General features: G+C 38.5%; 2 protein-coding genes across 2 annotated transcripts; both read right to left on the bottom strand.

The window, feature by feature from the left end:
• Positions 1-19124: 19124 nt before the first annotated feature.
• Positions 19125-27658, bottom strand: LOC148367320 (uncharacterized). The gene is made up of 4 exons (XM_088334185.1): positions 27490-27658; positions 22378-22485; positions 21728-21895; positions 19125-19681 (listed from the first exon to the last, which is right to left on the bottom strand). Exons 1-4 carry the CDS (start codon positions 27650-27652, stop codon positions 19503-19505), a joined length of 618 nt encoding a protein of 205 aa, XP_088190311.1. The 5' UTR covers positions 27653-27658; the 3' UTR covers positions 19125-19502.
• A 3829-nt stretch (positions 27659-31487) lies between these two features.
• On the bottom strand, positions 31488-51546 carry pkd1l3 (polycystic kidney disease 1-like 3). The gene is made up of 23 exons (XM_088333351.1): positions 51450-51546; positions 51291-51383; positions 50407-50435; positions 50100-50121; positions 49964-50025; positions 49816-49878; positions 49516-49674; positions 49301-49413; positions 49094-49217; positions 48897-49019; positions 45911-46130; positions 44117-44298; positions 43716-43946; positions 41067-41168; positions 40733-40911; positions 39306-39452; positions 39030-39232; positions 36797-36984; positions 36558-36690; positions 36287-36482; positions 35987-36203; positions 34121-34205; positions 31488-31698 (listed from the first exon to the last, which is right to left on the bottom strand). Exons 1-23 carry the CDS (start codon positions 51544-51546, stop codon positions 31655-31657), a joined length of 3012 nt encoding a protein of 1003 aa, XP_088189477.1. The 3' UTR covers positions 31488-31654.
• Positions 51547-52798: the final 1252 nt, after the last annotated feature.

Below are 52798 nucleotides of genomic sequence, written 5' to 3'. Positions count from 1 at the left end.
TTTAGGTTTTACAATGATCTTTTTGGGGGATTGGGAATGGGCCAATCAAAAAAATTGCTCTCGACACAAGCAATTCAAGCTATGACCATGATCCTGCATTAAATTTGGCTCGTACAAAGAGGTTCTACTGTACAAGCTTAATAATCTACTGTTTTATTTTTGTTTTTACCTTTTTAAAATAATCCCTCCCAAAGACTATTATTTATATTTTATGCAAACGTGCGGGTTCTGTTTATGGCAATTGAGTGATATGTCATTTTCAGAATATCAAGTATTCAACAACCATAACATTCCCAAGTGATGATATCGGTATTGGATCGGTATCCATTGATACTACCCTGTTTTTACTTGGATCGGATAAAAGTTCCCAGTATCGCCTACCCCTAAACAAAAGAACAGTCAGATTAAATAGAAATGTTAATATGTTTTTGCAGAACTGGTCTTTTGTTTTGGGTTTCTCAGCCAGTTATTTTGCTATGTGGTGGGAATGACGATTTTCAATGCATCCTACTTCATTACAATAGATGAAGGTCACTTGCAGATGCACGCCAACAAATTCTGGAGCAGCTGGATATATTAATACCTTGGCACTCTCTAACAATGTAATGCAAAAAATGTACACCATGATATTGTAATCAATGACAATAAAGACTTATCCATGTTATTATATTCCGAACAATGCATATCCATGGTGTTAGCCTTTGGGGATGATTATGGACCCGTTTGGGGGAAAGCAGGAACAGAGACAGGGGTGCTCAAAATAAGGTTGGTATTTATCAACACCAGGAACAAAGTGACAAAATGGACAAGGGGGCACAAAACAAATGACATGCCGAAAGAAAATTATTTCTGATAATGTTGGAATAAAATAAAACAATTTATGGATGCTACAGGCTTCCCGGCGAGGGAGGAACCAGGCACGGCCAAGGGGGTTTTCTCCTTACCGCTGAGACAGGAACCAGGAGCGACCGATGAGCGTTCTCCTCGCCACCAAGACAGGAACCAGACGTTGCCAAGGGGTTTTCTCCTCGCTGTCGAGAGAAGAGCCAGGCGCGGCACAAACGAACAAGGGGGCACCAAACCAATGGTATGTCCAAACAAAATCAAGCCTGACAAAGTCCGAACCAGCATCAAAGACCGAAACCGGAAATGGAAAAGGCAAGTAACAAAGAAACAAACTACCCAGTAGGTAAGGAACAAAAAAAATGGCATGGCAGTGTAAATGGAAATGAACATAACCCGACAACATGGGCTGTCAAAAATGTCCTGAAGGGTGAGAATAAATAGGGACATGTCACACCCTATGGTGAAAAGAGGCATACCAGACCATAACAAAACTATAAGTCACACTTTTGCGATTACTACTTTACTTTTTTTTTTAGACCGGTATGAGTAATCAAAATCTTGAGCAGGAATTGATACCTGGTCGTACAACCGAGAAAAAATACTAAATGACTTAAAATACTTAAATAACTTTTTCATGAAATAGGTATAACTAACATCATGTTTTTGTGTAAAGCTGCATCAAATAATGACAATAGAATCAATAAATTATTTTTATTCCTTAGAGGTAAAACTGACTTTAAATGGCTGCTGAAATGTTTACATTCTGTAATATCATTATTGATTCCTGGTATCAACACTTACCAACCTATGCTTTTCTACAAAGATACTTGCACTGAATATGTCAAAGCGTATACACATAAAAAAACAAGACAAGCCTATATATACATAAAAAAACAAGACAAGCCTATACAATTGTTGTGTTGTGTTGTACTTAAATGAAAATTCGTGCTGTTTTTCTGAAAACAAGCCTCACCTTCTTTGTTGAAAATATTCTTTTGTGCTAAAAAATACTGTCGCCTTTCTCTCCACTTAACGTAATGTCATAGTCTTTAGCATAGCGGGCTGGCATTTTCTTTTTATTTGAGGTTGGATCTGTGCTGAAAGCTGGCATCATCCTATTATTGATTATAAATTAGTGTTGTATTTTTCCGTGAAGAACGCTAGCATTAGCTTAATATTCAGTGAGAATTAGCATAGTCTTCTTCTGCACTGAAATTGTGTGTTGTTTTATAATGTATCCACAAAATGCCCCAAAACACAACTTAAGTAACAAAATTTCTATATAATTGTGGATTTTTAGCCTACCGTAAACTTTTCTGGAGCAATTTCTATACTGTATTGAGAAACTCAGGAGACAAAAAAATCAAACCGTGAGTTTTGCTCAATGTTGCAACATAGCTCAGCAACTCTTACATTTCCGTTGCTATGTTTTTTCCTTGTCGCAAATCAATTTGTGATCAGTGGACATGAAATAAACATTTGTTATCTTTGACGAATTCACACTTTCAGAGAAATACAGGCTTCACACAATAACCATCATCACCACTAACAAAAAAAAGCTCAAACTCTGAAACTGCTAAAAACAGAACTTCTGAGTAGGCGTGCATTTCACATGCGCCCAGTAGGATTGTGTCTTTAATATGTGTTCTTTGCTTGTTATTCGGCACAGATGCCCGCTTGCCATCTCACATAAAATCCGAATACAATAATCCTCTACATACCATTGATCAAATATGTAAAATGAGTTGCTGCCAAATAGATTATTGAGCATCTTTGCTAAACAGTTTGCTTGTTGCCCACTCGCAGATCAGCAACATGATTGGCATTGTTTGGAACAAAATACACATCCAGTTATCCTTTGGTTACACCTTGTGAAAAGTGAAAATCCACCAAGTAGTCGCACCTTCAGGAAAGCTCCCAGCGGGTAAACTAACCTTGACATGACGTCCTTTCAGACTGTGAGTATACGACTCTAACAAAATACTAACTATAGATGTACAAATAAAAACACAGAACACATAATTGCAGTTCAATAATGAGCTTTTTTGTCATTATGATTCTCTTTTCAGAGTGAGAAAGTGATTAAGAGAGGCTAGATAGCTGTACGCTACTATCAGGTATCCTTGAAATTGCCAAGTTTCTCTGACGGTTAAAGTCCAACTTCCCTGAATATAGCAGTTTCCCACGGGTTTTAGCTCCAGATCATCTGTTTCATGGGTAATGGAACTAGCTTTGCTGAGATACAGGCTAAATAAATGCACATTGTGTAATAATAGGCCACTATATGGCACTGTATTGTTAATTGCAAATAAAACACAGTGTCAAATGAGCACAGCATAGCAGTAATATGCCAAAAAAATGTGGCGGCGATTAATACGTATGGATTCTGTTATGTCAAAGAAATACAAATTGCCCGACCTATGACTATATATATATTAATTAACATTGGTACTATAGTTCATGTATTTTTGCCTATTATTCAAATCCATCCATCCATCCAATATCTGCACCGCATATGCTCAGTAGGGTCACGGGGTGCCGGAGCCCATCCCAGCTATCTTCGGGCAGTGGGCAGGGGACTCCCTGAACTGGTTGCCGGCCAGTCGCAGGGCACACAGGGACACACAATTTGCTCGCTCATTCACACAATTTGGACCGGCCAATTAACCTAACATGCATGTTTTTGGAATGTGGGAGGAAACCGGAGTGCACAGAGGAAACCCACGTGAGCACGGGGAGAACATGCAAACCCCACACAAAAGGTTCGATCTCATTACCTCAGAACTGTGTCGCACACGCCCTAACCACTGCTGTTTTTATCTAACTGAAAAAAGGTTTATTTATACCATTAGCCTAGCAGTAGGCCGGACCTGCAGCCTTGCTATTATCTTCTCTCCCGACGCGGCCTCAGTCGCTGCCTGAATACGATAATAATCCACGGAGAACCCACAGTTTCTTTGCACTTCTCTGACTTTCCTCATGGCCGAATTAAATTGAAGAATTTATTTTTAATCGTAATCGTATTAAAAGCTTTATGCGCCATGCTCTTTGGTTTCTTTTGGTGGCCACTTCAACATATATTTTCATAGGTACCTACAGGGGCGTAAAGGGATGCAGCAAGTGACCCAAAGTGCCGATGCCAACACTTAGCATGCAAGTCTGTCTCCTTCCTGTCACCATCTGTCATCTCATGGCAAAGTGTACACAATGATCGAGCGCTTTCACCTACAATGTATGTTTGTCATGAGGGACACAAAGGAAAAACATAGACATCTTGAAAGAGATGAAGATCTGGTTACAGCATCTGTGTGTTGAGGGGTGAATGTGTATTAGCGTGCGCACACTGTAACAAATCAATAAAGGCTGTGTTTGTGTCATTTCTAAGACAATTACTTGGGCACGTGCTCCTGTGAAATGGAAGCCCTTTTGAGATCGATTCTTATTGAAATATGGCATTTTGTTGGTGGCACAGCTGATGAGTGGTTTCCATTTTAAACCCACAGTTTTCGAAATTTATCAAATCATCACTCGGGAAGGTAAAAATAGCTTTTGTCTGAATAGTCTTTAGCAGTTTTGTTGAATTTTGACTTAAAATATATGTTGTGGCGCTCTGAAAAATATTGTAAAATGATTATACTGTCATGGTTGCCATGGCGCCCAATTGGTCCCCGCCGTGTGGCGCCAGGTTCTGTCACGGTTGCCACGGCGCCCAATTGGCCCCGCCCACTGACACCAGCTGAAATGTATTGACAGATTGCTGCCGGACCACTTAAACGCGGTCTTGCGAGCTGCCTGGTGTCAAAGCGTCTGCGAAACTCCTGCTAGACTCTGTGAGATATGCTAAGTCCTGTGAATTTGCCTGTGTTTGGTCCTGTTTTATTTTCGGCCCAATCTGTTTGATTTTGACCACTCTTAGGTTCTGATTTCAAGCCACTTCCGCGACCATCAATCGATCGAGTGGGCGCGCATTCCTCCTCTCCCCAATAAACTATGAGTAACGTTACGCAATTAGGTTCTTATTCATGTTTCCTGTCCTGGTTCGTGACATATATATATATATATATATATATATATATATATATATATATATATATATATATATATATATATATATATATATATATATATATATATATATCTATATATATATATATATATATATATATATATATATATAATATATATATATATATATATATATATATATATATATATATATATATATATATATATATATATATATATATATATATATATATATATATATATATATATATATATATATATATTTATATTGCAGGCTAGTCTTCCTGGAATTGGGATGACCTGATGTGATGTATCTTCTCAAGGTTTCTTAATTTCCTCTTGCTGAGGTTTTCAGTTTTTCATTGCCCTCAAGTAGGTTTTACATCAGGGGATTGTGTAATAATAGTCAGTAGTTGGTACAACCCTTTGAGACTTGTGGTTAAGGACTATACAAATAACGTGACTTTCCTTGACCCCTGTCCTAGTAAAATTATTTGTAAAGTATACTTGAGCATCTCCTTTGTTGCATCCTTGTCTCTTTCTCAGCCATTTTCTTCAACAGCTGAATTTGCAACACGCTGTTCTGAGCTGTGAGACAAAAATAGCCTCAGATGTCAGCAGGGGTATTTGATGGCCTCCCCATGCCCGAGAACCGAAGTAAACTCCCCTCTCCGCTGTTACAAGAATTTAATGAAGTGAAGTGTAAAGCTTTTTCATGTCAATAACCATAATAATTTAAGTTACAACATGTAATGAAGACTTTTTATGAATTCTTCTTGAACACAAAGTGTCTGAACACAAAGGGATTACATTTAATGGACAATGGAGTCCACTCGAGTGCTACTGCATATGAAGGATTATTAATTAATATTGCTACGTTACGCACATTGTGTTGTTTTAAACGGTATTATTCAAAGCCTTTTTCATTGCTGAATTCTACTACTTTTTAAGGACTTTTAAAGCCAATTTCCCCAGTCCTATTAAAAGAAGAAATCCAGCCTTAATTACGTATTTTGCAGAACCGCAGATATATCTGCGGTTTACATATCTGATTTTCAATCATGGATCTGCATGATTTTTAGATCTTAGATAGATAGATAGATAGATAGATAGATAGATAGATAGATAGATAGATAGATAGATAGATAGATAGATAGATAGATAGATAGATAGATAGATAGATAGATAGATAGATAGATAGATAGATAGATAGATAGATAGATAGATAGATAGATAGATAGATAGATAGATAGATAGATAGATAGATAGATAGGATCTGGTGAAATAAATGAAAGGAAGCTGACAGATCGTTTGGAATGATTAAATATTCATGGATTGAAAATAATAACATCACGATTCCGAGAAGGCCCTGAAGGCCAATAACGGCCTGCTACTGACCAAAAAACAAGTAGACATCTACCAAAAAATACACATAATTGCAGTTAAATGAAAGGAATGTATTGTCTTTATACAAAAGCGAGACAAAATGGAAGGGGTTCACCTTTCTTTGTTAGAAAGTAATTAGGAAAGCATCTGGCTAGCTGCACACTAGTATCAGGTTTATTCGAATTGAGACAGGTCGCTGTGATGTTTAAAATACAACGATCCCAAATGTAGAGGTTTCCAATGAGTTGTAGCTCCAGGTCATCCGTTTCCTGAGTGAAGGATCTGGTGTTGGTAAGATACAGGCTCGGAAGGGGTTTCTTGTTTCTTTTGAATATAGCAAGCCCATAAGATGCACCAAAGCGTGTACAAAAGGAAAACAAAACTGCAAATGTTCCAGACGACGCTGCCTTGTGTCTGAGAGTGAACACAAATTACTTCTGCTCTACCTTGTGTCGCTCTCAACAACCAGTAGAATATGGCTTCATGGTCATTTCACAAGAGGCGAGTAAGCACAGTGACAAGTAAGGTATTTGTAACGCTCTGGCCTCACTTCAGACGTTGGCATCTAAAGATTCTCGAGTAGAAAAAATATTTCTCATGAATCAATAAAGCATATTTGTGTACTTTTCCTGGGTCTGGGTTAGCAATTCCAACCAGGCTTTTGGAGAGTAACAAAATACATTACATAATGAGGATACAAAAAAAAAAGTAATTGTATTATTTTATAGAAAAAAAAATACCTAATCAAATTACAGGTATATTTTATAAAAGCAGGGATTATTTTGTAGCACTAGTACTTTGTTTGAAATCATTTTTACTTTGCACACCACAGGGGATAATATTAAACTCCGGTGTGCATTGGTTTTAACTCTTTTTATTCTGTTCCTCGTTTGCAATAGCATTGTTTACATTTGCCATGTCCGGTTTTGCTGCTCTTCTCTCTCTCTCTGCCTTCTTATTCCTCCATTCTGCATACACGCCTGGGTGCGCAAATTATGAATGCAGTTAAATGCCTGGGAGCATGTGCCCTCTTCCACACTATTTTCTCAAGCACCCATTGATACACATCATGCCCTCATTCATATGTGTCTCACATTTACATATCCATAATTCACTCATAGATGTCTATCATAATTTCAATTACTGACACTAGAGAGACATGAGAGGGATGAAAAGAAGTCCCAGAGCGTGTTGGGAATTTAGAAACTGAACACTTGTATTTGTTCAAAAGAATGCGGGTTTCTTGATGAGCCCTTAATGTGAACGAAAACAAAGTATATCTTCTCTGCCATGTGCCAAAGAAAGCTTTATTTTGCTCTATAAATTATACTACGTGGTTAAAATGTGAGCACTTTTTTGTTGGACCACAAACAACTGGATATTTGTTTTCTCTATTTCTTTTTTAAAGTTTCATTGTTTATTGATCTTAAACAAAATTGTGTAATTTTGCTTGTATTTATTTTATTCTATATTTAATTAGCAAATTTGGTATTGGAGTAATCCAAAATTTATTCAAAGTAATCAAATACATTACTTGGAAAACGTATTCCGATTATGTTACTGATTACATTTTTAACAGGTAATTAATAAATGTAATGGATTTCATTTTTAAAGTAACCCCTTTCAACACTGGTTCTGACCCCGAAAGCTGGAGACCTGTAGCTTTTAGAATTTCCATTCATGAATCGCTTGTCAGCAATCACTTGGAACATAACTGTTGGTGTCATAAAAAGCTTTAGGGAAGAACATTCTGGCATACGGCATCACTGTGGGGTATGCTGGTAGCACGTTAATAAATATGAAAAACATAGAGCAGGTAATCAACACAGCTCAGGAGATCATTGGCTGCTCTCTGCCCAGTCTGGAGGACTTGCAATACCGCAGCAGAGCCGTCGACATTATAAGAGACTCTTCTCACCCCCGGCCACTACAGCTTTGACCTGTCTCCTTTTAAACAAGGACAAACTGGCTCAGAGTCAGTTTTTTCCCCAGGGCCATTATCATTTTAAACAACCGCACAATCTGAAAATATTATTTCTTGCCACTTTATTGGGAATTTTTATTGCTGCTAATGTTATTGTACTTCTGAAACCAGTGCAGGATTGGAAAAAGCCCACGCTTGTCCCAGAGGATCAAAAATATTCAGGATCTTAGGTTTCTTCAAAAATATGCCTCCCTAATTTTCATTAACGCTGAGCTGGAATTAGACAGAATAACTTATAGGGCCCACGGGGTGAAATCCCCTGGGCCCACAAATGTTTCCCAACGCGTGCCAAGACGTAGCTCTCATCAAGGTAACCTGGGCACAAAACAGACAATAGGTTGGCTTGTTTTGAGGTAGCTGTTAAGCTTGGTACCCATTTGTTAGGAACATTTCTCAAACTAGGCACAACAATACAGAATCCTGTGTTTTTTTTAAGAAATTACAAAGTTGACATCTTAACTCAACTCCTTTTTTCCCACTCAGTTTCTTCTTTGTTTATTTGAAATGTTTCACTTGTCAACAATGTCCTTTATTCTTCCATTCAATTTGATTGTCGTGCAAATAAACTTAGTTTGTTAATATCAAAACACTTGCATTATTAATTGTGTGTCTCTATTTTGATTCTGGACTGATCAATCATAATTCATATCAATGAACTGGGTGTTTCCGGGTGGAAAACCGTGATTACTACCTGCTGGCCAAATCGGTAACCACCAAATTAGATTTTGAACCAAAGAAATATAATGTGAAGCATTTTCTCTATATACGTGTGAAAACTTTTGACATGAGTTTCCTTTCACTGTTTTATATGTAAGCTTTTGACATGAGTTTCCTTTCACTCTTTTGGATGAGAGCATTTCAGGTGCAAGTGTGAGAGCCAAACCCGAATTATGCCCCAGATGGCATCCCGTAGAAACGGCGCAAACTTCAACGTCCTGTTAATGAGTATCTCGTTCACCCCTTCCATGCACGCTACCAGCCATTATCTGAGAACTCCCCGTGTTTTGATGGACAGGAGGCCAATGCCAGAGCTACCTGTTCTAAATCCTGGATTAGTTTTTAATCCTTGGAGGTATTTCTTGTTTCCCCCTGCCACTAGTGCTTTCCAAGAATATGCTTACGGTGTGACTTTTCAAAGGAAAGGAGTTGGAAGGAGAGACGGGGAGTCTTCACTGAAGCACAAGCATGTGCTACTGTATAACAATCTCACTGATGTATAATTCAATGATACATGAGGCTTTTATGTGTCTAAAAAAGGTTGATGACCAGCAACCTATTTGTTTAATAATTAAAATAGAATCAAGCATTTATATTTATTGTGTTGGCAGTTTTTGAAAATGAAATCAGTCCAAATTACACTGTAAAAAAACAACTTAGCAGAGGTAGACAGGCCTTTTGCCGAAAATAAATATATGTTTTTAAATGCAATTTAACGAACACAGAAGGTATTATTTGTTTGCAAACCTAAACCCAGACAACTTTCTAGAGCATGCATGTCAAACATACAGCCAGCAGCCTGATGGACGATTAAATCCCGCCCGCAGTAAATTTTTGAGTTAGTCAAGAATAAGTACCGTATTTTCCGCACTATAAGGCGCACCTAAAAGCCTTTATTTTTTTCAAAAGCTGACCATGCACCTTATAATACAGTGCGCCTTATTTATGGATCAATTTTAAAATTGCAAAGATTTCCAACTAACTTGCAGCCGCTGACTAGATTTTCCCCCGAACGCCAAGTAGTATGCGGTGTATGCTGGGATTTATTTACCGGCGTTTCATTGGCTAACCAATGTGTCAATCATCATTTGAATCAATCACTATTGGCTAGTTATTCGGAGGTTAAGGGGCGGATCCTTTTTATCATTTACAGGCTGGCATAGGCTTGAACTGCAACACAAAGCCTGCAATTGGCCGAAAAAGATGTGTCAATCATCAGTTGAATCGATCACTATTGGCTAAAGTTATTCAGAGGTCAAGAGGCGGATCCCAGGCTGGCATTGGCTTAAACGGCGAAACAAAGCCTGCAATTGGCCGAAAAAGATGAATGTGTATTCTGTATTTGAAAATATTTTATTCTCCTGGATTTACTACCCTCACGGATATAAGAGGACATTGGCTGCACATTATTATGAACACAACGACTTCGGTGAGCTACTCCCGGTTTTATATTGTCCCTGTATCTTGTTTCAGACTGAACTCGATATTTCTGTGATAAGCGGTGCAGATAATGGATGGAATGGAGTGTCTATTTTTAAATTAAACTAAATTCCAAGTGTTTATTGTCATATGCACAGTAAAGTTGCGAGCGAAAAAGAAAATAGATACTAAGGAATGGTTGGCATTTCTTGAATCCCAAGACATTAACCTTCCGAATGATGGAACGATGCATTTGAGTGACATCGTACGGACACTGCATCCGCACGTGTTCTTGACACGTATTTGCATCTTTGCAAGCTTTCGGAATGTTAAGGGGGTAATAAGTTGGACTGAACTATCTGACTGTTTTGTTGACGTTCCCATTGTAGCGCCTTATAATCCGGTGCGTCTTATGTATGTCAAAAATAGGACCAAAAACTATTTTTTCTGGGTGCGCCCTATAACCCGGTGCGCCTTATAGTGCGGAAAATACGGTAGGTCTCTAGCTCATTTATATCGAAGGTTATAGAGAAGACTGATTGTATGCGCCAGAGCCCGCAAATCTCATTCTAAAGGCGTACCGGTAGATATCTGAGCCTAGCAACAAGAAATGGCCGAAATGTGATTGGTTAAACGCTTAAATATGTAAGCACACATCTGGAAGCAGCCAGGGAGAGGCAATTAAAGGAAGCTGACAGACAATTTGGAATTATTTAGTATTGACGGACAAAATATGATTACATCACATGATTCAGATTCTTTTTGGGGCCAGCAGAGAAGACCTCGCAAGCCCTCATGGCGCACCACTGTTAAAAAATGTCTGAGAAGGTGTTTTCCAATTGAGAGTTTCAAGTGTAAAAATACTTCATGGACTTATTTTCCCAATGATCCACTTCAGTTTCATCAAATAGGGCTATCTATTTTAAATCTACCCCACTCTGCTTGATTGTAAAAATAGTAATATGAGGTTTAATTTGCCTCAGGGCAGATTTACACTACAGGCTTGCACGAACTACCTGCACTGCATTCATTTGACCACATTGTGTTATCATAATTGGTCTTAAATGATTGCGGTTTGTTTATCTGTTGTATATGTTGCGTTTATTTAATGGAACACAGCCGAGGTCACGTAGCTACAGGAAATTAACCACAATCCTCATGTCCTTCATTTGAATGATGCACACTGAATCTAAATGCAAGGTTTTTTGATCAAAGCAAATCACTCAGTATACTGCTACCGTTGAGCCTCTGCTTTTCCCAAATGGGCTCAACAACATCCCTTGATTGACAGCCTTTGATGAACGCACAATAATTATATTCATCAACGTCTAACCATCTCACTAATTACCGTGTCATCATCGTGGCCATCTAGGAATTCATTTGCACGGTGTGAAGTAGTCTTACTAGCCTGATCAGGCTAAATTTTCCAAGTCATTTAAGTCGCTTTGTCTGAACGTGATAACCATTTAAATGGGACTGAGTGCAAAATTCACTAAGATGCGGTTTTTGTCTCTTTTTGGCACTGTCTTAATTTATCTGTAAGAGACGATTTGACTATAAGAAAAGGAAGTCAAACGAGCGTTGGATTGGTGCAATGCATTATCTCCCCGAGGAGGATTATCAAGGATGTGTGTGTGTACGTGTATTAACGTATGTACATATATATCTTGAAAGCTCCCGTGTATTGTGCATCTTTTTCTGAGAACAGGACAGTACCACTGTCTGTGTTAATAAGGTCACAAGTTTCCCTTCTTTATTTCCTTTGTTATATTTCTTTCAAAAAGTACTATACATATTGAAATAAAAAAACTCAAGTTTCACTTTACAAATAAACATGACTTGACTTGACTATTTAAAGAATAGACATGCATTTAGACCATGTGCCAATGACAGAAATAAAGAACATAAACTTAACATCTGTCTAAACTATTACAAGATACAGTTGTTAACACATCATATAAACATGTTTGGAAATTTACGGAGTGTTGCCTTGTTAATCCCTCTACACGGATGGATATGGATTGGACATGCAACAATCCTGTCAGCTATTGTCTAAGTCTTTTTCTGTGTTGATCTGGCGGAAACAGAAGTGTTAGTTTTATTTATTTATTACACTTTTTATCTTAAAGCCCAAATAAACACAAAATACTTATGTAAAATCCTTCCTAATGAACTTACCGTAAAACTCGGACTATGAGCCGCGAAAATTTCCCCAAGCTTTCAACCCCACGGCTTTTGCAACGATGCGGCCATTTTATGAGAAATTTTCTAACGGCCGCAAGGGCCGTCTGAGCAGTAAAGGTAAGAGCGGGACACGATGAATATATGTGTCAGGGAACACGCAAGTTTAATGTAACTGCCTTGTGTCTGTAAAACTAGCATGAACGGAACATCATCATGGAAAAGGCGTCAATCAAAAGCGGAGGGCTAACTGCCATATTGGAAATCATTTTACGAGTCTGTTTAATTGTAAACAGAAATTAACACGGCAGAATGAACAAATTGCAAGAAGCAACGTCCAACGAAAAATAAATGTTTAAGGCAGATTCCTATATGACTGTTGGTATTGTCGTTTTTTTTTTGAGTAAATATTTTCCTCTGTTGGATTCTATGGACTGTCCTTGAACAAAGCCATTTTGCTGACATTCATAGAAGTTGAAGGCAGTCAGTATATTTTCAGATATTTTGTTTCAGACTGATCGTGATGTTTCTCTGATATATATTTTGAAATGGTAAAATATAGATCTTGAATCCCAAGAGTTTAAGTTTTCCAATGATATGTGGCATGACTTATTTCAGTGACTGGTGACATCGTACCGACACATATTTGTTTGTCTAAAGTCTGGCGGCCCACAGGCGGGACTTCAGAACGTTAAGGGGTTAAGATACCGTATAATAATAAATATTTTTCTGTGTACCGTCTTTCTTTGTAAATAACTCATGTTTCAATGTGGACACATACAGCTTATAGTCAGATGTGGCTTGTATATGTAAAAAATAAAATCCTTTAGTAACAACTGTGCGGCTTATTATCAGGTGTGCCTGATAGTCTGAATTTTGCAGTCAATCATTTTTTAGCCTTGTATCACGTTAAAAACAGTTGCCATAAGGGCAAAAGATGAACTTCAATAGTGGAAAAGTAAAAACTAAATTTTTTGAACCATTCTATTATTTCATTGGACATAGCCTCTTGTGTATTTTTTCATCAAAATCCTCAAATATTCGATTGTATTCTAAAAAAAATATCTAAAATTGGAAATTTTGCTTAAAAAGTCAATCTTGTTTGAACCTCTATATATCGGTTTGTTTTTTTTGCTTTTTTATAAGAACAAGTAGTAAAGATACAATCAAATTGAATGTAAATGTCTTCAGTGTCATTGATTTCAACGTTGTGAAACATTGTATGCAACGAGATTGGACATGGCACTCCAGGGTAAAACATAGAATAAAGACTTTGAAGAGAGAAGGATGAAATAATATCTGGATAAATAGACAACCAAAATAATTACAACGTAGTGCTTAGAAAACTGGCTGGTTATATTAATACTGTATTGAAAAAGAAAAAAAATGCATCGTATCGATATTGCAATAAAAATAATTGCTCGAACTTTCAGCAGCAACAATTAACAATTTTCAGTTTTATGCAATAGTATATATTTTCATAGTTTCATTTAGCTGATTTTTTCCCCAGGAAATTCCACTATCTCAGACAAGAACAACATTGAATAGCAGTCATTTTAGGTTACCCCAGATGTGAAAACTGCCATAAAAGCTGACTCCGCATTTTGGGTTTTACTGACTCAGGATCACTAGCAGAAAAACAATCTACTCTTTCAGACCAGAACAAGTTTGGTGAGGATCACAACCTCTTATAATTTGTAAGGTCGGTCACTCGAAAGGTGAATGACCCTGCTAATAATGGAAACGCCACCCAAAGATGCTTTCATGTTTTAATGTGGGTGATGCTCCAATGGCGCACAGCCATTTTAGTTAAGTGTTTTAAAGTGTAACCAGCAAATAACCAATTTAACTGCTAGGTACCCAGCAAGCCTTTTTTGGTTTCGACTATTTACGTCCCGGCCTCTGTCTGCAAAGTGATAGAATGCGCCTTGTGAGTAACGGGGAAAAGAACTATTTTTATTTTTTGATCACACAATGGAGTAGCCATGTCTCGTTCAATTTATCCACGGTGGAGAAACCTGGAAAATGGTCGGATAAAATACTTTCTGAAGGGCAGTGTCATAGCATCCATGGGCTTACAGGCCCGTCTCTTGACTGAGGGATGAGTCATCTGACTCAAGTTGCTCTCTTATGACAGCCGTTATGTTCCAAGTGAACAAAGGCAAGCGTCATCAGTGCGACAGTAGTAAGTGGGTCACTCACAGTATATACTGCAGATGCAATTTATCTGGCTGAGCATAAATACAAGACAGATTAACCAGCTTGCACCACATTGCAACAGTGGCTTTATGGTTTTAATTTTTTCCGAGTATTGTGGATTAATGTTTACCACATCTCATTTTATGGCAAAATTAGCAAAATCTCAATTCTACACAGTTAGTCTCAACTGCAGATATCAAAGGTGGGGTGCGTGATTTGAAGGCTCCTTAAAAAGTTGAAAGCAGAATTTTTTTTCCCATTAAATATGTGTTAACAATGCCCAATTGAGTTCAAAGAGCATTTATATTTTCTTCCATCTGCTTTTATTTTACTTTTATAAGACATATTTTAAACTTGTATCACATTAGCGTCAGGGGGTACATGGGGAAAAGGTGGAGAGTGTTTTCATACTTATCCCCACGGTTTTATGTTAGTGCAGCCTAGCGCTGGGCGGCATGGTGGAGGGTTGGGAGGTTCGGGTTCAAGTCCAGCTACCGCAGCCTCCCTGTGCATAGTTTACATATTCTCCCTGTGCCTTTGTGGGTTTCCTCCGGGCACTCCAGTTCCCTCCCACATTCGAAAAAAATGCATGTCAGGTAATTGGCCGGTCCAAATTGTTGCTAGGTTTGAATGAATGAGTGAGTTGCCCTGCGACTGGCTGGCAACCAGTTCAGGGTGTCTACTGCCCATTGCCTGAAGATGACTAGGACGGGCTCCAGCACCCACGCAACCGTACTGTGGATAAGCGGGGCAGATATTGGATGGATGGAAAGCCCAGCGCTTCTCAACCGAAATCCTGTCGAGCTCCCCCTAGGTTAAACTTTTTTAAGTGATCACATAACAATGGTTTTGGGCCCTGCTATCTGTCTGATTTGTCACAAGCCAGGAATGGAAACAGGACCCAATAGCGTTCGTTTTAATCAGGTTTTATTAAGAAAGAGAGCACTGCTTGCATCCACGATCTGATGATCGTCGGTCACGGGAAGCAGATGGCAGGAACGCGGAAGTGACACTTCCGTGTCAAGAGAGGGTAGTCGTTGTCAGCGAGGAAACAGCTCAATGGCCAGGAAGTTGGAGCAAAACAGAAACGGGTCCAGAAAAGAGGTCGGCAACAGGTATCAGGCAGGAAGCAGGGCAAACAGGTCTATGGCTGGGACGGAGGTGCAAAAGTAGAAACAGGTTCAGAAAAAAGTCGGCAACGGGTATCAGGCAGGAAAACAGGGCAGGATAATGTCGGAGAGTACAAAGGTTGCCTAGCTGAGAGCATAGGTTCGCACACGGTCTGACGGCTTCCTTTCTGAAGACGGGAGTTAAAAATGAGGCAGGGAGCCAATCAACGACCAGGGCTGTTGGCGCCAAAGGAACAGGCACAGGTGCCTTGCATCAGTAATCATGATATGATATGTTTTTGTTTTATCAGCCCTCGCGGTCCCTAAAGGTCCTATGCCAGCAGCTTATTGACTTATCCCAGGGTAAGGACCAAAACCAATGGTGAAGCAGCATTCAGCCACTTTGGTTCCCATCTATGGAACAGTCTGCCAGAGGACATGAGGTTTGCAGCGAACCCTGACACTTTTAATTGATCATTTTTATTTGGGATAAGTGGGGATTTTACTGTCTTGTTGTGTGCTAAATGTTTTTATACAGCACTTTGAGTGGCAATTTTGGCAAAATTTGATTTGATTGCTCGATATTTGTACTAACACGTCACCTCTGTCTACACCTTTCGGCACATTTTGCTGACAAAAAACTCAAGCGTCTTATCACAAGATTGGCAGGCTTGGGGAGTAACGGAATGCATGAAACGCCGTTATGAGATCAGTATTAAACTTTTTTTTTTAATTGTATTGCCATACAGTGACCTAAAAATTATCTAATTGAATTTCAGGAATATTGTCTAAAAAAACAAGGATACTTTGCAGGATTACACTTGTATTTAGAAGCAATTTTATGTTGCACACTACAGGGGACAATAGGGAAGTCCGGTGTGCGTTAGTTTTGACTGCATTAACTTTGTTTGCATTCGCCATGTCCGTTAGCTAGTCCCTCTCTCTTTTTCTCTCTCTCTCCCTATCTCTCAAAATGAGCACACTCAGGACCCTGACTCAAAAATCATGACTATATGATCAGAAATGTCTCAAAAATAACAGAAATGGCAACATCAACAAACAAGTATGAACAAATGAAATAACATGAAATTAAATGAATGCAATTTGATGCCTGGGAGCATGCGTCCTCTTCTATAGCATCCTTCCAAGTATCCAACCAATCACATTCACGTCTGTCTTGGATTTACATATACGTTATGTATTATCGATGAATTTTGTCTATAATTTCAATCACTGACATTATAGAGGGATAAGAAGTACCAGAATGTGTTGGAATTTTAGAAACTGAACACTTTGTAAAAAGCAATATTGGGTTCTTGATGTGCTCTTATGGGAACTGAAACAAAGCATATCGTATCTGCCATTTTTGCTTAAAACACTACACATTGTTCATTTATCTTTAACAGAATTTAGTAATTTCATTTATAGTTTTTGTCTTTGATCAGCATTTCAAACAAAATCCAAAGTAATCACGTTACGTCACTTTAATATTAAGTCTTTTGATTACGTTACTGATTACATTTTTCAACAGGTAATTAATAATCTATCCATAGCATTACTAATTTCCTGAATCAGTCACGTGGTACACTGGCATCAAACGCACAGTTCATGAAACACTCATTTAAATTACTCGGGACACACTTCAGGGTTTCGACCCAAAAAGCATGAGATACATATGTATACGTGTTCCATTCATTAAGTTTCTGCTCTGCTTTCCCTCACTAGTGTTACGGGGTCGCTACAATCCATCCCAGCTATCTTAAGACATTTTCATCTTACCGTAATATTATCGTCTCTCAACAGATTACCAAGTAGATCTAAAATTCCATATGGATTATTTTTGACACAATTTTGTTTTCATCTTTTTTCCATCCATTATCTGCACTGCTTATCCTCAGTAGGGTCGCAAGGGTGCTGGAGCCAATTCCAGCCATTTTCTGGCAGTGGGCAGGGGACACCATAAACTGGTTGCCAGCCAGTTGTAGGGCACAGAGACCCAACTCAGGCCAAATAACCTGACATGCATGTTTTTGGATGTGGGAGGAAACCGGAGTGCCCGAGGTAATCCATGCAAGCACAGGGAGAACATGAAAACTTCACACAGGAAGGTTTGATCTCATTGACTTCAGAACTGTGCCGCGGACACACAACCACTCATCCACCATGCTGCCCTACTATGTTTTCCTGCAAACAAAATTTAGTCTCAGTTGACCTGTTTGGCTTTTTTTGCTGTAAAGCTGTGACATGGAGGTAACTTTCAAAATGGTGAATCCCATTAACACACCATGTGCGGCTAGCTCCGAAATAAACAGCGATTGTAGTGATCAAAGTTTATCCCCGTCTTTAATGGCTGAATATGACAACATAAAGTCCCTGATGTGGGACCACCAGTAATTAAGGCGAGTGACAAGGACTTGACATTCGTGACAAAGAGAAGACATGTTACAGCGTGCATTCCTTATTTGCCTACGCCTTAGAGGTAAGAGATTTTGGCTTTTGCCATGTAGCGATTGGTTTATTCTCCACGCCCTTCAAGGGAGTGAAAGTCCTTATAGAGAGTAAACAATTAAAATGCATATACATACATAGTTTCTACGTGAATATTTAATAAGGCATACGCAACTTGGAATTTTGTTTCCATACATGCCATACTTAACAAAAATGTGCCAACAGTGTACATTATTTGGATGTGCTTGAAGTGATCATTTGTAATAGTTCTCTAATCACTTAAAATGTTGTGGCATCGACCTCCCGCTCCTTTCTACAGTACACTGTACAAAAAATTGCTAGGTTCAAAATTTGGGCTATTTAGAGCTTTGAATTAGTCGGAAAAAAAATTTCAATAGTTACCAACCAGCTGGTAAAGTGGTAAGAACAATCTGCAAAATATACTGTATGTAAAAAATATGTATATGTTGTTGGCGGCTCCCAAATGCCAACTCACAGCACAATGCCATTTTGAACATGAACTTGTACTCACAATCTGGGGAATTTTTTACTTTTCAATGTTTTCTGATTGAAAACACAATGTACATAATATGCCTGCAACTGGCTGGCAACGTCCCCTGCCCACTGCCCGAAGATAGGTTGGATGGGCTCCAGCACCCTGCGACCCTACTGAGGATAAGCGGTGCAGATAATGGATGGATCGATGTATATAATATGTACATGCATGCCACAAGGTTTATTACAGCTCGATTGAATGCTTAAATGTATGTTATTGCATTTGTGGTATTGATGGCAAAGTTCAAGAAAAAGACCGTTCAAAGCACTGTTTATTTGAAATTGGATGTATAACCAAGAAATTATTGATTGGTACAGGAAGATAAAAGATTTACGATCCCAGAAAAGTGCGTCATTGTATCTTTATCCGTATTTCAAAATCATTCCGATGTTTATGAAAACATCACATAGACAACTTCGGCACAAAGCCAGGGCTAAGAATATTGCGTTTTTATGCATGGCGCAACTGATGCGTGATAATTATTATAGTCATGTATTTATATTTTGGAACCCAAAACAAGAAATTGTCCTTTTATTGAGTTTTTCAGATTGGTCGACAAGACGCAGTTTGCACTTTATTGAAAGAGTGCGACGAACGCACGGTGCAAGATGGTGTCGGAGGATCTTCCACTTCACGGCGCCAGCGCCTGGAAGGAGGCGGTGGTTGCAGCCACAGCCGAAAACATCAAGAGCCAAGCCGAGTAGCTGATGCCCCAGGCGCTGTTACAGAGTTGCTTATCGTCGCAACATTCGCCGTCCTCACTTTTCGTGGGGCAATCTGCAATCTTCTTGCAGCCCTTTTCCTTAAAGTCTGCAAAAGAATATTATTTTAAGAACAGCACAAAAGAGAACTGCACCAACCACTGATAACAAAATGGAACAAAAAATATTCTGCACATAAACTCTCTTTTAAATTGATAAAAAACTTCAATTTTGCAATGCCCAGGCTCGCAGCTCAAAAAGGGAACAAAAAATATTCTGCACATAAACAATCTTTAATTTATTCAAAATGCATTTTTGTCTTAAACTGAAAGAAAATTCAATTTTGCAAAGCCCAGGCTTAAGTTATGATCGCAGCTTCAGCCTGCTTATTCTCTACTACTTTTTTCATCTTTGTAGTTTGGGTTGGTGTTTGTACAGATGCTCCGTTCACCTACTTACGACCATTACTCGCGAAAAACGGTATTTATAAACAATTTTTCCGGGATGTCGAAAAATATCGGACATTGCTGTATGTTAGATTTTGTATAGTCTGCACCTTTTTCCAAGTTGAGGACAGTGCCATAGTGTTTCTTTCTGCGGTGTGGCGCTGTGTAACCAGCATCCACCTCGAAGAAAAAATCTGCTCCCTCTTCCTAGATCGTGTGAAGTATCTACAGCGCGCTAAGAATTGACATTTTTATTGTTTAATATCTCCTGCATCCATTCAAAATGGTCGGTGTAAAGTGTAGAGAAGAGGCGAGACGTTTCTTTTGAAATGAAAGTGGAATAAGATTGATGCGGTTGAGAAAATGGTTGGATCGCTTTTTCCAGCCACTTAACACGGAAGAGGACCTCTTGAAGCTTATCTTCCAGAAGTTAAACTACTATTTTTTTATTAAATGTTTCTTAGTACAAAACAGGTTACTCCTTAAACATACTAATATTAACCTTAAACATACATTCCGTACAAAATATAGCACTGAAGCAACTTACGAACAAGTTCAACTTAAACAATCGTACAGTAGGGCAGCGTCTACTGTATTTGAAACAGGCCTCTTACATTTACAATTTTCTGGCTACATTAGAAAAACAAACAGTATATAGCATGATATGAGTCTGCACCTTCTCACAACTCCAATGTTATTTGCTAATTTGGATGGTATGCTATTCATGTGGTTTTTCAGCCAGTATGATGGCAAATCATCACTCCAAGAATCATTCAATGTTACATTTGAACATTACCTATGTATTTCATTGTCATTTCATTCCACAAAAACCATAACCTTTGTTTGATATATTTAATGAACCACAGTGACTTCATGCTTTTACTGCTTTGCTAGTTTTGGATTGAAAAGTGTCATTAAATTTATTGTGTATTGTGTTCAGCAGACTACAGGTACCAAGGAGGCAGGTTGGGGAGGGCCTTGTGTGTTGTTGGGCGTGACCGTCTGAATGCTCGCCTTTGATTGCAGGCGCACAAGTCAATGTGTTGAGGCAGTGTTTTAGCGGTTGGTCACATTGAAAACACATACCGATCACCAGTTATTGGGTCTGGGAAGCGACTGAGGCGGTGTGTTGGAGCAAATAGAGAGGCTTCAGGTCTGGCTTACTGCTACGGCTAGGCTATCAACCCCAGGGTGGCTAGGCTGATAAGCCACCCCTGCCGAGCCTGTGTAACCAAGGCCAGATCCATTAGCCATGAAACGGGTGGAGAACCATTACATTCGAGACTATGTATTCCAAGGATAATGGTGATGTGGCTCAATACACCTAGCCAGCTGATCTTTGACGATTTTTTACATTGACAGCAAAAGACCTCCAATTTCATTGTACAAATAAAGACCATTCATTCAACTGCAATTCTGTTTTCTGTGTTTATTTGTAGATAGTCGTCTACTTTTAGGTCAGTATCAACGAGATGTAAGAGCATCATCGAGCGCGAGCAGTTTGACCCTTGAGGGCTTTTTTAAAATCTTAACGCTACTTTGCGGATTTAACTTTTTGCGGGGATTGTGGTCTATTTACTGCAATAACTAATATACTGTAGTTTTTTTGGGAAAACCACTCTTTTAGTGTGATAACTCAGTTCTGCCTGCAATTCCAGTAGGAAAGCCATAACAATCCTGGGAGCCATCTTCGCCAGGTACGTGATTACCTGCACTCCTGAAGCATTTTTCTCCGGCGTCACAGTAAACATCTTTACATTCTTCCGTGCCGTTACACTTTTTGCACTGCATTGGTTTGTTGCATTTTGAGTCGTCACAGCACGTTTGACCATCCTCGCAAGCCGCTATGCAACCCAGACTGGTAACGGCACTGTCTTCTGCAAAGGGACACAAAGGAGCAGTTACTCGCCGTGACGGCGCGGGAAACTCCCTCTTTCACACGTCACTCACTAAACACTCTTTTGGGGGGGAATGTAAAAGAACAGTAAAGCAGAGGATTCACACCTTGTACAGAAATCACTGTTGAGCAAGATGAGCATTTACTCTTCTGAATATATCATGTATTGAAAACAGGTTATAGCAGTGTAATAAGACAAGTTTTCAATACATGCGATATTCGGAAGATTACTTTTTTAAAACGCTGGTTAATGGCAATAACAGCAACTGGTTGATGTGTCCATTGATAGGTAAGAAAAAGGCGGTGTCACATTTGTCAAATTGATGCCTACACAAGGTGCAAATACTCTGCTTATTTTGTATTACAATCCCAAAAAATCCCCTAAAATGAGATCTGAGTCATTTTTGGGACGAGTGAAGTATGCTAGGGGGGGACATTTCACGTTAGTGGCGCCTCACTTACCTTTTTTGATGAAGCACTTTTCCGCGTCAGCACAAGTATGAAGCTTGCAATTCAAATCGTCAAGACACTCTTTGCATCCTTCTGACTCACATTTGAAACATTCAGGTGCTGCAAAAAAAAAAAAAAAAATTAAATACTGATACTGAATTTTTTTGTAACTACAACTCATTTAATGCCAGATCTTTCTCTCAAATGGAAGAGCTGGTGCCAAATTTTTGCCATTTTCACTTTCGGAAGGCTCACAAATTTTAGTTCTATAGCTATGTACGCATAGGACACATCAAATGAAAGTTTCAACACTTCTTTCATCAACACCGAACATGTGCATGAACAAGGCATGTCACATGACAAGTCAAGTCACATTTATTTGTACAGCCCTTAATCACAAGATGTCTCGAATGACTGCACAGGATTACAATTACACCATCGCCACACCATCGCCACACCATCGCCTGATCTTAAACAAACGTGGACAAGGAAAACCCCAAAGTCTCAACATGAGGACAAATGAAACGTTGGGAAAGGGGACTCACAAGTGGTAACCCCCCTTCCAGAACGACCAGGGTGCAATAGATTTAGCATGGTGCAAAACAAGTTCTCAGCGCCCGTTTTTTTGGGTGAAGTGATCACGTAATTTGTCACCATTGCGATAGCGGACGTGCACACACGCCATCCCTCCCTGCCCCAACGATGACGGAGATTGTCATCTTCTAGTTTAGCTTCTCACCACACTGCTTCACTCCTATTACTTGCCATTTGGGGCCAACTACACACTAAATCGTTGGATGCAGGAAGCAAAACTAGAAGTGGAGGTGCCACCTTGATCTGTGGACAAAATCGATCAAAGCCACTCCTGTCATCTGATGGCAATTGTTTCATACTGGAAACCGCTTGATACTTGATAAAGCAGTTTTATAAAAAAAAAAATTGCACCCAGGGACAATGCTTCTGAAAATGGTTTTAAACGTTATGGCAATATATGAGTTAAAGGGACACCAATATTTGACCACAAGATGCCGCTATAAATAAGTCCATCCACAAAGTGTTACAAAACGTTGAAAACTACAGAGACTCGAGTGACCGAAACGCACCATTTTGCTTCCTTCTTTTGGTAAGCCTCATGAATGACAAATAAATGCAAATTTCTAAACCTGCAAGTATTCAAAAGATGTTTGTATGACAAGTAATGCTCATATTTCAAATCAATAGTTTTGCTTTAAGTGGATGAAGGGGGTTTTTTACCACGGGGGGTGTTAAATAATACACAATGTTCGTTAAAGAAAATATATATGATTTAACATTTTATTATTAAGTAACACTCTTAGCTTCTTAACTTTAAAGAAAAAACACATCAACGTAATATGCTCTCGTTCAAAAGATGAAGTTGTATTTTTTTACCACTAAGAAGTGCTAAAAATACACAATGTACGTGAAAGAAAAATATATATTTGAACATTTCATTGGTAACACTCTTAGCTTCTCACATTTATTTATTACAAACACAAACATGTTGAAGCTATACTGATACATTTCATATGAGATTTTTTAAATTAAAATTAATACATAGTATTTTAACCATTTTAATTTGAAGAAAAAGTTTTGCACTGATTTTACTTTTCACTTGAGAACATTTCTTAGATTTTTAAGAAAAACATTTAAATTTGTCATCTTTTAAAATATTTAAAAACATTGATTTGATATCTTGTTACATTGAAACGTAGAATGAGATTTGGGATTTGTTTTCCATTTGAAAAACAACTTTAAAACTAACGTTGATATTTAGTTTTGTTGTACTCGGCTTTATTAGTTTTAATCACACTGATGTTTTTCGCTTAGCAATTGAAATGAAAATGAAATGATCTGCATTTATAAAGCGCTTTTCAAGTCAATGACTTCCCAAAGCGCTTTACAATGTGCTCCACATTTCCCAATAGCAGCCTTGCAGCCATGTAAGGCGCTAACCTGCTTATTGGGGGCATTAGGGGTTCAGTGTCTTACCCAAGGACACTTCGACATGTAACACGGAGGAGCCGGGAATCGAACCTGCGATCTCTTGATCCAAAGATGAGCGCGCTACCTCCTGAGCTACTTCTTAAGAAAAACATTTTAATGATCTATTAAAATATTTCGAAAAAGGATTTAATATCTTCTTATATGTAGAATGAGATTTAAGATTCACACTGATATTTTTCGCTTAGCAATTCTTAAGAAAAACATTTTAATGATCTATTAAAATATTTCCAAAAAGGATTTAATATCTTGTTATATGTAGAATGAGATTTTAGATTCACACTGATGTTTTTCGCTTAGCAATTCTTAAGAAAAACATTTTAATGATCTATTAAAATATCTCCAAAAAGGATTTAATATCTTGTTATATGTAGAATGAGATTTTAGATTATTCAAGAACTAAAGTTGATATTTGGTTTTGTTGTACTCGGCATGAGTTGAATCGCTCAGATTTTTTTCAACTAAACAATTCTTAACTTTAAAAACATTTTATTTAATGATCTATAAAAATATTTTAAAATATTGATTTAATATCTTGTTACATTGAAACGTAGAATGAGATTTGAGATTTTTGTTTTCCATAAAACTTTTGAGAACTAAAGTTGATATTTATTGTTTTGTACAGTAATCGGCAATACGTGAGGAAGATACCTCGATCCACCTGTATAGCTTTGTTTCATTGTCTATTTCTTTATAATTGGTTTTGTAACACAACATATATAGAATTACATTCATTTACAAATAATAACGTGTTTGAGGAGCCAAAATAATCTGCCTTTTTAGAGCACTTAGCTTGATCATTTCCATTGAACCCCTCAATGCAATACACTTCAGAAGTGTTGGATGACACGCTTTAGCGTTATCCTGTGGACAAATTAAAAACTGCAGGTCATTGTGTGCTTGGAAAAGGCTATATTCAAAACTGAATTGAATCGTCGTATTGTGATTGATATCACCGTTTAGAAACATAGTGTGCAATGGGATTAGACATTGCAGACCAGGGCAAACATGAAATAAGACTGAGAAAATGGATGAAACCCGTTAGCGCAGTGTTTCTGAATTGGTGCGTCACGGATTCTGTTAACAGAAATCGGGGGGTCGATTACACGCCTTGAAGGGACAGTGCCTCCTAGTGGTAAAAAAACATCAGTTGAAAAAAAACTTCTGAATACTAGGCAAAAAATATTATTTTTTATAAGAATAAGTCTTAGGTCGAGAATTTTATTTCATTTTTAAAATTCATTTTTAGTACCCCTTAGTGGTACAAAAAAGTTTCAGTAATGAATACTAGGCAAAAAAATATAAGAAAAAATCGTAGGTCTAGAATTGTTTTATTTCATTTTTAGTTCCTCCTAGTGGTACAAAAAAGTTGTTAAAAAAATCTGAATACTAGTCAAAAACTAGTTTTTTATAAGAATAAATAGTAGGTAGAGAATTGTTTTATTTCTAATACATTCTTCGTCAGATACTTTTGTACTACGTCGCGTTTCTTTTACAATGACGAAACAACCGGTGACACTTGTGAGCGGGTTTTATATATGAAAAAATGTTTAAAAACATCGATTTGAATCTTGTTACATTGAAACGTAGAACGACATTGAGATTTTTTTTTCAATGAAAATACTTTTTTAAAACAAAATGTAGGTCGAGAAATTTTTATTTCTTATACCTAGTGTAATCCTTTCCTAGTCAGATACCTTTGTTCCTACGTCATGTTTTCTTTAGATGACCAGTGACGAAACAACCAACAGGGGATACTTGTGAGCAGGGTTTCAAACATTTTGATTAGTAATCTATAAAAAGGTTTAAAAACATATATTTAAATCTTGTTACATAAGTAGAATTAGATTTGATATTTTTTCCCATGAAACCTTTACTTTAAAAAAAAACAAAAACAGAATTGTTTTATTTCTCCTACATAGTGGAATCCCTTCCTAATCAGATACCTTTGTTCCTACTTCATGTTTTATTTAGATGACCAGTGACGAAACAACCAACAGGGGACACTTGTGAGCAGGGTTTTAAATATGTTAACATTTTGATTAGTAATCTATAAAAAGGTTTAGAAACATATATTTAAGTTACATATAAGAAGAATTAGATTTCATATTTTTTTTTTCCGATGAAACTTGTTTTATTTCTCATACACAGTGGAATCCCTTCCTAGTCAGATACCTTTGTACCTACGTCATGTTTTATTTAGATGACCAGTGACGAAACAACCAACAGGTGACACTTGTGAGCAAGGAAGTAAACATTTTTAGTATATATATATATATATATATATATATATATATATATATATATATATATATATATATATATATATATATATATTATATATAAACATCTTAACCTATAAAAATATTTAAAAACCGCGATTTAAAACTTGTTGGATCAAAACGTAATGAGATATTAGATTTGTTTTCTATAAAACCTTTAAAAACTTATTGTACTATACTTGGCAATACGTGAGGAAGTCACCACAATCCAATCATTCATTCTGCATTTTTTTTAATCCATAGAGTGTTCACCTGAATGAACTGAACAGTCCTAAGTGATACTCGTATGAAAAATGCCAAAACACAAACCTTTGCTGCCCCTGGGCGGGCAACACAGCAACACTTGAGGCTGGTGCTAGTGTGTGAGCCAACAACAATTTTTTTGGTGCTAGTGTGTGAGCCAACAACAATTATTTTGGGGTGGTTGAGGCACCATATTTAATTGAATGTAATTTATTGTTGATTGGATGTACTTTGATTATTTGATCTCATTTAACAGTTAAGAAAAACAAGGACGTTGCTATAATTTTTTTTTTTTTGGATGACTACTTTATTTACGTTCAATTTGAGTCATATTCTCAATGAACATTACTTTTACTTAAGTTAAAATGTTTGGCTATTATATCCCTTTAAACTGACATAAATGATGGGAATGTCCTTTTGATGTAACCCCAGGAAGAATAGATGCTGGGCTTCGGAGGAAGACCTCAATTAAAACATGTTGCTGGAATGGAAACTGTCAATACTTTCTCGTAGAAAATTCCTACCTGCCCAATTTTGAATAAAAACAGAAGCAAGGTCTGGATAGGCTAAAGCTTACCATCGCCTTTGACTTGAACACTGATACAGAGGAGCAGGAGGGCCACAAAAACATTGGTCACGGTGTTCATCTTGTCGATTGAAGGGGTGCGAAGCCGTCTCGCGGGCGTCTTGGCTGGTCTTGGTGCAACTCTTGTATGGAGCGTTGACCACTTTCGCCACATTTATCTAAAAACCGGCCCTTGTGAGGCGCTTCAAAGGCCGCTGTCGCTCACAAAGCATGTCGTGTGTCATACTTTGCTCGAAGGCTGCGTTGCTAGGCCCGCATCAGCTCGAGGAGTCAAAGACTCAAAGCCCCTCGGCCGCTCATCATCAGAGAAGCTGTCATCACACCCGTCAAAGGACGATGAGACACGTTGAATGTCCTCTTCCCTTTCGATGACATAACAAGGGAATCGTCTTCGACTAATAAAGACCCAAATGGTTTTGCCTCCATAAAATCTGTACATAAAGTATGAATGAGCCAAATACTGTCTCGGTTCTTCATCCATCCCGCCAAAATAAAAATTATCCAAATAAAAATGACAATATACAGTCGTAAATAAAGTTTTATCAGTTATTTTTTTTCTTGTGCCAGCCTTGTCCCTATTATCCCTTTGTGTGATGACACTAAAACTACTACGGTAATGCTACTAAAAACTACAAAATCACAACAAAACTACACATCAAATTTAGTGCTTAAAACAGGGACCTAATATATTGTTTTGCTCTTATTCTGAAAATACATAAAATCTTATAGAAATACTCCAAAAATATAACATTAAAACTATGGTACAAAAATACAACTACAAAAATACTACAAAATTCCTACAAAACACAAAAAATAATGACCCATTTAGTGCTTAAAACAGGGACCTGATATACTAGTTTGTTTTCATTCTGAAGACAAAGAAATACAACACAAATACTACTACGGTGAAAAAAAAACAAAATACTACAAAAATACTAATCTGGAAAAACTGCAATACTACTACAAAAATACTACAATGGAAATACTACAAAAATACTACAACAAATATACTACGACATAAATACTACAAGAATACAACTACAGTAATACAAAAAAGTACAAAAATACTACAAAACTTCTACAATGGAAATACTACAAAATACAACAGAAACACTACAAAAACTACTTTTTGGGAAATACTACGAAAAATGCTGATCCAGAAATATTATACAAATAAAAATAAAGTAATAATACAAAAATAAAAAAATAAAAAAACTACATTAATAATATAAAATCTAATAACAAATTTAGGGCTTAAAACAGAAACCTAATATATAAGGTTGCTCTAATTGTGAGCAAAACCAATTTGATGAAAGTTATATACTTGAAAACAAGTATAAAGAAATCTAACATGTAGATGTCTGCATGTGTATTTATTCATAGATACAAACATTTGATAGTTATCCAGGATTGGCTCCTTGCCCAATTGTTTTAACCCAATGTGGACTTTTCACTTGTGGTCAATATTTATTTATTGTCCATTGTTGTTGTTTTATTTTTAGTTTGAACAAATTTATTGACACTAATAACAGCAAACAATGTGCGTTTGAACAACCCTTCTCGACAATCTTAACAGCATTGTTGTGACTTAAAAAATTGGATATAATGAATGTATTTACAATAAATGACCTCAAGTGCAGGAATTAAAGACGTGTACCTGTGACTTTAGTATGTCACAAAAGCAAAGGATGTGATGTCATCACCACAAATATCATTTCTCAAAAAATGATATGAAAATCACAAATGATGCAATGTGCAATGTGATCATCAAAATTTCGGGACAAATTGTTTTTAAGCGGCTTCTCCTGCTGCTGATATTCATGGAACCCAGTATTATCTTTTTAAAGAGAGGGAGCAAACCCATGGCCAAAAGACGGCCTGGAAAGGGATAGGCGCTGCCAGACTGTACTTGCCCAATACACATCACATGAAGTGGTGCCCACACCCTAGGGGATAAGGGATATGTGAGCTGTGAACATGTGAAATGCACGAAAATAGCATTTGAAATAGAGATAAAGCCTAATGCCTTTTCATTTGTCATCTATTGTAGTCCAGCATTAAGAGTTTGGCGACCCAGGATTGTATCCTTAAATACGCACCCAGACATTGTGTTATTTTTTTTTTAGGTATGTGTGTCAAAATGCTGTCTGGTGATGTTCGGGGCCAGGACCTAATGTGGAGGCGGGCCGTATGCGAGCCGCGGCCTGTATTTTGGGGACAATTGCATTAACATTAAAAAGTGCACACAGTTTTGTATAAAATGTAAATATACTAGTGACTATTTGAGAGTAGAGCAATTAAACACTAAATCCAGGTAAAAATGCATTCAACTAACACAAAAAACTACTTTTAACATAAATTTTTAATCACAACATAATTAGTAAGACAAAAATATGGATACATTACACTTGAGATTTAAAATGTTTCATAATGACTTTGAGATATATATTGATTCTGATTCATTTCTGTTAGTGTTTTTATAGTCATGGGAGGCATTGTCACACTTTCAAGCCAAAACCCCAAAATAAACCCTTTTTTTTCTTTTTTGAAACTGTTGGTAACATCTAATATTGTATCCAATACAATATATTGTCATTTAGATGATTTGGTTTTTGTACAAGTTGATAGTATTTTTTTTTTCAAGAAAGGCCTTTACAAAAATCAAATACAAATGTTGAAAGAATAAAAAAATTCCTGCCTTGTATCAGATCGACACTCTCCCCAAAAAACAGGCAAATGATCATTTGCAAGGATTGAAATAAAAAATAATGTATTAATGCATGTTGTAGGGTCCTCATGGGTTGTTATAAGGAACAAGACCCTTGACCACGATGATCCGTTGCACTATTGCTGTTGCACTAATATTTTTCTTTGTCGAGTCATGTTTATTCGTATAGCCCTTTATCCCAAGGAGTCTCAAAGGGTTGCACAGACAAACAGACTACAGACTATTATTACAGCATCCCTTGATCTAAAACCTACATGAGGGTAAGGAAAAACTTAAAACCCGAGGTAATCTCCCTTCCACCATGACCAAGCTGCAACATCACGTCATTCATAAGCTACTGTACACATCTCAGTAGTTGCACTTTTTCATTTCATGTTTGGGCATGCTGGGTCTGTTAAAAATTGCTAATGCTACTAAAGTAAATTGTTTTGAATTTCCTTGAAGGGTCTGTGTGTATTATTTAACCACTAGATATCACTGTATGGTTTAGCGCAACTGAAAACAAGTGCAAAAAAGCAAGAGGAGGGATCCAAGCTATGGTGACTCAAAACGACCAAAGTGCATAGTTTTACTTCTCATTTTTCAGCCCAGGCGTTTTGAAATTTTTCGGCACCCATAGCAGCAAAATGGCAGACAATTATGTCAGCTCCTTTTAGGTAAGGCTCATGTTATGTAAAATATATGCAAATTCCTCAATCTACGATTATTTGAAAAATGTATGATTCTAAAATCCATATATCCATTTTTGGGCAGTGGACAGGGGACACCCTGTACTGGTTGCCAGCCAGTCGCAGGGCACACAAAGACAGACTACTCACTCGCTCATTCACATCGTGGGACAATTTAGACTGGCCAATTTACCTGAAATGCATGTTTTTGGAATGTGGGAGGAAACCCACACATGCATAGGGGAGAACATGCAAACTCTGCATAGGAAGGGTGGTAGCTAAATTTGATCCCATGACCTCAGAACTGCGCTGCAGTGCCGCATTCTGAATATATATATATATATATATATATATATATATATATATATATATATATATATATATATATATATAAAAAAAATGCAGGCAATTGAGATACGACTTAGTTATTTTAGTTTTGCTGGTCATTTTGTTTTTAAAAGAAACCGTGAACCTATTCCATTATCCCTGGTTTGAACTGCACAATCATTCAATCAATTTGAGAAGGTTAATATTTTTTTTCATTTAGGGCACGACTTGTAATTAGAGTGGCATGATGGGTTCTTAAGTCAGACCAGGTGAGAACTACTGCTTTATATAATAACTGGATGATATTTCACGGGTTAATTGTCATTAAAAAAACTGTTGCAAGTTTTACAATTGTATGTCGTTTATAAGAGAATGTGAATCTCTCATGCAGCAGCTGTGACTCAGGAACGCGTTCAAGCGATGAGCTGCACACTCAGAATTCTCCGCTGGAGTAACGCCTGCATTTTTCATCTTGTTCTGTAAAGTTGGAAAGACGCATCAGAGACCCACAGGAATATTTCTACAAAAAGCATGCTTTTTTGTGGGCAAGGACCACAAGCTCAAATGTAGTCAAAGCAAATGTGTGTTTGTTTACCATAAGCCCTGCGTCAAATGCAATGGGTTGCTACGTCTACCCTAATCAATTATGAAATAAGTTTATTACTAGTGTAACATAGCACATCTACCCAAAGCGCATAGTAGTTCAAATAAATTGCAATTCATTATCGACTGAAATAAGTGAATTTGCCTTTAAAATGTGTTAAAGTATAAGCGTAGCTAAGAAATAATACTGTACTCGAAACAGGCTTTGTACAGGTGTGTGAAATGCTTGAAACTGTTTAAATATTAATGTTTTTTCAAGGATTGACGAGTGCTTGAATTTTGGGTGAAGTGCCTGAAATGCTTAAGATTGTTGCCATGTTTCTCAAAAGGTCTGCTTGAAAAAATGCTGATTTTATTGTCTGATGACATCGCTTAGCCATCACACTTCTTCTTCCCTCGTGATTACCGGCAGATGGCATTAGTTTATGTGGCATTGTCCATCGAGGTGTCAGCACCCCATATGAGTCGTGCCAAAGAAGACAGGTCCATGCTTGACCTAAATAGGGGACTATGAAATGTGTATGAGTCCAAGGACAACGTATCAATTATGTACCTTTATTAGGGGCCATTCAAAAAATAAGGTAATTTCCTTGTGGTAAATTGTAATGGGAAAACTGCAACAGAAAATGTAAGCTACAGTACATATTATTGTCATTTTACCCAACACCTATATGGGGAGAGATCTGTCTCAAAAACAAATCAATTTGCGATTTTCTCAAGATCTAAAAATCATATGTCTTGATATAGGCACACCAAAGATTCGAAATCCCGTATGTAAATCGCAAATATATTTGTGGCTCTGCAAAATACTTTATTCACGCTGGGTTTCTATCTTTAATGGCACAAGAGAAATTTGATTTGAAAGTCCTTAAAAGTGCTTGAATTTGGCCATGAGAAAGGTGTTATATGTGAATGTGTAAGCATATGAGCGAAAGGAAGAGAAAAATATATCACTACAAATGACACTATTGGTTTATATAACATGCAATCACAAAAAGTCCTTAATTGCAGAGCTCAATGTGATTAGTTAGGATGAAAAAAACAAAAACTAATTATATATATATATACAGACGGGCAGCACGGCGGCGCAGTTGTTAGCGCGTGTGCGGCACAGTTCTGAGGTCATGAGATCGAACCTCCTGTGAGTTTGCATGTTCTCCCCGTGCTTGCGTGGGGATCCTCCAGGCACTCCGGTTTACTCCCACATTTAAAAAAAACATGCATGTCAGGTTAATTGGCCCGTCCAAATTGTCCCTAAGTGTGAATGAGCGAGCAAATTGTCTGTCCCTGTGTGCCCTGCGACTGGCTGGCAACCAATTCAGGGTGTCCCCTGCTGACTGCCCCAAGATAGCTGGGGTGGGCTCCAGCACCCCCGCGACCCTACTGAGGATAAGCGGTGCAGATAATGGATGGATCTATACAGACGCCGCCCTACTTACGAACGAGATCGTCCGTGAGTTGAATTCGTTTGTAAGTTGCTCCAGTGCTATATTTTCTATGTTTAAAGTTTATATAAGTATGTTTAAGGCTTGTATAGGTAACCTGTATTGTTTTGTACTAAAAAATTAACATTTCATATAATAATATGCTCTATAAAGATAAATAAAGTGAAGTGTAACTTACTTTTGGAAGATGAGCTTCAAGAGTTAGGCGACTTACTCCTTCGTGGTAGAAAGTGGCCGAAAGAGAACGATCTAACCATTTTCTCAACCGCATCAAGCTTTCTTATTTCACTTTCATTTCAGATGAAACGGTTCGCCTCTTCTTTGCCCTTTACACCTACCATATTGAATGGATGCACAAGACATTAAACAATAGAAATGTCAAAGACGTTTACTTGCGAACTAGGAAGAGGAAGCCGGATTTCATCTTTGGGGTGGATGCTGGGTAACCTCTCACAGCGCCACCAAATGCTGGTAGCAGCGGAAAGAAGGACTACAGTAATGACCTGTACTCGGAAAGGGGTGCCTACAATACAAAATCGAACTTACAGCAATGTCCCGATATTTTTCGACATCCCGAAAAAAATGATCGTATCTACCATTATTTGTAAGTCAAATGGTTGTAAGTAGGGGAGCGTCTGGATATATTTGGGCAAGACACTGAATCCCTAATGTCCCCGATAAGCAGGCAACTGCCTTGCATGGCTGACGCTGCTATCTGTATGTGGGTGTGTGTGAATAGGTAAGTGTGAATCACATTGTAAAGCGCTTCGGAAGGTCTTCATTGACTTGAAAAGCGCCATATAAATGCAGACCATTTACATGTATATACTGTATATAAAGAGACCATTTACCTGACAGCACTTGTTCAATTTCTTCAGTTTCCTCCAGAGCAACAGGTTTGAGTAACAGGGCAAAAAAGACAGCGACTCCAATCACCTTTAACACAAATGTAAAAGAATCAAGTGTCGCACAGAGTGAAAAACAAAAATGCATTTGCACGACAATAGCAGTCAGGATCTGGCAGGCCATTGCCCTCCTCAAGTGCACTAACCTGAAGGTGGGGTGGGGGTGGATTTTTTTAAGGGTTATTGCTCACAGCTGCATCTATTCTCCCATACACAAGAACTGGGTGATTTCAGCACTTTATATTGACTGCGCGAACAGTATAGGCTGTCGGATCAATTGCTATACTTCGCTTTTTTCCTCTGGCAATTTGCTTCCAAGTCCTTGCCACCGACCGCCTCTGGGACTGTATTGACACCAGTCGTGAGTTATCTCTGGACTTTATTTTTGTCTGCTCGTGTTTTTTTCCCATGTGGAACACTTTTAGCTGCCCTTTCTATCAACAAATCTTCGTCATCAACTCTGCACCCTGTGGCTGGGTCTGCATCCACCAAAGTTAACAACTTGTAGTCTATTTGCAACGTCAAGCTTTCCCACAACAAATGCTCACAAGCATGAGGCGCAATACAAAGAAATATGATTCGTTAGTTTCAACTGGAAACCATACAACCAAGTAGGTGGTATAGTATACAGCAGGGGTCGCCAACCCTGTGCCCGCGGGAACGCTGACGCCCGCGGTGTCATTGCCACATGCCTGCGTGTCCGTCCTAAAAATAGACCTAATCATGAAATATCATACCTGTCAACCTGTACGCTTTTGCCGTACAAAGTACATTTATCATGCATTTCAAGACCTGTACGACGTACAAGAAAATCTGTACGGAAAAACACAAATTTGTCAATTATGGGTACCATCCGGTATGCACCGACTATAGCATTTTTATTGAAGTTGCTCTCTGCCTCAAAAAGGATGGCGACCCCTGGTATACAGCAAGGGTCCTCAAATAGTCGGGCACCCCTCCCTTGTGGGGTGCAGTGCTCCATCAAGGTCGGTGCAGTTGAGTTAGGGTAACTTTTTTTTTTTAAACTTTCCTTGACTAAGTGCAATTGCACATCTACTACACAAGGGTGCAGTGGCATTCTCATTGGCAGAGGGTTTTGTTTTACATTTAGCCTCCACACTGCATTAAGTACAGAGTATAAGCATTGAGTATAAAGTGTAGACAGGAAGTGAAGCAAACCTTCAATGGCCCCATGAAATAATATTTAACAATGATGAGGACAGTCAAAGAGAGACTAAGTGAAAGGACAAACAGAACAACAAAGGTCTTCTTCCAAAAGCTAAGATGAGGAAGTTTGACAGAGGGTACGGAGCACTTTACTGTGACTACTGAGGAATTTAGATCAAAGATCAAGTGTTTGCTTTGTTAAAAATGTTGGCAGCGGACAGCACAAAGCCAAATAATTCAAGCTGAAACTTAAAGATATATAACCAATCATGCTAATAAGATGTTTTTATTGGCGAAAATGTGCCGAAAGGTATAGATTTGGTATGAACGGAGATGACGTGTCACCACCGATATGAGGCATTATTGTTTTTTTCCCCACCAATATTATCACTTAAAAAAACATTGATTTTGGGGGGGTCACGATAGGCTTTCTTCTTCCAAGAGAAGCATGACAGAAAATAATTGAAAAGGATGGAGCATCTACAACCATTATAGTATAAAAGTACACAAATCCCAAAATCTCAGTCCAGAATAGCGAAGTCCTAGGAACAGCCGAGCTATTGCACAGAACCCTCAAACTCCCTTTATTTTATCTAACCAATCAACCAACCAATCAAACTACTGCATCCATCAACATAGACCCACCTTAAGCGGTTGTAATATGAAAATACTCTGGAAGAGAGAGAGGCCCAAAGACAAAATCCACTTGATGGATTTTGCTTTGCCGAAGTCGAAGCCGTAGAGCAAGGTGAAAAAAGTGGACAAGCCGCTGAGGGAAATCAACAGGAACCAGCCGAGAAACACGCACCACCACGGCAACCAGCACCCGGCTGACTTTCTCCTCTTCCTCACTGGGGGCGGGCTGGGTTGCAGACGTGAAAAACAAGAAAAAACAAAACGGTGTTGTAAAATTTGCATAGCATGAGGGGCGAAGAAAAATCTAACCAGCAGGCTAGGTGACTGTTGAAGACCATGTCTGCCTTGCGGACAAGGATGGTGGTGAGGTCCAGAGCTTGTGTGTAATCATGCGAATTTGCATAGATCTTTCCATTTAACTTTTCCAGACAAACAAGCTGACGACGAAGAGAAGTCAAGAGAAACTTGCTGCAATGGACCCAATGCAAATCGCTCTCGGTTTCACCTTGACAGACGAAGAAAAAGGGAAAAAAATCTACAACATATCTGCTGCAATTCTCTTTTTTGGAAATTGAGTTACCTTGCATGAAATGGATGAACTCATGCATTTTGTCCATAGCTGAAAAGAGATCAGCAAACATTTCCAAGCTGTGCATCTGCACCATTTTGTTTAATGGACTTGCGCTCAACAAAGAAATGACCTTTTTGGTTTCCTGGGTGGTCAACAGAAAAAAAAGGCTTGATGCATTGGGAAGTTACAGATTTCTCATGCCCCTTTTCCATTCACAGTGTCAACAATTGCGCTGACGTGAAACACACCTTCAAAACCGTTGGCATGGTAACAACCCAGGGTTTTAATGCATCTCCCGAGCTGCTTTTTGGAGTCTTTGACCCAATGCGAGGTTTGATACTCCGGAATATGGTGATAATGAGGATGTTTATTGGGAACATGAGAAGACCACTCTGGACCCCCACCATGATGTCCTGCCACGTGATGTGCAGTGCACCTGGGACGGGATCAGACAACGGAATAGTGATGGGTCATTCGTAAAAAGAAACTGCTCTATAAGCCGGATCTCTGAAGTGAGCGACAAGGAGCCGGCTCCCACCGAGAAGCCCTCTGTCTGCTTTGCGCTGTGAGCAGAAAGGGGAGTGGCCGCAGCTTTCAGTTAAAATTGTAGGAAAAAAATAAACAAAGTACTGTATGTAAAAAAAAATGTCACATACCTGCCAATCATAGCCAATTGCTCCCCTTTTTAATGATTGCAATTCCCTTTATTAAGCGATAAAAAAGCCTTACAAAAATAGGGTATCTATTTACTCACAGCAAAACAGACTATGTAGAATATCATGACTATACTTCATAATCTACAATGATGTTATCGTCTGCTACCAGTGACCAAAACCATCTTAATTATAATTAAAATGGCCAACACGAGATCAGTTTAAGAGAATTTTTTGTTTTTTTTAAATCCCGTTCAATGAAATGATAAAACATGAAAAATTCAGGGATAGAGTACACGTTGATGAGTATGGAGTAAAGGGCCAAATTTGGATTTATCTGGAACATTTTCAAAAATAACTATTAATTATTTGGTGCATAACGTTTCATTATTATTAGTAATATGTCATATATATATTTGTTTAAATCTGAAGAGCCGTCGTGATTACGAGAAAGGCGTCTCTTTTTCGGTGAGCCTAGCCGAAATAGCCAGTTCTCTAAAAAGAGCCAGAGTTCCCATCACTACAACAGAATACAGACGCTCCCCTACTTACGACCATTCGACTTATGTAAAACGGCAGATACAAAAAAAAAAAAATTGGGATGTCGAAAAATATCTGGACAATAATGTAAGTTAGATTTTATATTGGTTTATATTATATTGTGTTTTTCCGAGTACAGGACATTACTGTAGTACTCCTTTCCGCCGCTACCGGCATGTGGCGATGTGAAAGGTCACCCAGCATCCACCTGAAAGAAAAAAAAAACGCCTCCTCCTCCTAGTTCATTATATACTTTCTATGTCTATACTATCTCCAGCGCGCTAAGAACTTATAATATCTCGTGCATCCATTCAATATGGGTAGTGTAAAGTGTAAAGACGTGGCCAACCGTTTCTTTTGAAATGAAAGTGGAATAAGAAAGTTTGATGCGCTTGAGAAAATGGTCTGAACGCTTTTTCTTGGCCACTTTTGACCACGGAGGAGGACCTCTTAAAGCGCATCTTCCAAAAGTAAGTTAAACTCAACTTTATCTTTTTAGAGCATATTATTTTACGAAATGTTTATGTTTTTAGTACAAAACAATACAGGTTACTTATATAAGCCTTAAAAATACTTATATAAACTTTTAACATTACATGCCGTACAAAATATAGCACTGAAGCAACTTAGAACAAATTCAACTTAGGAACAATCTCTTTCGTAAGTAGGACAGCGTCTGTACAGTCGAGTCATGGAAACAGCACATTTCTCCTGCTCATCATGGTAATGGATCAAATTTAATTTTCTTGTCATCGTTCCTCGTGGAGTAAAGGGAACTCCAGCGACCTGACATTGTTGCCGATGATACGGACAGAAGTGTAACATTTTCATGGAGAACTTCTCTTGCTGTTCAATTCAGATGTATAGAGGACTTGATTTGTGGGTGCAAAAGTCTAAATATTGTGAGTGCGTTTTAAATATTGAATAAATGGCCTACTGTCAAACCCGCTGTTCTCCTGTATTGTATTATATCAATCATGTTAGCCAAATGATGGACTAATTTCTCTCAAACTTTGAGACAAAGAAATGTTTTCAGATGCCACTGAGGTGTTTTGTATGCAGATTTGTATGCATGCTCTTTTTTTTAAGAATTGTTGAGCTATGGTGCAGGTGAGGATTGTTTTCCGAGGTTCACCTCATTTAAAGACGCAGAGTGTGAAATTTCAAGAGAAGGTAGCGGCTTGTAGTCCTGGCTTTGCGGTAGGTGTTCCCTTCAAATGTTTTCAAATCTTTTGCACTCACACATCAACACAATCAAAAAATGTTCATGTTCAAGTAACAGATTTACCAACTGAGAAGACTACTGGAGAATCCTCATTACTTGGAATGTTCCAAAAGGCAATATTGATGGCCATAGTACAGAGGAGCAGACTCATACAGCAAGAAACCCTTTGAACCCGGGTAAAAGGGCTCCGTGATGGCGGATCTACAATGGACACCCAAATGTGCTCATCTCTAAAACCTGTTGCTGTTCTGTTCTGAAAAATATTCCTAATAATAAAGCGGCAATGTAAGTACATTATAACATGCTTAATGCTTTCAAAACTTCAAAAGTTGCTATTACCTGAAGCATGAAACTTCATTGCTCTTTGCGACATTAAACATTTTTTTAGTCGTACCGTCTCCATGGATGCTGCTTATCCAACAGTCACAAAAGAAGTGCCAAATATGTTGAGTTTGGAGGTCCTGGATGGTCACCTTGCTTATATACCTTAACACAAAATCAATCTAGTCAAGAAGTATGTAAGTGTAAATATTTCAGCGGTGAACCGTTCATTGTGTTATTAGTTGCAGGCTTGGTGAGTAACGTAATACATATAATGACGTTACGTTATAAGAATGCAAAACATATATCTGTATTCCGTAAAAGTGATTGAAAGTAATTAAGTTGAATTACCGCAATATTTAAGTATTTGGATTACGATACCAATTTTCAACATTTTAAACAGGTGACTAGAAACTGTCTCCAAATACATTTTTAAAGTAATCCTTCCAACCCTGATTTTGTGTTTCATGATAGTATAGTTCAGGGGTGGCCAACCCGGTCCTCAAGAGCCGCATGTCCTGCATGTTTTTGGAGTTTCTCTGTTCAAATACAGGTGATCCCAATCACCTGGGTCATTATTAAGCTCCTGCACAGCTTGCAAACAATCTTGAAATTTGCATCACCTGAGAAACCTCCAAAACATGCAGGACATGCGGCTCTTGAGGACCGGGTTGGCCACCCCTGGTATAGTTCTTACCAGTTCTCCGTAGCTGGTTGGATTGCCAGTACGCGTTCCTACACTGACAGGGGGAGGTACCTCATAATTGCAAAGGTAGCGCTAGCAGTGTATTAGCTCAGCTTATATGCACATATTTCTTTTGTGTCACCAGTCAGTAACCGCATGCAGCGCGGGAGTAGGAGGGCTCGGCTTATTGAGGAACAACAAACCAAGGGGCAGCCAAAGGGCGAAATGTGAGCACAAAGCCACAAAATGTACCTTAAAAGTGTGCTTGTCATTGACAATTTAATTTATAAAATTATTATTTCACTAATCCATTCTTTCATAAAATAGATAAAAAACTATCTCCAATGCTGCTAACTTCAAGCTAAAAGTGTTGAAGGCCACTGAAATAAGAAGCAACCCCGAAGCAGCATGTTCAGTCTAGATGAAAACTATGTCGGCGGTCAAAAAAAGGACACATCCCTGGAAATTGCACCTGAGGCTAAACGGGAGTCAAAACATGGTCAGTCACCAGAAATGGAAGATATATTCAAGTTGTTTGAAGCCCAGGCACAAAATGGATGTAGAGTATCTCAGCTATGTGTTCATCTGCAAGCTCTCGAGATTGCACAAGCCCGAAAATATCGAGTGTTCACTGTTTCCACAACTTGGTCTACATGTTTTATTCTATTTCTGTTTGCATGTGGCTAATTTAAAGCAGTTTCGGGGTGGGCTTGTATGTGACATGGATTATATGTGAATATATTCGGTACATCTGACATACCAAGAGGGATGACCCCCAGAGTTGTCGTGCTGGAGCAGAATGTTTCGCAGCTCGCCTAATGGGAATGGTGTGGCCAACAAAAAAATGTCCATGGCTCCTCTCTCGAATACCGGCTTTTCAGGATCTGTGAGATGGTGAACGGTACTTTTACCCTCTGAACCCATCAGTTTCAAAGAGACCTAAAGAAAAAAATGTCATATGTTGAAAATTACCATATTTTACAAACTCGAGGGTTTGATCATTCAGTGATCATGACATTTCCGAGCAAAAAATATCAGTATCGATCAATACTACCACGTATTGACTTTAATGTGTCATTTCCTGCACAACGTACATTGGCAGTCGTCCCTGCATTCCTGCGCTGTCCAGTTTGGACACTGATTAAATAGTTATACTGTGCACACGGATGGTTGTCCTCCAGCAGAGTGATCTTCCTCTGTCATACAATAAAAGAAGAAGCGGTTAGTCTACAGCAGACATGACAAACAAACAGCATGCGGCCAGATCCAGCCCAGTATATCATTTAATCAGTGGATATGTGAAAAAGATTGATATATCCATCAATTATCTATACCGCTTATCCTCAGAAGGGTCGCGGGGGTGCTAGAGCCCATCCAAGCCATCTTCGGGCAGTGGGCAGGAGACACCCTGAACTGGTTGCCAGCCAGTCGCAGGGCACACAGGGACAGACAATTTGCTCGCTCATTCACACCTAGGGACAATTTGGAGCGGCCCATTAACCTGACATGCATGTTTTTGGAATGTGGGAGGAAACCGGAGTGCCTGGAGGAAACCCACGCAAGCATGGGGAGAACATGCAAACACCGCACAGGAAGGTTGGTAGCTGGATTTGAACCCATGACCTCAGAACTGTGCCGCACACACGCTAACCATGGCGGCATATATATATATATATATATATATATATATATATATATATATATATACTGGACTGTCTCAGAAAATTAGAATATTGTGATAAAGTTCTTTATTTTCTGTAATGCAATTAAAAAAACAAAAATGTCATACATTCTGGATTCATTACACATCAACTGAACTATTTCAAGCCTTTTATTATTTTAATATTGCTGAATTTGGCTTACAGCTTAAGAAAACTCAAAAATCCTATCTCAAAATATTACAATATCATGAAAAAGTATACAAGTAGGCTATTCAACTAATCACCTGAATCATCTAATTAACTCGAAACACCTTGCGAGGGTTTCCTGAGCCTTAAAAACACTCAGCTTGGTTCAGTAAACTAAATCACAAGTATGGGGAAGACTGCTGTCCAGAGGACCATCATTGATACCCTCCATCAGGAGGGTAAGACACAAAAGGAAAATTCTCAAAGAGCAGGCTGTTCACAGAGTGCAGTTTCAAAGCATATCCACAAAAAGTCTGTTGGAAGGGAAAAATGTGGCCGGAAACGCTGCACAACCAAGAGAGATGACCGCAGCCTTAACAAAATTGCGACGAAGAGCCGCTTCCAGAATTTGGGGGAGCTTCAAAGACAGTGGGCTGAAGCTGGAGTCCAGGTATCAAAAGCCACAGTTCACAGACGTGTCCGGGAAATGGGCTACAATAGCCGTATTCCCATGGTCAAGCCACTTCTGAACTCAAGACAACGGAAGAAGCGTCTGACTTGGGCTATGGAGAAGAAGCACTGGACAGTTGCAGAGTGGTCCAAAGTCCTCTTTTCAGACGAAAGCAAGTTTTGAATTTCATTTGGGAGTCAAGGCGCCAGAGTCTGGAGAAAGGCTGGAGAGGAGCAAAATCCAAGTTGCTTGAAATCCAGTGTGAAGTTCCCACAGTCAGCAATGGTTTGGGGAGCCATGTCAGCTGCTGGTGTTGGTCCACTGTGTTTCATCAAGTCCAGAGTAAATGCAACTGTGTACCAAGAGATTTTAGAGCACTACATGCTTCCATCTGCTGAAAAGCTCTATGGAGATGAGGATTTTATTTTCCAGCATGATCTGGCACCTGCCCACAGTGCCAAAACCACCAGTAACTGGTGCACTGACCATGGCATCACTGTCCTTGATTGGCCTGCTAATTCCCCTGACCTGAACCCCATCGAGAATTTGTGGGGTATAGTTAAGAAGAAGATGAAAGACACCAGACCTACAAATGCAAATGAGCTGAAGGCCGCTATCGAAGCATCCTGGGCATCAATAACACCTCAGCAATGCCACAGGCTGATTAAACCCATGCCACGCCGGATTGATGCAGTAATCCGTGCAAAAGGATTCCCAACCAAGTACTGAGTGCATCAATGGACATTTTCAAATGTTTGATTTAGTTTTGCTGTTATAAAATTATTTTTTTTACTTGGTCTGAGGAAGTATTCTAATATTTTGAGATAGGATTTTTGAGTTTTTTTCAGCTGTAAGCCAAAATCAGCAATATTCAAATAATAAAAGGCTTGAAATAGTTCAGTTGATGTGTAATGAATCCAGAATGTATGACATTTTTGTTTTTTTAATTGCATTACAGAAAATAAAGAACTTTATCACAATATTCTAATTTTCTGAGACAGTCCAGTATATATATATATATATATATATATATATATATATATATATATGGTGAGTTGGTACGGATGTAAAGCTGCATTTACGCAGCTTTCATAATGAACAATTTGGTGACACGTGGAATGCCAAGCATGGAATATTTTCTTTTCATTGTTTGTGGATAAATGTGTTGTGCTTAGAAACAAACCCTTATACATGATTATGATTTTTAGTGTATGCTATAAAAGTAGGCTGAATGATAAGGCATAGTACATAAATACAAAGCTGAATATTTGGCTTTGGATTTTTTTTTACTCATCCGGCCCACTTGAGAACATAAAGTACAGATCCATCCCCTGAGCCAAACAGAGTTTGAAATCCCTGGTCTACAGGCATGAAAAGCATTATAGGTGAGTATCTTCCCATGCTTTTGATAGTGAGAAAACACATATTTTGTTATGAAGACTCACTTTGGAGAGCGATCGGCGGTCTGCATAGCACGCCCACATGAGGGTCACCAGGTACAGGCCAAAGAAAGCACAAAGCAGTGACAACACTACATAGTTTTGGGACACGGTGCTGAACAACTCGGCTGTGCGTGTTAAGTCCACATAGTTTGGCATCACAAAAAATGAACCACCAAAAAGAGTGAGGTGGTTGCAAAGACAATGAGTTTGAAAAGGAGAGCTTTGCTTCCCAACCTGGAGGGAAAAAACATAAAAAGGCATTAAAATGGTGACCTTCTTAATATATTTAAAAGTATTCCTTATAGTGTTTTTTTATGCGTTCTTACTGGTTAAAATCAGGAAATTTATCAATATTGTGTTAATTAATAGCAATAAAGAAGCAAATTTACCTGGAAGAAACTCACCTGACAGCCATCTGTGCTCCATGCTTGTTGGTCTACGTTCCAATACATACACTTTGTCATGAACGTGCTGATATTTAGTGTAATGCCCGGCTCCCATGTGGAGTTAAAGAGTTCACTGCTAATGTACCATTCCCCAGGAGTTTGTTGTAACATCTCTGGGGTTATGATCCATTGATACCCTTCTTTAATCGACAACAACAACAAATCATTATCAGAACCGCATATAATTAGCAAACTTTAAACAGCACCCAGTGTTTGTAAAAATGCATGGGTTAATGACTAAATTCATCGAGATGGTTTGATTGAGAAAAACTGTGATGTTCCTGATACTAATTTATATTTTAGTTTAATCGATTTAGAGAACATCACCTGAATGTATATGTAATTGGACGGGCTATCAGGACTTTCAGATTCTTATCTAGTAATCAAAAAGAAGCATATTTTCTAAAAATCTGCATAAAATTAAAGACAGTAAAACTAGGTAGTTTGGTGTCTACAAATTAAAACAAGCTTTTGTCAGAGGAACAGCATAGAGGACAGTTTCCATGCAATTTGTATATATTAGAAGTGGGAGGTGGCCCGGACCTCTCACCAAGGATTTAGGAAAGAGATGCCTGATCCACCTTACTTGTTTTATCTTAATGTCAGGGATCAATGGCCTTAGATGACACACCCCCCAACAGGAATTCTTTTTTAGGTATATGGAGACTGAAAGGCTTTTTCAATTCGACAAAGCACATGCAACCTTATTAGGCAAACTGTTTTGCAGCCTTGAGGATGTTTTGAGCCGGTCAACTGCTCCAGGGCCAGGACAAAAACCTGAACCTGAGATTCAATTCTTAAAAAGTAAACCACCATTCTGGTGTGCCATTTCATAAAGATTGTCCTTCTGAGGTGATGCAGAGGTGTGTAACCTCGGACAGTCCCACAGTATTCGGAAACTAAAAGAACTTCAGAGGGGGTATTCCCTTCTGGATATCAACCAGAGAAGAGCCTTAATTATAAACCTAAACCTCTGGGATAGTTGAATCTATTTGCGAGTCTCTGTACATTGAATCAAGGAGGTCTTTGAAGTATTAACCCCACAGATTTAACGGGATCAAATCATTCAGGTCTCATCATCTTTACCCAGGTGACCGCTGCAATTTCCAAACAGTGCGAAGGTGAACCTGTAGAGAACATAAACTCAAGGATTGCTTCTGAACTGCTCATGGAGGGGCAATGGCACAAAAACAGCCAGGACCTGTGTCCTAACCCACAGGTGGAGAGGACAAATCAACTTCTTAACCTGGGGAACCCCGGCTTTAGGGCAACAGTATTGTGGCAACATGTATGCCTGTTCACTCGTACGCCTCTGAATAGGCAACTCTAGCCTCTTTAGACCTGAGTTGGTGGATCCAATAAAAGAAGCTAAACCTACAGCAAGAGTTGCAGCACTGATTACGCTTCCTTGGTACCCCTTTTGGTGGGGAGAAACAAACAAACAAAAACAAAAAAAACCGAACACCACAAGTCAAATGAAAATGCTACAAAGGTAAGCTACGAGGTTGTGACACTGATCGCCAAGCACGGGGAGTGAATTTATTAAAGACTGTGTCATAAAAATGGTCGACTAAATTAGTTCGGTCCTCACACATTTTCAGTTTTAAAAATCTGGCTCGCTTTCTGAAAAGTTTGGACACCCCTGTCTTAATGGTATCAAACAACCAATAAAATAATTTTCATGGTTATTAGCATAAACAGAAACTATCATGAACATAAATTATGTAATAACAAGCCCAAAATAAATGTTACCTTTTTGATTAAGGATGGTCATGTTGGCAAAGTAACTTATATTCGGAGGTGACCCTTCAGACAGCGTGAGACTCAAGGACATATTCCCACTGGGTTCCACACTGACACAGATGGACATGGTGGGATCTGAGATGTTGAAGCTTGTCAGTACCTTCGCATTCTCTTCGAGTATTACAATGTGGTTAAACATTGTTGAAGAGATTTGACGTGGCATAAATATCTGTAAAGAAATACATTATCATTACCTCTGTGAAGGAACAATCGAATTTTTGAGGGCTTGGATTATTGCAGAAATAACACATGTGAACATCCATGTTGGCTTTTGCTTTCATTTACAATTATATAAACTACAGTAGTACCTTGCTGCATCACTGTTTTACTTTTTGTTGTTTCCATGTTTCGCAGATTTTGAATTGGATTGTCTTTATTGTAATTGATATCAACTTATTGTGCATTGTGTTCTGTAGCAGACTGACCCCCGGGGGAGGGCGTGACTGTGTGTCCAACTGTAATAGACTGCAGTCAGTCAAACAGCAGGGTGGGAGCACAAGTCAATGTGTCCACCTAAACAAACATGTTTTAGCAGCTTGTTACATTGAAAAGAAATACATCAATTAAATCAGACTCCAAGGAAAGTCAGAAGAGTGCAAAGATTGCACCACCAGGTGCCCAGTGGATTGTTATTGGGTACTACAAGAGACTGGACGGTGTCAGGAGGAAAAGCAATAGCGAGGCTGCAGAACTGGCCTACTGCTACAGCTAGGTTACGTAACAACTCTCTTAAGCCACCCTTGATAAGCCTCTATCACACCAATGCCAGATCCATTACCCATTAATGTGGAAGCTACAAGACAAGGGAAACCGCTACATTTGTGACTTTTATTTTTATCTTTTAAGTGATTTTTTTTATTTATCTAATCATTGTGGAGACATAGTTAAGTCCGAGGATCCCCGATGCTAGCGTGCAGCTAGTAGGCCACCCTATACATTGCTTTTTTACAGTGAAAGGAGAAGCCCTCAAATTTTGTTGTTCTCTTGTATAATGAGTATTATTGGAGAGCAAGACCATTCATTCAACAGAAATTCTCATCTCATTAGCTGCACCGCTTATCCTCAGTAGGGTCGCGGGGGTGCTGGAGCCCATCCCAGCAATCATCGGGCAGTGGACACCCTGAACTGGTTGCCAGCCAATCGCAGGGCACACAACAGAAATTCTGTGATTTTATTTGTAGATCTATCATTGTTACCTTTACAGTCATTTATATTATATGTAACTGACATCCAATAAATAAGTAACTGTTTCTACTTTGCGGGTTTTGACTATTGTGGGACTATTTGGCAACATATTTCCCGCATAAAATCAAGGGATAACTGTAATTCACATGATAGATACACACTTTTAATTTAAGGGATGAATCACAATTTAGTTTGGCATTTGACAGTGTTGTGGCCTTTTAATGCAAGGGTCAACTATGGCAAGTCACCAGCTGCCCTCGCCACTTAGGGGAGCAAATTATATATAATAGAAAATGGATGGAAATAGTTTGGTTAAAGAGTGCACGTACAACAACCATAGGCTTTATCACCTTGTCCATCAATGTCCTAGTTTCACAAGACTACCGTACTTTGCTTCCCATACAAAATTGTTGATTTGGAATGCAATTACACGTTTTTCCAAAGGAAGAACTCAAGTCAAGTCATGTTTATTTGTTTATCTCTTAATCAAAAGAAGTCTTAAAGGGCTGCACAGACTATTACAGACTACAGACTATTTTTACACTATCCGCTGATATAAAACCTATATGAGGGCAAGGAATAACTCACAACCTCAGCATGAAGAAACCTTGAGAAGGGACCGCAATGTCAACATGAAACATGCTGTAGGTCAAATAAAAAAAAACTAATGAATGAAAAAAAATGACAAGTCAACATATTTGTTTCCATGTATTTTATAGTTTTTTTTTTTTGTTTATTTCAAGTTTTGTGTGCTGTGTAAAATTGTTTGTTTGGGAACATTTTTTACTGCTACCTGATGTCAATTCACGTCATGTTTCTTTTTTTTGTAAAGCCCATAATCACAAGAAATGATGCTTTCATCCCTCAGAAAAGACAAAAAGGAAGACCGACTATTCCAGAGTCATTTTGGCCACACATATTTAAAAATCAAAAAAGTGCAATTGTGCAGGATTGCTTTCAATTGATGAAAGGGATTTGCAAAATTCTGCTGTGGCTTTCTCACCCTAATAGCTTGAGTTTTCAGCCATGTGCATACAAAGTACATGCAGGGTATATACCCCTTCAATTTCCTGTACAGTTCGCTTAAAATCCCAATCCAAGACATACCCCGAAGAAAATTGAATACTGTTCTTCAACTGTTTGGAGAATATGGCCGGTTTTGGTCTCTTTTGAAGGGTTCAAAGTTTGGTGTCAAACTGAAATAACCTGAGAAGTTCAGTGCCCACTTGTTAGTTTGTTACTTTGTCCCTTGCATTTTCCATATCTGTTTTTAGTCTTTCTTTCTGGTTTGGACACCGAACAATAAGCCCACAGCACAACAAGGGGATGAGTTGCTGTGCCATGCAACCTTTCATTAGCAGACAGGTCCAACAGCATACACTGGTTTATCCCCTCGGCATCATATGTGTCGATGTCAGTCATTCTTAACTATCCTTCGCCATTCACATTTATTTCAGGCACACACTCTTGCATCCATTACATTAACAGACCTCACATCCAGAGCCTGTTTCACCTGATCCATTCAACCATATGTAGCCCTTCCTCTCATTCCATTTCCCACCACTTCTGCAGTACATTCTCTTTCAGTCATAAAGCCTTCATCCATTCTTTCCACATGTCCAGACAATCTGGAGTTCTTCATAATCATCATTTAATTGATAATATCATTTTTTTTACTGTCACTAATAAATTATTTTGAAAGACGCCTGCAAACTTTAGTGCTACAGGCTCTGCTTTAGCACAGCTGTACCTCAATTGTCTGTGTGAGATTGGCCACCTTGATATCAGAGTCTCCATCACTCAGAAAAACGCTGCAAACTGCTCCAGAGATGTTGTCTTCCGTCTGATGGGGATTCATGGTGTATGTGGCCATCTTATAATATAAACAAACAGCTGCTTAAAGAATGCTGACATTGACAACAAAAATACGCGATGCGTAAAACGCACCTGAGCAATGATCCTCTCATATTGTCCAATGTGACTTCGAAGAACAGAATATGGGGGCATTATGACAAACTCGCCTTCATCCACTGAGCCCAAAATTACATTGCTAAAGTTTTCAGGCTTATGACTGAGTGGAGACAGTGAACATCAACATTTGAATGCGACAACTGTTAACTTTACCTCGTTTAATTTCTATGTTGAAAGAACAACCTGCTGTGATAGATGGTCCCTGTTGAATACTTGATGACAAATCTTTGTGATGTAGCTGTTCCCAGCAGTACTGAAATGGCCCGAAAAATCTCAAAAATATCCTCAAACAGGGTCTTTAGGAGGTGTTGATAGTGACACAACACATTACTATATTTCTGCACAATTAATCAAGCACGGTGACATTAATTTCCCCCCAAAATTGCATGTTTTCTTACATTCGGATCAGAATAGGTTCGGATGTCACATCTGTTCATGGCGATGTGAAGGATGCTAATGCTGCAGTTGATGATTTGACTGATTATATCCATGTTTCCAAGGGCAAATTCAGGAAGCAGATTTTGGGTGCCTTTCAACAAATGTAGGATAAATGCATTCTGCAACAGATGAGGTGTGAGTTATGCTATATAACAAGTATCTAATCCTTCTATTTAATCTTCGAAATTGTTATGTCACAAATCTGAGATTCTTTATTGTACTGTTTCCTATATTGTTCATCGGGGAATTTCATCACCCACTTGACTTTCATCTGTTGGCTCTCCCTCCTCTGTTTCAAGACGCATGAGTTCATTTTCAGCTTCCTTCAGAAAGTAAAAGAAACCTGTGAGCTTGAGAACTTAGTATACTGTACACATTCCATTAAAAACTGTTTTAAAGCTACCATACCATAAGGAGATTGTCAATATCATAGATATGGGAAGCCATGGGGTGGTCACTTCTTTTGAGCCCTGATTTGACAGAATCAGACAGTAACAGCTTTACTTGTATTTATACTTCTGCTTTTTTCAGCCTTCTCACTTACGTGATCCGGATGTTATTGCTTTCTGTAATCATAAACACAAAACAGGACATTACAATTATGACTTAGCTCCTTACTGTTAGTTAAATGATCGCTGGTATAACAGCCATTAACCCGCAATTCAAACGGGAAAACTCTGCTGATTAAACAATAACTCACATCTAGTTTAACACTGCCTGTTTGTCCCGTTTTATTGGCACTAAGAATTTATGCTGACTGGGGAAATGTAGCAATATGACAAAACATTAGTGTTAATACTTTATAAGAGTGGCAAAATCAGTGTGTATTGTTACCAAAATGTACATCTCACCTGAATATTTTGTGATAAAACCTGCAAACCTTTACGGAATAAAACAAATATCAACACATGTTTGCATTTAACAACATAAGTGTTTCTCAACCTTTTTTTTAAACTGGCACACTTTTTCATTAAAAAAACATTCTCGGGCATGCCGTCCGTAAACAATGTTAATCTCGGCTCCAAGTTAATTTTTTAATGCTCAAATTGATGAGCCATAGTAAAATGAAGTCCAAGTTGAAATTAAAAAGGTACAGTGTGTAATATTTGTACACCAGACGTCTGTATGCTGTTGTGTAACCGAAAACAGCAACATATTTTTTCCCTCACACTTTTGTGTAGCCTTTCAAAGAACGACATAAGAAAAAGGACAAATAAATAGGAAATTAACAAACATGAAAAAAATAGAAAATAAATGAAAAAAAGCGGAAAAATAAAAGAAAAGGAAAAGGGGTAAAAAAAAAATTGAGAAAATTAAAAAGAAGAAAAGCCAGAAAAAAAAGGGAAAAGGTAAAGAGAAAAAAAGTATGCCAAAAGGAAAAAAAAATCATATAAAAGAAATAAAACGATAGATAACGATTACAAAAATAGTATTATAAACGAGTAACAATTACCCTGCAGTGGAACATTTTTTTTTAACTTCGCATAACATTTTTTTCAGGAAAATAAGAAAAAGTTTGGCCCCAAATCTTGTAGGCTATCATTATATTTTATTCCTCATGTTTCAGAGGTATCAGATTTGAGACTCTTTATCAGCAGATACACAAAATCATATCAATTTAGCTTTTTCTTCTATTCCAATGTTTGCCCACCCCCGGCTTAACAAAACATTAGCGTGCTGCTGTACACTGGCTGAGAGACACTTAATTACATGACCTTCACAATGCGACACTTACTGTGGGTGCAGAGGAAGCGTCGTTCGTGATTGCAATCAACTGATCTGACGAGCTGAAAAGGATTCTGCTTTATATATGTGCACCTGGAAGCATCTTGAGACAAACACACACCTCAGCATTCAAGTGCCAAAACAAAAAACAAAATGCCACCAATATCACCCCAGGAGTCATCCAGCACGTCCTCACGAATTTGCTGCCCCAGCCACCAGGTCTGATTAATTGAGCTTCTCTCCTTGGTGATGTCATCCAGAAACATTATAATGGCCTCATTCAACTCGTTAACTAAATGGCCTCCTCGCTGTCTGCAGATGTTCTTCGCTTGGCTCAACGATTTAGCCTCTCTGGAAATCTCGAAACAAACATTTTGGAAAATATTCTCACACAAAGATTGTCTTCTGTCAAGTTGACAGTTTTCGGTGGTTCTGAATGAATATCCAGCTGAAGCCCATAAGATTAGAGCAACTCCCGTGTACATGGTTGCTGTTTGCTCCTAGGACACATGTAAAGCAGTGAGCGTCTCCAGAAAAACTCTGCATGTCTTCTCAATACATTAGGAAAATCGCAGCTGACACTCAAACAAGATGCAAAATGAAACACTCATCATTGTTTAAACTAGTGTGTGTGTGTGTGTTTGCATCTACAATTCGATACACGTACCCAGCAAGTTTTTCACTTTGGTCAGGTGTGGCTATTCATTTTTTTGCCCCTTGCAGATAATGGGGTTCAACCAATGGTAGGCCGTGAGGGCCTGCAAAGCCTTTCGTGCTGTGATGCTAAATATATTTTGTCCATCAATTACGGATCACGGATGCCTTAACTGCATGGGTCGTCGGGGCATCAACAAGGACATAGCTCTGGACAGCATCCTCCACTGTGGACGGTCTCTGTCCTGTTTTTGGGTCGCGGCAAAGTTGGCACCAGTCCATTCCTTATTGGTGTGGGCCCTGTTCTTTTTTAGTCTTCCTCTTCCCCTGCTCCTTCGGATTGTGCCCTGGAAAATTATCTTGGTCAGTCCCGATGATCCTGTGACCTCACCATACCACTTACGTTTCCTTCCGCGCACAGTTGACAACAGTTCTTCGTGGGGTCCAATGTGCCCCCTTACGGTGTTGCGCACTGCTTCATTTGTCACATGGGCTAAATAGCTGATGCCTAGAAGTTTCCTGGAGCATTGCTTCTCAATGGCCTGGATTTTCTTCTCCTGTTCTGCTGTGGGAGTCCACACCTCACAAGCATAATGGAAGATAAAATAACCAGTCCTTGCATGAGTCTTTTCTTTGATTACACTGCTATGTTCTTGTCCCTCCAGATGTGTTTAAGTCTGGCAGGTGCGGCTGTGGTTTGAGCTATCCAGCTCCAAGATATTGACATTTGGTGACAGGTTCTAGCTCTCTGTGGTTGACGGTGATTTTTGTGGTGAGTCCTTGGGGATTGTTGGTCATTCATTTGTGATTTTCTGTGCTGGCTTATCATCCCGTACTGGGGTGATGCTTTGTCCAGGCGATTGA

The sequence above is a fragment of the Urocampus carinirostris genome, chromosome 4 (genome assembly GCF_059441175.1).
Source record: "Urocampus carinirostris isolate Australia breed hairy pipefish chromosome 4, RoL_Ucar_1.0, whole genome shotgun sequence".
Taxonomy (NCBI): Eukaryota; Metazoa; Chordata; class Actinopteri; order Syngnathiformes; family Syngnathidae; genus Urocampus; species Urocampus carinirostris.
The sequence above is the reverse complement of the archived record's forward strand: the minus strand, read 5'-3'. Positions and strand labels throughout refer to the sequence as shown.

What these genes read in the sequence shown, in the direction of transcription:
- LOC148367320 (XM_088334185.1), bottom strand. Translation starts at nt 27,652, where the DNA reads ATGTGGCGAAAGTGGTCAACGCTCCATACAAGAGTTGCACCAAGACCA. An exon ending in TGTTCAAGTCAAAGGCGATG is followed by an intron (nt 22,486 to 27,489) that starts GTAAGCTTTAGC and finishes TTTTTTTTGCAG; the next exon opens with CACCTGAATGTTTCAAATGT. An exon ending in AAAATGCTTCAGGAGTGCAG is followed by an intron (nt 19,682 to 21,727) that starts GTAATCACGTAC and finishes ATTCTTTTGCAG; the next exon opens with ACTTTAAGGAAAAGGGCTGC.
- pkd1l3 (XM_088333351.1), bottom strand. Translation starts at nt 51,546, where the DNA reads ATGTTTCTGGATGACATCACCAAGGAGAGAAGCTCAATTAATCAGACC. An exon ending in TTTTATCACAAAATATTCAG is followed by an intron (nt 50,122 to 50,406) that starts GTGAGATGTACA and finishes TTATGATTACAG; the next exon opens with AAAGCAATAACATCCGGATC. An exon ending in GGGACCATCTATCACAGCAG is followed by an intron (nt 49,218 to 49,300) that starts GTTGTTCTTTCA and finishes GTCTCCACTCAG; the next exon opens with TCATAAGCCTGAAAACTTTA.